General features: G+C 46.8%; 1 protein-coding gene across 1 annotated transcript; it reads right to left on the reverse strand.

Moving 5' to 3' along the window:
* Positions 1 to 6,301: 6,301 nt before the first annotated feature.
* On the reverse strand, positions 6,302 to 29,940 carry utp11 (UTP11 small subunit processome component). The gene is made up of 8 exons (XM_072501308.1): positions 29,768 to 29,940; positions 22,888 to 22,949; positions 21,881 to 21,983; positions 15,375 to 15,488; positions 11,237 to 11,330; positions 8,492 to 8,622; positions 7,800 to 7,910; positions 6,302 to 6,683 (listed from the first exon to the last, which is right to left on the reverse strand). Exons 1-8 carry the CDS (start codon positions 29,828 to 29,830, stop codon positions 6,600 to 6,602), a joined length of 762 nt encoding a protein of 253 aa, XP_072357409.1. The 5' UTR covers positions 29,831 to 29,940; the 3' UTR covers positions 6,302 to 6,599.
* Between the last annotated feature and the right edge of the window lie 42,149 nt (positions 29,941 to 72,089).

The raw sequence follows: 72,089 nt of genomic DNA on the forward strand, positions 1-72,089 counted from the left end.
AGTGAGAGGCAGCACGGTTTTGTGAAGGGGAGGTCGTGTCTCACTAACTTGATAGAGTTTTTCGAGGAGGTCACTAAGATGATTGATGCAGGTAGGGCAGTAGATGTTGTCTATCTGGACTTCAGTAAGGCCTTTGACAAGGTCCCTCATGGTAGACTAGTACAAAAGGTGAAGTCACACGGGATCAGGGGTGAGCTGGCAAGGTGGATACAGAACTGGCTAGGCCATAGAAGGCAGAGAGTAGCAATGGAGGGATGCTTTTCTAATTGGAGGGCTGTGACCAGTGGTGTTCCACAGGGATCAGTGCTGGGACCTTTGCTCTTTGTAGTATATATAAATGATTTGGAGGAAAATGTAACTGGTCTGATTAGTAAGTTTGCAGACGACACAAAGGTTGGTGGAATTGCGGATAGCGATGAGGACTGTCGGAGGATACAGCAGGATTTAGATTGTCTGGAGACTTGGGCGGAGAGATGGCAGATGGAGTTTAATCTGGACAAATGTGAGGTAATGCATTTTGGAAGGTCTAATGCAGGTAGGGAATATACAGTGAATGGTAGAACCGTCAAGAGTATTGAAAGTCAAAGAGATCGAGGAGTACAGGTCCACAGGTCATTGAAAGGGGCAACACAGGTGGAGAAGGTAGTCAAGCAGGCATACGGCATGCTTGCCTTCATTGGCCGGGGCATCGAGTATAAGAATTGGCAAGTCATGTTGCAGGTGTATAGAACCTTAGTTAGGCCACACTTGGAGTATAGTGTTCAATTCTGGTCGCCACAATACCAGAAGGATGAGGAGGCTTTAGAGAGGGTGCAGAAGAGATTTACCAGAATGTTGCCTGGTATGGAGGGCATTAGCTATGAGGAGCGGTTGAATAAACTCGGTTTGTTCTCACTGGAACGAAGGAGGTTGAGGGGAGACCTGATAGAGGTATACAAAATTATGAGGGGCATAGACAGAGTGGATAGTCAGAGGCTTTTCCCCAGGGTAGAGAGGTCAATTACTAGGGGGCATAGATTTAAGGTGAGAAGGGCAAGGTTTAGAGTAGATGTACGAGGCAAGTTTTTTACGCAGAGGGTAGTGGGTGCCTGGAACTCGCTACCGGAGGAGGTAGTGGAAGCAGGGATGATAGGGACATTTAAGGGGCATCTTGACAAATATATGAATAGGATGGGAATAGAAGGATACGGACCCAGGAAGTGTAGAAGATTGTAGTTTAGTCGGGCAGCATGGTCGGCACGGGCTTGTTCTTTGTTGTTGTGTTGAGTCGGGCAGTGTTGATGCCGGTGGTGGGGCGGAGTATGCGGGAATCGTGATTTCAGATCACGCGCCGCATTGGCTGGAAGTGAGGCTTGGCTCAGGGCTAATGCAGAGACCGGGATGGAGGCTAAATTTGGTTCTTTTGGCAGACAAGCGATTTTGTGAAAAGGTAAGGTCGGTGATTGGAATTTATGTGAAACTAAATCAGAACGGGGACATGTCGGCGGCCTTCTGGAAGGCGCTGAAGTGGTGACCCGAAGGGAGATTACCTTATTCAAGGCGCACAGGGATAGAAGGAGGGAAGATCATGGATGGTTGCTGAACAAGATAGTCGAGGTGGACAGGAGATGCTCAGGGGCCGCCACTAAAGAATTGTTGGTGGAGAGGAAGAGGTTACAGGGGCAGTTCAATAGGTTGACGACGGGAAGGGCAGTGGGGCAGCTACGGAGGACGAGGGGAGTGCAATATGAATATAGAGAGAAGACGAGCGTATGCTGGCCCGCCAGCTGCAGAGCCAAGCTGCGTCCAGGGCAAGTTTAACCGTGCGAACAGAGAATAAATGGTGTTCATGGGGGTATTATGAGAATCTGTGCAGGGACGAGCCAGGTAGACAGGAAGGGGATATGGAACAGTTTTTAGATGGGTTGGACTTTCCAAGGTTGGAGGAAAAGAGGAGGCAGACTTTGGAGGAGCTGCTGGGGCTGAGGGAGCTGACTGACAGCATTTGGGGGGGGGAAGGGGGAAGAGTCGGGGAAGGCTCCAGGGCCGGACAGCTTCCTGGCAGAGTTTTATAAGATGCTTGCAGCAGAGTTGGCACCACATTTGTTGGGGATGTTTAGTGAGGTGTTGGAGAAAGGGAAGCTGCCAGAGACATTGCGCAGGCGTTAATCACGCTAATCCCAAAGAAGGAGAAGGATCCATTGGAGCGTGTGACGTATAGGCCCTTTTTTCTGTTGAACACCGATGTGAAAGTGCTGGCCCTGAGGCTGGAGCGATGTGTGCCAGGGGTGGTCGCTGAGGATTTAACGGGTTTTGTATAGGGCAGGCAGCTCTCTAGTAACATAGGAGGCTGTTAAATGTGGTTATGACCCAGTCAATGAGGCGGATGCCAGAGGTTATTGTCTCTATGGATGCAGAGAAGGCCTTTGATCGGGTGGAGGTATTTATTTGAAATCTTGGGTAGGTTTGTGTTTGGCCTGAAGTTTGTGGCGTGGATGCGTCTGGTGCATGTAGCGCCGGTGGCAAGTGTACGTACAGATGAGATCGCAAACTTTTGGACTGCACAGGGGAACGAGGGAGGGGTGTGTCGTGTCCACTGTCGCCATTGTTGTTCGCACTGGCGATCGAGCCCTTGGTGATGGTGCTTAGGGGGTCTGTGGAGTGACAGGGGATTGTGAGGGGGAGCAGGGAGCACCGGGTGTCGCTGTACGCAGATAACCTAATGTTCTTTGTGTCCGACCATCTGGAGAGTGTGGGTAAGATTATGGGAATATTGGAGGGGATTGGGGCCTTAAACATTAAAATGTCAGGAAGTGTGAGGCCTTTCCGGTGAATGCGACGGGGCAGGGGGCAAACTTGGGGGTGTTGCCATTCAAGGTAGCTAGGGAAAGGTTCAGGTATTTGGGGATTCAGGTGACGAGGGAATGGGCTACAATGCACATGTGGAATTTGACATTGGTGGAGGAGATTTGGGGGGACGTTAAGAGATGGAACACACTACACCCGACATTGGCAGGGAGGGTGCAGGTTGGAAAGTTGAATGTGCTGCCTAGGTTCCTGTTTGTTTTTCAGACCCTCCCGATATTTCTCCCCATGGCTTTCTTCCGGAAATTGGAAACAGTGGTTTTGGAGTTTATATGGGCAGGGAAAGTGCTGAGGGTAGAGGGCCCTGCTGCAGAGGCAGAAATGGAGGGAGTTTGGCACTCCCGAACCTGATGCACTACTATTGGGCTGCAAATGGGAAGGTGAGGTGATTTGGGGAGGGGGAGGGGAGGGGTGAAGAGGAGAGGGGGGCAGAGCAGAGTGGGTCAAGATGGAGTTCTGTAGGGGTTCCAGACTGAGGGCTATGGTGACAGTTCCGTTGCCACTAGCTCCAGGGAAGTATACAATGAGCTCAGTGGTACAGTCGACAGTCAGGGTGTGGAATCAGTTGCGGAGACACTTAAGTTGGAGGTGATTTTGGTGTTGATACCACCGTGTGGGAACCAGAGGTTAAAGGCGGGGGAGACAGATGCGAAGTGTGGGAAGTAGAGGGAGGCGGGGCTGGTGAGGGTGAGGGACTTGTCCTTGGAAGGGAAGTTTGCAGGTCTAGATATGCTGCTAGGGGTGGCGGCCTGGTAGGGGGACTTACGTGATTTTCTCCGGTTAGAAAAGATCAAATTTGAGTCGAGGGGTTAAGTGGAGGTGTTTGAGACATGGTGGGGCTGTTCCTGCCAATGTTTGAGGAACTGTTTATCGCCGGGGTTGGGGAAAAATTGTACAAACTGTGGACTGAGTTTGTTTTTGTAGATGTTGCTGCTTGGCGTCTAAAATAAAATACATTTTTTTTTTTTAAAAAGTAGTTTATTAGCTGCCAATAAACTTGGGCCATCCTTAGAATATCAAAAGCTTCCACATAAATTCCAGTCCTTTTCTATGTATCTTATGTTGCAACAGCATCCCATTGCTCCTGCAAGTGACCTTTAACTATTGTGCCTGGATCCTTAAATGCCTTTACTCACTTAGCTCCCACATTTTTCCCATGGTGCTTTACTGGCTTAAGGAACAGTGTTAACTCTCGTAATTACGAGTGTGTAAAGGCACTTTTCACAATCACCATTTGTAAATGAGAACAGTTCATAAACATGCACAAGAATATCATTGTGATTCTGTGATGATTCCAAGGATATGGATCTTCTCATGTTAAGTTTTGCAGAACTATTAGAATGATACCTTCCAACATTCCCCAGGTTGACCAAGCATAAAATCTTGCACGTCAGAATCCAGAGGTTAGAGACTGCTGTTGGGATTCGGTGTGATGTCCATGTCTTAGAATGTCTTCAGGTAAAAATTGTAGGCATTTTCTGCTTTGAGGATATTAGACTGGAATGAACTGTTTTCATCTTCCAATATAATTCATCTATTTTTGAAATAGCAAACCAATTACCACCTGCTTACCTGTATAGTTCTGCTTACGATAATCAATTCATACACTACATCCTGCTAAAACCATCACATTTATCAAAATGATTACACAAAAGAGCTGCTAAACGGTGAATTACTGAAATGTGGGTGGTCCCTCATTGGCTGTTCTACTTGTGTACATAACAGCTCTAAACATGTCTGGTATTCACAGATAATGAGTCCCTAACTATCCATTAACCTGTTTATTCTAAGCATACTGCAACTACAGGTCAGTAAGGACAAAGGGGCTTAAGTCTTTTAACTGCTGACGTCAATTTGAAATTTCCAATACAACTATAAATAAGAGCAATTTAAGAAATTAAAATCTTTTACTTTGCTTAGTAGCTGGAGAACAAATCACAGGTGCCAACTTTTGCGCCATACTCTACAATGATCAAGTCAGAATAGGAACTACCTTGGAATACTTAGCACCACTGAAAGGTAGAAAATAATGTTGAGGAGTTTATATTTTGTATATATAAATAAAAGATGAACAAGTTATGCAAAATCAGGTCTGGTTTAATGAGGTTTGCTTAGTTCTGCAGCATTTGTCTCGGCACAGTCACACATCAGTTGGCTACAGTTCCACCCCATACAGTTTATATGCAACTGCCGCCAGCACCACACCAATCATCTCTGCAATCAGTGTTTTTAATTAGGTTAATTAATTTGTATCAAGCCTCCTGGGGATGAGGTTCAGTGATGCTGACGAGGCAGACAAAACAGATCTTCCTTCATCTCTAATGAAGGCTCTAGCTGTTCTGTAATGACGCTGAATAATAAATCAATGTTTCTTAGGTAAGGGATAGAGTGGCGTGACTGCTCGGAAATCAGACCTATGTAGAATATTGGGTGGGACGACAAGGCTCGCCAGAAAGCGACTGAAGAGGTCCAGCGCCGCTCCCAGAGATTCAATGTGGTGCCGTTAAATGAAAGCAGACACTTTGTAATAAAACAAGAATATGATATTGCACACTGGATGCCAGAGAAAACAAGAGGAGATAATAGGTGGTGCCATATGCTGACACCAGAGCTTATACCATACAAAGTGGTGGGGCAGAGTAAATGCCAGGTACGAATCAGGAATTTGCATTTAATTTTCCTTTGCCCAGATAATTGGCATTAACAGCTAATAATTATAGATTTTAAATATCACTTTTGTCATTGGGCTTTAGGACAACCGTATATCACCAGAGCTTGCTTTTGCCATTTTTTTTTCTCCTCATCCTAAGAGATGGGTCTGGTTCCAGTGAATATCGGTATGCAATCGAACCACAAGATAGGAGAAGGAACCACTGGTCAAACCTAATCGTGGCATTACTAGTTACTCTCCGACTGGGGTCACTGGATATCAATCAGAAGTAGCAGGTTTCTTCCCTTTACCAACAAATAGTCGGGTGGCACTGTAGCACAGTGGTTAGCACTTGCTTCATAGCGCCAAGGTCCCAGGTTCAATTCTCAGCTTGGAACAATGACTGTGCGGAGTCTGCACGTTCTCCCAGTGTCTGCGTGGGTTTCCTCTGGGGCTCCGGTTTCCTCCCACAAGTCCCAAAAGATGTGCTGTAAGGCGAATTGGCCATTCTGAATTCTCCCTCTGTGTACCCAGACAGGAGCCAGAATGTGGCAACTAGGGGCTTTTCACAGTAACTTCATTGCAGTGTAATGCAAGCCTACTTGTGACAATAAATTATTATTAATATGGGAGACTGAAGCTACTTACAACCACCTCCAAATTAGCCCTTATTTATTATGGCTTTTAGTTAGTTATGGTGTTATCATAAACTTTTAATTGTGCCTGTGTATACTCATGCATTTTTCTTTTACCCAAACATTATCTTCAGAAAACCCATTGGTAAACAAAAAATACTTTTTCTGTCAGTTGACATCAGATTGTTTATTTGAAAGTATGAGATTGATACCATACTTCTAAATCGCATCCAAACTCAATGCAAATGTTGATGGCTTTACGTTCTGGTGACCAATTTACAACATTCAACAGAAAGCATGTCACCCAAAATAAAGGCTTCCTTCCCATTCAATGTTACAGTGACAACAGCCAGCCAATAAATCTTAAATGTCACAAAAAGACACAGAGGTTTGAAACCCAATCTTCTCAGAAAATCTTCATGAAAAGGGTAACTCATTATGCAATATTCTAACTGCCCATTGAAGACATGTCAGCGTTTTCTCTCAGATTGGAATTTGTAAATGGCCGGAGAGTTCACAGTTTCTTCCTTTACTTTCACCTTCCGGGTCTTGTCCTGTGAAAAAAAATCATGATAGATGTTTTTATCAACACATGCAAAGCACAGAACGCAGCAAATTAATTCATTTGATTTGGAATTCTGAGTTTGATTTTGTAATTTGTACCATTTCACAAAAGCACATGTTATCTGCACTTATTTATGGTTTATTTTTCTTTGGCTAAAGGCTGCATTAAAATATCACAAATAAATTGTTTTGAAAAAAAAACACAAAGTTAAAGCTCCCAATTCATTTTTTTCCCCCAATTAAGGGGCAATTTACCATGTCCAATCCACCTACCCTGGGTTGTGGGGGTGAGACCCGTGCAGACACAGGGAGAATGTGCAAACTTCACACAGACAATGACCCGGGGCCGGGATCGAACCCGGGGCCTTGGTGCCGTGACACAGCAGGACTAATCACTGCGTCACTTTGCCACCCTACACAAATTAATTAATTGGTGCCCTCAAAAGAAATTGAAGGTTTTAAAATGACATTTGTTACTAAACACAGGTAATTCATCTGCTTTAACATGTGTACAAATGCACTTAGATCACAATCACTATGGCGTATACAAATAAGTGTTTCTTGTTTTAAAAGCTAGACAGTGTCTGCTTGGAAATGTGATCCAGATTCCAGTAAGGGCTGATTTCCTACAATGGTGTAAAAGAGTAATATTTGCCCAATGGATTATTTGAGAATTCTAATGTAAATTTCATACAACCAAACTCCCTTTTTGAAATTATTAAGCTGATATCAAGTCTTCCATATAGTCTTGTAGGCAGATGGCAATGTATGCTAAATTGTAGACTTAACCCATAATTGATCGGAGGTACTCCGACATTAAATATATTTCAGCACTGGACAAAATGAAACACTCTACCTCACTCTCTTTCCATCTGTAGCTTTACTGCTTCCATTCCAGGAAAGGAAATGTTAGGTTTAGTTTAAGAAAGAAGGGCCTTACCTATCCAAAAGTTGTAGTCATCCTTAAAATGGCTTCAGGTTAGACATTTAACATTTGATCTTAGCTTTGAAATTACAAAAAGTTATAGTGAACAATGACACGGCCACCTGAACAGATCTATAAAATCCACAACATTTCTGAAAAATGATGAGCTCTATATACTTACCATGAGGTCTTTTTGAGTCTGTATTTTCTGGGCCACTACGAACATCTTCTTCTCTCTCTCAATGTGCTGTTGCAGCAGGGTATATTGGTGCTTTCTCTGTCGAGCAAGTTTCTGAAAGAGCAAATTACAAATTGTGAGGATAAAAGGTGAGTAACCGGAAAAGTGCAGAAAAGAGGAAAGCTCAAGATTGATCTGGATAAATTAATTGCCGGTTTCCCCTACATTAAAAAAAAAAATAGTTGCAGAACAGCATGATCAGTCATTTTATCTTTAAAGAATATACTTTAATTTACACGGAGAATGCAAGAACGAATGAACAATTGTTGCAATGATATTGATCTAGATAAATTAATGGCCGGTTTCCCCAACATTTTTTTAAAAATTTGTTGCATAACAGCATGATCAGTCATTTTGTCTTCAAAGAATATACTTTAATCGACACAGAGAATGCAAGAACGAATGAACAACAATTGTTGCAATGCTACATTTTGTGAAACATGGGCATGCTGTTTCTCACAGCTAGAACAATGACCCTCTGCAAATTAACAGTCACACGTTTCAAATGATTGTCAGATTGTCGAAATGCCAAGATAATGCCCAATCAGCTTTTTGAAATGCTACCATTGCCTTAGTGAGCCCAAGTGATCGCTCTTATTTTAAGTATATTTTAACCTGAATGTGATTTCTATTACCTCAAGTGCCTTGGGATGTGTGGCTCCTTTAATTTTTTCCTTCTGCAAGGTTTCGATCGTTGGTCGGTTATACACTCTGTCTAACAGCTCTGGTACGGTATTGAGGCGCTTTGCCAAGTCAAATTCCTTCACTGTGCACAAATTTAAATGAGAGCTTTTTCAAGTATTGTAATGGAGCAATCAAAGATTAGGACAGAACAATAACATGTTTGCTCTGCCATCAATGCACCTTGCAAACAACAGGAATCATACAATTAAAGCTCTGTCAGGGATAGTAAGGTGCCATACAGACCAAAGATGCCCCAGGAATGATAATCAGTGCACTCTTTATTTCAACTAGCACAGAAGTGTGCGATACTACAGTTGACCTTACTTTGACGGAGTAAAGGGACGGAGTGAAGGGAGGGGGGTCTGGGGATGTTAGGAAAGTGTATTATTTTAGAAGAAAAAGGGTAAGTCAAGGGCAATGCGAGGTTTTTAAAAAATCAGATAGCAAGCTTTTTGAAGTACTTGGCATCCATCGTCATAGTAGAGGAAAAAGATAATATAGCTGAGGGGAATTAATAATGAATCAAGAACTGGAACTCACTAACAAAAATACATGAGGAAAAATTAATGACACTAAAGACTGGCAAATGCTTTCACTTCTGGAGAGGTCACACCCAGACTAGAAAACTGGAGAAAGTACTGTGCAACTTCTTTCAGGGCTACTTCTTTCAGGGTAGGCACGCTGAATTAAGTGCACTCAGGCACTTAGCTGGACAGCACTAGGCATTTCCTGGGAACAAGGACCTCAGGGACAGAAGTCCTGACCAGCATGAGGTTCTGGCAATAAGAGGCCTGCAGTTCCATTGCACGACTGTACAACTGGGGAGGTGGAAGCTGCTACCAGTATGACACCCAGCTGATGCGGCGGATCGTTACTGGATCCCAGGCTACAGATTGAGTGATGATAGTGGGGGGGGACATTGGTAGCAAGAGGGGGGTGGCTCTTAACAGGTACTGAGTGCCTGTGAACATGGTACCTCTTCCCCCCAACTCATAAGATGGTTTGCTAAAATTAAAGTTTACGGAATCGAAGGAAAATTATTGACCAGCTTAGGCTAGAAAATAGGATATACAGATAATGGATATATACTCGTTTGGAAGTGGCAAATGGTGTCTCATATCGGTCCTGGGGTCTTAATTAATTATATTTGTTATCCACGTCATAAAAGACGCAGCCACACATTCAAGTTTGCCAATGATGCATAGTCATTTGTGTATGCTGGAGCATAAATTTGCAGAGATAAATTGGTTGGGCAAAACTGCGGCGGATGGATTTCAGCACAACTAAGTTAGAAGTCATCCATTTTGAACCGCGAAACAAAAAGTCACGTTCAAAAAACAGGGTACACAAATATAATAGAGATGCAACTAGAACACAAAGATCATTCTTTCAAGATAATGGTAACTCTTTTTATGTGCCAGTTTTTAGGCTCATGTTACTAATATTCCATAAATTATGCGGGTCTGTTGAGGATTCACTAGCAGGACTGGAGTACATTTCCATAGAAGTGTGCAAGGAACTTAAATTAGCACATAATTAAATGGTGAGGAATAAATTATATATGTTGCTATATGTTTTATATTGTATTTGACGGATAACTGCAATCGCCTGTGAAAGCAATTAAAATAACTCAGGAACCCTGAAAAAAGATAGCTAAAATGCAACATTCCTTCCTTCTACCAATATTTTCACATAGTGACCATCCAGAGACAACTGACAACAGGGTTGGATAATAGAGCATAATTATTCATTTTACATTTTGTCACCATCACGCTTCCAGGTCAGATACAATAAGAGGCAGAAACAGAGAAAGATTCGTCATGCTGCTCCAACAAACAATCCATGATTTCATCTTCAGACCAACACTCCTTATTAACAGCACCTCGTTTCTATAACTATCAGGCACATGGAATCTGATTTTGTCAGCAAGGGCTTGCAAATGAGCCACTTGCAGCTGAACAAATAAATGTACTACACTCGAGGACCAATTCTTTGAGCAACAAAATATATTTTCAACTTTCAAAGATCTTTCATATTAAGCCTTATTATTTTTTAACATTCCAAAGCAGGAATCAGTTAGTGTTGTAGACCATTCCTTAATCCAATTAAATGTTTTTGGATTTTTCTATTTTGAGTGTAGAAGAAATATTGCTTTGGTCCCTAAAGGAATGTCCTCAATGTGGCTCAGCAAGATTATCTAGGGAGTAACCGAGCCAACACTAAGGGGGATCCGGGTTGGGTCACTGGGCTGTGCTGACTCAAGCGATCTCAGCCGGCCTCAGTGCCCCTGGGTTAAGGAATTGAAGAGAAAGCAGCCAGAGTTTGTACTCTACTGAGCATGCATATGTGGCCATGGTGTGGGGTTCCATCCCGGGATAGATCATGGCGCACCTCCCTCAATTAAAAAATTGCTTATTTGTGCAATATATCACACACATGGGACCAAATCTGGAAAAGGAAACTCACCCTTAAGGGTAAGAGGAGTTTGTTATATTTTTAAATTAGTTGAAATTGAATCGAATGTACGACCATGTTTCTCAGAACAATACAGAAATGGTCCAAAGCGATGCATCTCTATTACTTAACACATTCAAATAATCATTCCTTGTATCACAAGTTAAATCTTCATGACTAAATAAAGAGCCAAGCTGAAAATTCATACACAGGTCACAAGAATATGTAACATGATACAGCACCTTCCTTTTTAGATTTGCAGAAGAAGATGTGCTTATTGGGGGGTTTTCCGTCAGCCTCTAAAAGATGGAGTTCAGACTTCAGTCTTTCAATTTTCTGCAAATGTATTGGAAATTCACATCATCAAATCAGCACACAGGAGACTTCACAGCAGGCTCAATATTCCCACTGTTTACTTTTCCAGAATAAAAGCCATTATTAAATCTGTGAAAAAGCATGTGGTACCTTGAAAGATATTAAAAGTGCAGATCTATTTTATCCGACTGTCTAAAAAACTAACACCCAATTGTCAGAAATCCTGGAGTCCATTTTGGGTTAATTACGGTGGATGAGGCACTTGTGCATTTTGGCCAGAGCCTGACATTTTCTGAGCTGCAGGCCAGAGGAAGTCAGCACAAAATGTTTTGCCTTTTGTTCACTCACTATACTTTGACACTGGAGTATGATGCCTTTAGTGTTGCGGACCTGAGCTACAAAGCAATTCATGCAACACCATTATGTAGAAAATGTCCAAAATCGGGTGACGTTTTTTATTAAAAGGAATAGAAACGAAGCCATCATGGAAGAGTTAGGATAAGTGGCTAAAATATTAGTCACAAAAGATGGGTTTTGAAATGTTGAAAGGAAAAAAAAAAAAAGTGTGAAATAATGGGTGTGGTTTATGGAATGATATCTAGAGAACAAGGTTGTGACAGGTGAAATCGCTACCACAGATGGGGCAAAGAGTTTGTTAATTTAGGGTGGCATTCGCCTGGGAGTGTATAGGAAGATGATGTGTGCATGTGGTTGATGGGCAAAGAACATAATAGGAGTAGGCCATTTAGCCACTCAAGCCTGTTCCGTCATTCAATAAGATCTGGTTGTGATCTAAACTCCACTTCCCTGCCTGCCATAACCTTCGTATCCCTTGTCAATCAAAAATCTGTCTTACTAATCAAAAATCTGTCTTACTCAACCTTGAATATATTTAATGACCCAGCCGCCACTGCTTACTGGGAATGAGAATTTCAAATACTAAAGACCCACTCAGAAAATAAATTCCTCCTCATCTCAGTCTTAAACAGATCTCCGATTTTGAAACTACTCCCTAGTTCTAGATTCTCCAACAAGGGGGAAAACAGGCCAGGATATGCGGAGTTTTGCAGACATTAAGGTTCATGGACAAGAGATGAGCAATGAAACTTTGGGGGTGGGGGGAGTCTAGGATAGCAAAATCTTGTATAAAGATTTCAACCAGTGTGCTGAAGTAGCAAGCAAAGTGGATGAAATTTATTAAGATGGAAGTGAGAACATTGTTAATGGATAGCACATGGGGAGTGAAATGCAGCTCAAACAGGAAGCCAGAGTTACTCATGGTCTCACTGTGTAGATGGAGGCAGTAATATAGGAGAGTTTATGTTAGGACTTATAATAATGATGGCTGCTGTCCCCTAGTGCTCTTGACTTGATATCAAATAGCTAGTCCTAAAGTACAATGCGGAGCAACTGATGTGGTAGTGAGGTACAGTCCGAATCATCATCAGGAGCAAAGAGGCATCAGCAAAACATTTGACCAGAATTGTACAATCTAGACAAAGGCCTTTATGTCTCTGTACCTCCCATCACCATCCTGACATGGGGTGGAAGAGGAGGAGTAATAAAGAGTCATGTTGGTCACTGGGCCATCCTGTGTCTTAGACTAGAGGCCACACTTCATATGTAATCTTTGGAGAAATGTTTGCCTGTGCCAAGATCTGACCTTGTGGTTGTGTTTTACCCTCTCCTTGGACACGAGAGGCGCTAAGATCAATTAGAACACGCAAGCCAAATGAGCATGGGCTGCAGAGTCAATGCTACACTTCCATGGTTTATATTGTTTAGTGCTACACTAGAGGGAATACTGACAGGCTCCACAGCACAAGTTGTAACTCTATAAAAGATTATTCATATGTATATTCTACAAATATTGTAAACTGATCATTCTGAATCAGCAATGCAGGTTATTTAAAACCAATTTCAAACGTCCTTAATCAATCTTGATGGTCAATGACCCTCATCCCTCTGATGCTTAGAATGAGATGGCAAGTAAAATATTATTCAAAATAATATATGGACTAAATCAAGATGCAAGATCCTTTGCTGGTATTCAGCTCAAGAATGCCTAAACTAGTAATAAAAATTAGGACTAAAAATAGACTACAAATCGGTCTGCAATTAATCTCTGGACAAGATAATATTGCAACTAACTGGCTATTCAGGTAAAATGGTGTTGACAGCTGCAGGCAGTACTTGGAAAGGATACAAAAATTGGAAACAGATTTGAGCCGGAACTTTGCTACCGAGGCAGGTAACTGGAGTAGCAAATTTCCCAACGGAATAATAAAGGATTGGCTTCTGGTATTTCACACTTATCGTCACAAGTAGGCTTCAATGAAGTTACTGTGAAAAGCCCCTAGTCACTACATTCCGGCGCCTGTTCAGGGAGACCGGTACGGGAATTGAACCCGCGCTGCTGGTTTTGTTCTGCATTACAAGCCAGTTGTTCAGCCCACTTTGCAACTTGATAGACCCGCTTCAGTTTAAAGCGCCCCATCACGCAATTTTCCCGCTGGAAAGATGAACGTTGGATCAACAACAAAACTACCAGTTTTCTTTCCACAGTTTAAAGGGAGGGAGGTTTAAAAAAAATTCAGACAATGAGTCATACAGTATTTATCCAACCTAAAAGAGCATTTACGTCGACTTCATCAATTCGTGCCTCCCAGAGTGGATTAAGGCCCTTACAACAACCAAGATGGGGTCTGTTTGAATTCGAGCACCAAGTTCAAATGGTCCACTGAGTTCAGGTTTCCATCCTATGTGAATCATGTCTTGCCCCCTTTCCATTGCTGGCAAAAATGGGATGTTAGAAATGGGGACGGGACGTGCTCATCTGGCCCACCATTTTTAATATGCGACGGGTGAAGATCTGGTTCAAGAAAATGAAATGAAATGAAAATCGCTTATTGTCACAAGTAGTACTGTGAAAAGTCCCTGGTCGCCACATTCCAGCACCTGTTCAGGGAGGCTGATACAGGAATTGAACCTGTGCTGCTGGCCTGCCTGGGCCTGCTTTAAAAGCCAACTATTTAGCCCACTGTGCTAAATCAGCCAGTTAAATACCAGAAGCCAAACCTTTCAGAGGAGGAACCCTTAACAATAACCAGCTGGCATCAATATTTCTAACATTAAGCTTGATTGCTTGTTTCTTCTGTGATATACCATCTTTCTCCCTTGCAACCAGCCCTACTGGTGTAATGCAGATTCCATAAAACTTTCCTCACTCTAATTTACTAAAGTAATGTAATGTTGACCTGAAAAATAAACAAGTTGGGCAGCACGGTAGCATTGTGGATAGCACAATTGCTTCACAGCTCCAGGGTCCCAGGTTCGATTCCGGCTTGGGTCACTGTTTGTGCGGAGTCTGCACAGCCTCCCGTGTGTGCATGGGATTCCTCCGGGTGCTCCGGTTTCCTCCCACAGTCCAAAGATGTGCAGGTTAGGTGGATTAGCCATGATAAATTGCCCTTAGTGTCCAAAATTGCCCTTAGTGTTGGGTGGGGTTACTGGGTTATGGGGATAGGGTGGAGGTGTTGACCTTGGGTAGGATGCTCTTTCCAAGAGCCGGTGCAGACTCGATGGGCCAAATGGCCTCCCTCTGCACTGTAAATTCTATGAAATTATAAAGCAGCAGCTATGGGTATTAGATAAGTTTTAAACAGTAACTGAACTTACAGATTTTTCTTCCAATGCAAAAGTGTGAAAAATTCAAATATCAGTAAAAATGTGCTAGTGCCACCAAGTGGCCACTGTGACCACTACAATTAAAGAAAGATTCCCTAAAAGGGTGCAAAAATGGGGACAAAGCAGTTAGTCAATCAGTGGGTAATGTTTCTGCCAAGGTCACAAAAGGTTGCCTTAAAGGTGTAGCTTTTTTCCCCCTTCAAACCAGAGAAGGGGGAAGTGTAGCACATGCTATAACTGGGAATATCAGAATGGTTACGTTGAAAAATGCTGCAACAAATTAAATGTTTGATGATGCATTGTCAATTTCATTGAACTGAAGGAGGCATTCTTACAAAACCACCAGGAAGAAGTCAAAACAACAACAAATGAAGTCACCTTTGACTCTGCAACCCGTTTCATTTCCACGTATTTAATATCTTGTGTCCGCATGATCTTCAGCTGCTCCTCTGTGACTTCCTCTCTAGGCTGCTTGATGATGTGAACGCCATCCTAAACAGAAAACATTGGAAAATATTTCTAAAACTGAATGGAGGAATAGAGCAAAACAGTCACTATTCCTTTAGACCAAGGAAAAACATCTTGACGAGTGTGAGCAAACATAACGTGTCCATTTGAATAATATAGGTACAGTGAGTACTCGAAGGACAAAAAGATTTTAAAGTAATACACTAATCAAATAAAATTACAGATGGGAACAGATTAAACACAGTCTATTCTCATTTAAAAGTGGAAGCTGCTACTGCATTTGCAAAATATACATTTTTGATAATGACGCTGATAGGTCACAACTGGGATGCGCTAATTCTAAAGCTTACTCATCAGCAGGAGTAGATCCAGCACAGACAAGGAGCGTTCGCTCCAGGATACATGTTGAGAATTGTATGATGTACAGTATTAGCAGAGGATTGGTGTGCAATAACATGGCAATGCAATAATAATGACATGGCAGCTGTGTGAACGACTGCATCAGTGTCCAGGATGTCAAGTAGTTTGCACTTGGGCATGTAATATAAATTTGCCTTGATGTACAACATAAAATGCATCAGCTATTCCAGGGCACACAAGAAGAAATATTAACTTGCACATGAACCCCATCTTCCTCGAATTGCTTTCTGCTAATACATACATATATAAAAGGAGACTTCCGGTGGCGTGGGCGAGCAGGGCGGCCGCAACAACAAGAGATCCCGCCAGTGGCCGCGATTCGCGGCGATTTTGGGGAAATCCCAGAGTCCTCACGCACTCCCCGACTATCGTTGGCCTTTGGGGCCGTCACGAGCAGCCAGCGGGGCCGGTTTAAAAACCGGCGAAGAACCCCGCGCGGGTGTCGGGCGCGCTGGGCCCGGCGCGGCAGGTTAGAGCAGCGGGGGCGGAGCTACGAGGAGGCTGAGGCAGCAGGCTCGAGCACTATGTAGGGAGGGTGCCCCACGTCGGATGGTTCCCACCAAGGAAGGTGGTTGAAGCCTGGTCCAGGGGAACTCTGGGTGAATGCAGAGGAGAAAGAAAGTTTAAGGAAGTTTGGTGAAAGTTTTTTTTTTCTCTCCCCCTTTTTTTTCAAAAAAAAAAGTCAGATTGATGAAGGACAGGAGGGTGAAGGGGGAGAGAGGAGAAAAGAAAGAAGATAAAAAACAATAAGCCGCTAAAGGATGTGAAGAGCAGCGTCGAGGAAAGGAGGAAATGCGGGTTCGCAGCCGAAGGAGAAGACGAGCAAAACTGTTGACAGGATGGCGGAAGCCGAACTGCAAGGCGGGGCCGCACTACTTACGGTGGAGAAGATGACCGAGGTGATGGCGGTGGAGCTGTAAAAACAGTTTGTGAGGCACATGGAGGCCTTGAGGAAAGAGACGGCGGTCGTGTTGAGGTCATTGGTGGAGGGGGCAATCGGCCTGATGAGGGTGGAGGTGGCAAAGGCATCGGCCGAGGTGAGAGAGCAGCGCGAGATGAAGGAGGTGGAGGAGGCCACGACACGACACAGCGACCAGGTCACCTCGATGGGGGACGAGCTGCGGAGGGTGGTGGAGGTTAACAGAGGACTCCGAGCAAAGCTGGAAGACTTGGAAAACCGCTCAAGGCGGCACAATGTGAGAATTGTGGGCTTACCCGAAGGGAGAGGGCCCAAGGCCAATGCAATACTTTGCTAAGAAGTTGGCGGAGCTGATGGGGGAGGGCGAGAGCCCCACCCTGTGCGAGCTGGACCGAGCTCATCGGTCATTAAGGCCGAAGCCCAAAGTGAACAAGCCACCAAGGGCAGTAATTATCTGCATCCATAAGTTTTGCATGAAGGCGAAGGTATTAAGCTGGGCGAAGCAGGAGCGCGAGGTGCTGTGGGATGGTACTGCGGTTCGGATCTACCAGGACTTGACGGTGGAGTTGGCAAAAAGATGAGCGTCGTTTGGGCGAGTGAAGGCAGCTTTGTACAAGAAGGGGGTGAGATTGGGTGTGGTGTACCCGGCGAAGTTGAGAGTAACATATAACGCCAAAGACTTTTATTTTGAGACAGCGGAGGCGGCTGAGGCGTTCGTGAGGGCAGAAGGCTTGGGACAGACGTGAAGAGCGGAACTGGAAGAGAGACTGTGGACTGTGTTTGAGCGGCCGGAAAATGTACAAATGTTACAACTTTCTTTTTACTGATTTGTATTGAAATTTACTTCTCTTTGCATTGTTACAGAGTTTAAGTTAATGGCGTTCTGTGTTGCGACAGTTAGATGTTATGTGAGTGAATTGTAGGGGTTGGATTGTTGGGTTTGTTTTGGAGTTTCTTTCTCTGGGACTGGGTGGAAGGGGGCGAGAGGTCTTGGCGGGGGGGAGCCACTAGCGCTAGCTAACTAGAGTCAGTTAGTGAACGGGGGTGAGGTGAGAGGAGGACTGCGACGTTGGAGCCTGGATAGCAGGCTTCAATGGGCCTACGAGGCGAGCAAGAGGGGGTGGAAGGAGGGATGTTGGAGGATGCTCTTGTAGGGGGGGCGGGTCAGCCTTATGGGGCCCGGTGGCGTGGTGATGGTGGATAAGAAAGGTGGGGGGGGGGGGGGGGGGGGGGGCGGGAGAGAGGGTGAGAGACCTCCAGTAAGGATAGTCACGTGGAACGAGAGAGGGTTAGGAGGTCCAGTCAAGAGGTCAAGGGTGCTTGCACATCTTAAAAGTTTGAAAGCCGATGTAGCAAAGCTGCAGGAGACTCACTTGAGGGTGAAGGACCAGGTGAGACTTAAAAAGGGCTGGGTTAGCCAAGTGTTTCACTCTGGATTTGATGGAAGGGCTCGAGGGGTAGCGGTGTTGGTCAGCAAAAGGGTACGCTTCCAGATGGAGAAGGTGGTGGCAGATCCAGGGGGGTAGGCATGTGATTGTGGCAGGGGCGCTGGAGGGGAGATTAGTGGCGCTGTTAAGTGTATACGGTCCCAATTGGGACGATGTGGGATTCGCGAGGAAGGTGATTGGAGCTATTCCCGACTTGGACACGCATGAGATGATTGTGGGGGGGACTGGAACTTGGTGCAGGAGCCAAGGTTGGACAGATCACGGCCAGGCTGGCTGGGCCCATCGGGGGGGGGGGGGGGGGGGGGGGGCGGGCGAAGGCGCTGGCTGGGCTAATGGTGGAAATGGGAGTGGTGGACCCTTTGAGGTTCCTGCACCCAAGGGAACGGGAGTACTCGTTTTTCTCAGCGGTCCATAAGGTATAATCGCGGATCAACTTTTTTGTGGTGGGGAAGGCTTTGCTGGCTGGAGTCAAGGGGTCGGAATGCCACGATTCCTGTTTATTTTTCAATGCCTACCGATTTTCCTGCCAAAGTCTTTTTTCAGGGAGATTGAGGGAAGGATTACCTCATTCATATGGGGAGGGAAGGTGGCCAGAGTGAGATAGGTGCTGCTACAGGGGGGGGGGGGGGGGGGGAGGGGGGGAAAGAGGGGAAAAGAGGCAGGCAGGGGGTTTGGGTCTCCCGAACCTGTTGTACTACTACTGGGCAGCGAATGTGGAGAAGGTGCAGAGCTGGGTCAGAGGGGTTGATTCTCAGTGGGTCAGAATGGAGGAGAGTTTGTGCAGGGGGACGGGACTGAAGGCACTAGCAACAGCGCCGCTCCCGATAGCTCCAGGCAAATATTCAGGGAGTCCGATAATAATAGCTTCATTGAAAATCTGGAGGCAGTTTCGCCAACACTTCGGGTTGGGTTTAGGGTCAAGGGAAATGCCGATTCGGGGGAACCACAGATTTGAGCCAGGGAGGTGGGATGGAAGTTTGCGGAAATGGGAAAAGAAGGGGATTAAGACGCTAAAAGATTTGTTTCTTCTTGGTCGGTTTGCAGGATTGAGGGAGCTGGAAGCGAAGTATGGGCTAGAGCAGAGAGAAGTGTTTAGGTACATGCAGGTTCGGGATTTTGCCAGGAAGGAGATACAGAGCTTCACAGAGGAACCGGCCTCCACATTAATGGAGGAGGTGTTGACGACAAGGGGACTGGAGAATGGGGCAGTGTCAGCGGTGTACGGAGCTATTTTGGAAGAGGATAAGGCACCACAGGAAGGGATCAAAGCAAAGTGGGAGGAAGAGCTGGGAGAGGTTATAGAGGGGGGGGTCTGGTGTGAGGTGCTCCGGAGAGTGAATGCCTCCACCTCATGTGCGAGGTTGGGGCTGATACAGCTGAAGGTGGTATATAGAGCACACTTCACGAGGGAGAGGATGAGCCGATTTTTTGAAGGAGTAGAGGATGTGTGTGAGCGTTGCGGGGGGGGGGGGGGGCCGTTAATCATGTTCATATGTTTTGGTCCTGTCCAAAGCTAGGGGAGTACTGGAAGGAGGTGTTTAGGGTAATTTCCAAGGTGGTGCGTGTGAAACTGGACCCGGGTCCCCAGGAGGCCATATTCGGGGTGTCGGACCAGCCAGGGTTGGAAACGGGTGCGGAGATAGATATCATAGCCTTCGCCTCGTTGATCGCGGATCCTCCTGGGATGGAGAGCAGCCTCTCCACCCAGTGCCCTGGCAGGGCGGGGGGACCTGTTGGAATACTTGACCCTGGAGAAGGTTAAGTTCGAACTGAGGGGAAGCTTGGAGGGGTTCTACAAGTCATGGGCACTATTTATTATGCACTTTCAAGAACTGGATAACATTGAACATTAGTTTTTTTTTTGGGGGGGGGGGGGGGGGGGGGCTGTGTAGATCAAGGGTGGCTCTGGGTAATCCCAAATTCCTTTTTGTCATTTGTTTATGTAAACATGCGGGCTGATGTTTGGGGGTTGGTGGGTGGAATGGGATCGTTGTTATTATGGGGATTGACATATCTTGCTGATTATTGTTTATTGTTGATGGGTGTAAATGCGGGAGAAAATGTGAAAAAGGAGAATAAAAATATATTTTTTAAAAACATACATAAAGATAAGACCATAAGATATAGGAGCATTCAGCCCAATGAGTCTGCACCGCCATTCGATCACGGCTGACATCCCCATTCTCCTGCGTTATCCCAGTAACCCCTGATCCCCTTATTATTCAAGAACCTATCTATCTCTGTCTTAAAGACACTCAGCGACTCAGCCTCCACAACATTCTGTGACAATAAGTTCCTCAGATTCAAAACCCTCTAGTGAAGAAATTCCTCATCTCAGTTTTAAAGGTTCATCCCTTCAGTTTGAGGCTGTGCCCTTGGGCTCTAGTCTCTCCTACGAGTAGAAACATCTTCTCCACGTCCACTCTATCTAGGCCTCACAGTATTCTGAGAGTTTTAACAAGATCCCTCCCCTCATCCTTCTAAACCCCAACGAGTACAGACCCAGAGTCCTCAATTGCTCCTCATGTGGCAAGTCCTTCATTTTGGCATTAATTCTTCCTCTGGACCCCTCATAGGCCAGTACATCCTTATTTAGATACGGGGCTCAAAACTGCTCACAATATTCCAAATGGAGCCTGGTCAGAGCCTGATACGGTACACCCCTGCTCTTGTATTCTAAAAGCCAGTTCATCTTTGTTCATTTATATCAAGGGGCATAAATTCTTTATCAACAAAGATTATGGAACAAGCATGCAACATACAAACAATTAATTCAATTTGGGTTAAATTGAGTGGCTGGAACCTGAAGATGGCATTAAACATATTTAGTCTGGTAGATTGAAGAGGATGCCATGACTGTTCATTTCGGTCGAAAGGAGGGAAATACTGCTTGTTTTAGGAAGGATGTCTAAGTATAGCTTGTATGATTTGATGCCTTCACTTTGAAGAATCTCAGTGAACTGCTTAGTCAGGGTAGAATCCATAGAATCCCTACAGTGTAGGCATTCAGCCCATTGAGTTTGCACTGACCTGGTCCACTCTCCCACCCACCCTCAATAACCCCGTAACCTAACCTGCATATCTCTGAACACAGAGGGGCAATTTAGCATGGCCAATCCACCTAACCTGCACACCTTTAGATTGTGGGAGGAAACTGGAGCACCCAGAGGAAATCCACGCAGACACAGAACGTACAACTCCACACAGGCAGTCACCCAAGGTCGGAATTTACCCCAGTTCCCTGGTGCTGGGAGACAGCAGTGCGAACCACTGTGCCTTTCGTAGTTCTACCATGTGTCATTAGTACTGCAAGATGACTTTGTGGGCCATGTGTGGCCTGTAATTCACCCTGTGTGGCCTGTAGTTCATAAACATCTAGGGTATATGTTATTTTAAAAATTATTTTGAAGCCGTAGAGTTCATTAAGCTCTAATTTTTCTTTCCAAAGACTTGGAGCCAATCAAATATAGTCAAATGAATGTCAGGCTAGAACTGAAAACATCTTTGGAATTCTACTGGATAGTACATTTAATTTCAGGGGATCTTATCCACGATCATTTACAAAGTTATACACTGCCACATCACCAACAGATAATAAACCGAGGATACATTACTGAACAAAATCTTACCTGGAGTTTAGTGCTGGTCATTCGAAAGTAGAATTCATCTGGATTTTTGTCGAATGCCTTTTGGCGTAATGCCTTTAGAGTGTTCCTTTTGCGATGGTAATCCCTGAAATATGCAAGTCAGCACTTTTACGAACAAAGAACAGTACAGCTCAGGAACAGACTCTTCGGTACTCTAAGCCTGCGGCGATCACGTGTCTTATCCTACCAACCGCCTATATCCTTCTATACCCCGTCTGTTCATGCCTTCAGGAGACTTTGAGTATTACAAAGATATCAAAGTCTATCGAAGCATGACACCAAACTAGCTTAAATATGGGACATCGTGCCATATGCTGGGCAGCACGGTAGCGCAGTGGTTAGCACTGTTGCTTCACAGTGCCAGGGTCCCAGGTTCAATTCCCGGGTTGGGTCACTGTCTGTGCGGAGTCTGCATGTTCTCCCCGTGTCTGCGTGGGTTTCCTCCGGGTGCTCCGGTTTCCTCCCACAAGTCCCGAAAGACGTGCTGTTAGGTAAGTTGGACTTTCTGAATTCTCCCTCTGTGTACCCGAACAGGCGCCGGAATGTGGCGACGAGGGGCTTGTCACAGTAACTTCATTGCAGTGTTAATGTAAGCCTACTTGTGACAATAAAGATTATTATCTTGGGACATTTTAAACAGTGATACATTAATCCAAGTTAAGACAGTTCACAATGTACATATATTAGAATAGTCAGAAAATTCTGCTCTCTCATCGGTCAAAAATATCAAACAGAATGCATTTTAAAAGCACTTTTTCAGGTAATGTCTATAGGCTCAGGAGCACTTTGCAGTCTGGACATTTGACTCAAATCAGTTAAATCTGACCCGAGTCTATTCCTTCTGAATTGTTAGACTTTGGATTGAAGAACACAAAGCCCCGTCATAGTGATTTCTAAATGTTCAAATCTGAAATCTTGGCAGAACATTGAATAAAAGTACAATTAGGACTTCAATTCAAGCATAGACTTCTGGTTTATGAAGCACTCACTGTGCACGGAGCTTGTAATCTTTCTTCTTCTCCAACAGACCCAGTCGCTTTCGGGATCCAAGCTGCGCTCAGTGGGTAAAAAGGATAATGTTACTGGAAAACACCAGTGTTAGAATTCAATTTATAACATTTTTTGAACGGAAATTTATTTTTAAAATGAGAATTTCCCATAGCACTGATCATATTAATTAGGATGATATATTATTCTACTCAGAATTTTAATGTTAAACCATTTAATGCACTAGGTATTAGTCTGCCACTATGACGGGGCTTTGTGTTCTTCAATCCAAAGTCTAACAATTCAGAAGGAATAGACTCGGGTCAGATTTAACTGATTTGAGTCAAATGTCCAGACTGCAAAGTGCTCCTGAGCTTCGGGCCACTGATGACTGACAAAAGACAGCTTTTGACACGGGAATCTGCCCGACACAAGTGGGAATTTTGCGCATTACCATGCCCAGAAATCGAGCAATTGGGGTGTAAAGCAAATACCCAGCATAAAAGGGGCTGGTTTAGCACACTGGGCTAAATCGCTGGCTTTTAAAGCAGACCAAGGCAGGCCAGCAGCATGGTTCGATTCCCGTACCAGCCTCCCCGAACAGGCGCCGGAATGTGGCGACTAGGGGCTTTTCACAGTAACTTCATTGAAGCCTACTCATGACAATAAGCGATTTTCATTTCATTTCATTTCAAAGATCAAGGAACTTCAGGTTGAAGTGAGTCACGCAAGCGATTATGCTGTGCACCTCAGCTCTTACAATAACTCCAACCAGATTAACGAGTCAGTCATGTGCATTTCCAGCAGTTAGGTTGGCCGAAAATGGGTGAACAATTATGCTCAGAATTTTAGGTGTAGCTAAAAAAAAATGTCTGGAAAGTGACAGACATTTATCTGGTGCTTTAGAGCAATTTTGCTTTAAAATGCGCTTTTAAAATAATTAAAAGCAAAGTACTGCAACATAACATCAAAAATATGAACAAAAATATGAAATAAAAACAGAAAATGCTGGAAATACTTTGCAGGCAACATCTGTGGACAGAGAAACATGGTCAACGTTTCAGGTCGCAACCTTTAGTCAGGACTACGAAAACCTGTTACCATCCCCAATTTAAGTACCGAGGCAACGAAAGTGAAGAGGTCAGGAAAGAAAAGCAAAGGTCCACAACAGGCTGGAAGTGGGGAGAAATTAAATGATAAAAAAGGGCAAAAGGAGACGATAATAGTTTCCTCATACGTCAACATGAGATGCAAATAGGAACAGAATTATCAATAACTATAACAATCCAATGGGATTTGGTAGGGGTTGAGAGGAGAGAGAGTTTAACAATCTGAAATTGTTGAATTCTGAAAGGCTGCAAAGTGCCTAATTGGAAGATGAGGTGCTATTCTTTGCTGTTCCATTGAGCTGCACTAGAATACTGCAGGTGGTCTAGGGGAGAACTGAGAGTGGGAGTGGGAGAGGGAATTAAAATGACAGGCAACTGGATGCTCAAGATCACACTTACAAACTGATCAGCTGTTCTGCCAAGCAACCCAATCTGCGTTTACTCTTCCCCATGTAGGGAGCATTGTGAGCACTGAATACAGTAAGCTAAACAAAGAAGTAAACTGCCGTTTCATCTGAAGGTAGTTTTTGGACCTTGGGAGGTATGAAAGGTGGAGGGAAGAGAGTAGGTGTTGCACTCACACAGGAGGTACCATGAGAAAGGGAAGGGTCAGAGATGGAAAGGATGCAAATCAAAAGCAAATTAAATTTTCCAGTTCAAGGCGAGAGCAGAAAATGAAACCGACACAGTAAATGGAAAAAGGTGTGTGAAGAGACCAGAGTCTAAGACTGGAACAAAGAACAATCCACATACCTCAAAAATAGGGAGGCATAACTAGGACAGATAGCATCACCTTTTATTTGAAGATGAGCGGTGTCAAAGGAATTGTTGTTTAATGAGAACAAGTTCAGCTAGGCAGAGGCAGCTGATGGCAGGTAGAAACTAATTTGATCTCTATTCAAGGAAGAAACTGAGAGCCCTCAGGTCATGCTGAGAAATGGAAATGTACATGCGATTGGAGGTCCATGGTGAAAAGAAGACATTAAGGGCCAAAACTGTTGAAATATTGGTGGTTCGAGACTGGATAAGGGGGAAAAAGTAATCCGAGACAAAGAAATCAGCTCTGTGGGGTAATGGGTATACCAGGGCAGTCCTGTTGGTGCATCTTGGGAAGGAGGTAGAGCCCGGGTTGAGAGATTATGATGTTGGAGGCAATGGAGGGATGAATCTCCAGGAGAGGGAAAGTCAGTGACAGTCCTGGAAAACGTGGCTTGATATTTAATGGTGGCATCATGGTCCAGGCAGCGAGGGTGTCAGTGAGTTGGCGATTAGATTGTGCAAGGTAAAAGCCGTTCTGTAAAGTGACAACAGAACAACACTTGTCAACAGGTTTGATGACAATGTTAGGGTTGCAAGTTGAGGGAGGTAGATTGGAGTGATTAAAAATTTTAAAAATAACTTCAGAGATTGCATTGAATTGTTTCTTTGAACTTTTTTTTATATAGTAGCAGCACGAGTCATCTCAGGAGACTGAAAAGCTTATTACAGGTTTTTAAACTGGCTGAGGCCTAAGGTGCACGAATGATGGTAAGACGGCTTGAGGTTTCAATTTTCATATATTTGTTCTGTCAATATGGTGAGAGCTTGGAGCTTTCTTTACACCCCAGCTGCTTCTGCTTTTTAATTTGTTCACAGTTCTTGAACACTGCTAGCCAGCATCTGCTGCCCTCACCCTAAATGTCTGAGGTAGTGGTGAACCATGCAGGCCATATGGTGTAGGTACAGCCAGAGTGCTGTTACTGAGTTAGTTACAGATTTCTGACCCAGTGACAAGCTGCTCTCTGCTTGTCTAAATCAACATTCAGGTTCCAATACACACTAATGAGATTGGCAGGAAATTTAGGAGTAAATTGACATCAGCATGAGCAAGGTTAATTTGAAACCTAACATCCTAATGTCACACTCCAGGACATTTCCACTTAAAGGGAGAAATCATTTCATACTTTACAGTCAGTTTTCTAATGACACACAGTACGGTACAATACAGGTCCACAAAATTATTTCTACTCAACACCAACAATATATTTTAATACGAAGCTTAAAGAAACAGCTATTTTAACATTTTCATTTATCACATTGGCCTTCCTTCAGTCTACATATCACTACCAATTTAGTGCCAAATTTACAAACACTCTTAAGCAGTTATAGAAAATTAAGAGTATTTGGAGTATTGCGTACAGTTCTGGTCACCGCATTAGAGGAAGGACGTGGAGGCTTTGGAGCGGGTGCAGAGGAGATTTACCAGGATGTTGCCTGGTATGGAGGGAAAATCTTATGAGGAAAGGCTGATGGACTTGAGGTTGTTTTCGTTAGAGAGAAGGTTAAGAGGAGACTTAATAGAGGCATACAAAATGATCAGGGGGTTAGATAGGGTGGACAGTGAGAGCCTTCTCCCGCGGATGGAAATGGTTGGCACGAAGGGACATAGCTTTAAACTGAGGGGTAATAGATATAGGACAGAGGTCAGAGGTAGGTTCTTTACGCAAAGAGTAGTGAGGCCGTGGAATGCCCTACCTGCAACAGTAGTGAACTCGCCAACATTGAGGGCATTTAAAAGTTTATTGGATAAACATATGGATGATAATGGCATAGTGTAGGTTAGATGGCTTTTGTTTCCGTGCAACATCGTGGGCCGAAGGGCCTGTACTGCGCTGTATCGTTCTATGTTCTAAGGGAAAATGCTGGAAAATCTCAGCAGGTCTGGCAGCATCTCTAGGGAGTGAAAAGAGCTAACGTTTCGAGTCCGATGACTCTTTGTCATCGGACTCGAAACGTGAGCTCTTTTCTTTCCCGACAGATGCTGTCAGACCTGCTGAAATTTTCCAGCATTCTCTCTTTCGTTTCAGATTCCAGCATCCACAGTAATTTTATAGAAAATTAAGGGTGATCCAATTGATGTGCTTAAAATGATTGAAGGAATTCATAAGGTCGGCAGAGAGAAACCAATTTCTACGGTGGAGGAATTGATAAAAAAGGAGTAGAACCTAAAATTAAGTGTTAGGTTGTTTAGAGGTGATGTCAGGATGCATTGTCAGAGAAAGGGCAGTGGAAACCTGGAGCTCACACCTCCAAAAAGCCAGTCAACATGACATGAACTGCAAGGGACGGAGTTTGTTGGATAAGGATATGAAGGCTCACTCTGGAAAAACTTGCTTCCTTATCAGTCTGTCAAATTTCACTCCAATCATTATTGTAGAAAAGTAAAATACAGATCAGTTTTGTATTGTAATCAGCTGTCCTCATGTATTTTGTTCACCATGTAAATAACAAGTTTGGTCAGCTTTTGAATATATATATATATTGTAAGGAAGGAAAAGTGATTTATTCTTTCTTAGATAATGTCAAGGGTACAATTAAACTTCAGTAGGGTCTAAAACAAGCAGTAATCTATCGGGCTGTCCATGCCACAGCTCACCCAGTCAGTCTTTTCTTTGGAGTCAACAGGACAGGAAATTGGAGGTGCATCAAGCAGTTAATCTACTGCTGAATTTTGCACTCCCACCAAAATTGAACCTGAGCACATAATCCCGATTGACACCAGTGCAGTGTTGGGAGAATGCTGCATTATTGTCAACTGCTTCATCTGGGTGACATATTAAACCAATTCTCCAAATCATATGTAAAAGAGCACAGTAAGAAGTCTTATAACACCAGGTTAAAGTCCAACAGGTTTGTTTCGATGTCACTAGCCTTCGGAGCGCTGCTCCTTCCTCAGGTAAATTAAGAGGTATGTTCCAGAAACATAATATAAATATATATATATATATATATATATATAGATAGAGGTCCCGGTTGAGGCCGCACTCATGTGTGCGGAACTTGGCTATAAGTTTCTGCTCGGTGATTCTGCGTTGTCGCGCGTCCTGAAGGCCGCCTTGGAGAACGCTTACCCGGAGATCAGAGGCTGAATGCCCTTGACTGCTGAAGTGTTCCCCGACTGGAAGGGAACATTCCTGCCTGGTGATTGTCGCGCGATGTCCGTTATTTGTTGTCGCCGCGTCTGCATGGTCTCGCCAATGTACCACGCTTCGGGACATCCTTTCCTGCAGCGTATGAGGTAGACAACGTTGGCCGAGTCGCACAAGTATGTACCGCGTACCTAGTGGGTGGTGTTCTCACGTGTAATGGTGGTAACCATGTCGATGATCTGGCATGTCTTGCAGAGATTGCCATGGCAGGGTTGTGTGGTGTCATGGTCACTGTTCTGAAGGCTGGGTAGTTTGCTGCAAACAACGGTTTGTTTGAGGTTGCGCGGTTGTTTGAAGGCAAGTAGTGGGGGTGTGGGGATGACCTTGGCAAGATGTTCATCTTCATCGATGACATGTTGAAGGCTGTGAAGAAGATGTCGTAGTTTCTCCGCTCCGGGCAAGTACTGGACGACAAAGGGTACTCTGTTGGTTGTGTCCCATGTTTGTCTTCTGAAGAGGTCGGTGCGCTTTTTTGCTGTGGCGCGTTGGAACTGTCGATCGATGAGTCGAGCACCATATCCCGTTTGTACGAGGGCATCTTTCAACGTCTGTAGGTGTCGGTTATGCTCCTCCTCGTCTGAGCAGAGCCTGTGTATACGGAGAGCGTGTCCATAGGGGATGGCTTCTTTAATGTGTTTAGGGTGGAAGCTGGAGAAGTGGAGCATCGTGAGGTTATCCGTGTGTTTGCGGTAAAGCGAAGTGCTGAGGTGACCGTCCTTGATAGAGACGAGTGTGTCCAAGAATGCAACTGATTTTGGAGAGTAGTCCATGGTGAGTCTGATGGTTGGATGGAACTTATTGATGTCATCGTGTAGTCGTTTCAGTGATTCTTCGCCATGGGTCCAAAGGAAAAAAATGTCATCAATGTATCTGGTGTATAACGTCGGTTGAAGGTCCTGTGCGGTGAGTAGGTCTTGTTCAAACTTGTGCATGAAGATACATGGAACATTTCTGGAACATACCACTTCATTAACCTGAAGAAGGAGCAGCGCTCCGAAAGCTAGTGACATCAAAACAAACCTGTTGGACTATAACCTGGTGTTTTAAGACTTCTTACAGTGCTCACCCCAGTCCAACACCAGCATCTCCACATTATGTAAAAGGGCACACAGATTATGCAAAGATCAGGGAGTTTTCCTGTTCATTATTTACAACTATTAATATCCATTGAACACAGATTATCTGGACGCTGCTGTCAGAGGAACCGTGCTCGGCGCATACTGACTCTTGTCCCCACATTGCTAAAGTATTAGTTGTGAAACACTTTGGTCATGAAAGGCGCTCAGTGGTCATGAAAGACGCTAAATAAATGCGCTTTCATTTCACTCTGTACAATCTTGGGTCTCCAGGAGATGCTAAAGTTAGTTGTAACCAGTGTGGCTTTTGTTTGGGATATATTATTACCGTTGCTCTTACGTGGGCAGCAAACTGCATTGCAGGCGGTAACTGAGAGATTGGACCATACAACAAACAGAATTAAATAGATGAATTGAGCTAACTGATTACATTACTGGGGGTAGAGTGAGAGTTTGACTTTACACCCCAACCACTATTGTCCCGTGCGAGAGGCTGAAGCCCGAGGTGGGGAAAATCACGTCAATACACGCGGCAATTTGGCCCTCCTGTTCATACTGGCTCTAATCAGCCCCACCACCTCCCTCTTTCACTGCCGACCTGCCAGTTTTTGTTGCGTCTTTTGAAGTAATTATCACATTCCCATTCGGAAATGAATATCCAACTCCTGAAACATTTATCAAAAGGCCCCCATCTGCATCTAGCGGCTGCACCGAGACAGATGCACTCACCTGACTCCGCTCCTGGTGGCTCCGCTGCACCGATTTCTGCGCCTTGCGGAAAGCTGCCGCCATCTTCCGTCCCCTCGTCAGCCACTCTCACACACACACTGCTGCTTCCGGGGTCAAAGGTTTGTCTTCCGCCTTGGAGGCTGCGCCCCCTCCACCCGGGGACGCGCGCGCGAGAGAGAGAAGGTTGGAAGTGGGTGGGGCCGCATCCGGGAACCCGAAGAGGGTTCTGCTGAGGGGTGGAGTCGACGGCGTCGCTCGGCTGCTCCCCTAGCGGACGCGCGGAAGAATGCAACTTGGTGCAGCTTCAACTCCCATTGGCCTATGAATGACTGCAGAAAGCAAGCAAGAGTTTTCATCAGAGTTGCCCACTCTGGTTGGAATTGTATTCCTGGAGGTTTATTCATGCGACCAATCGCCTGGCCTGGTGAAACAATATTTTTATTCCATCGCCAACATTTTTAAAGCTCTGATGTGGAGATGCCGTTGTTGGACTGGGGTGAGCACAGTAAGAAGCCTTACAACACCAGGTTAAAGTCCAAGAGGTTTGTTTTGAATCACTAGCTTTCGCAGCACTGCTCTTTCCTCAGGTGAATGAAGAGGTGGGTTCCAGAAACACATATATAGACAAAGTCAAAGATGCAATACGATACTTTGAATGCAAGTCTTTGCAGATAATTAAGTCTACAGATCCAAACGGAGCAACTGGAGAGAGGGATAATCACAGGTTAAAGAGGCGTGAATTGTCTCAAGCCAGGACAGTTGGTAGGATTTCGCAAGCCCAGGCCAGATGATGGTTGGTGAATAATGTGACATGAATCCAAGGTCCCAGTTGAGGCCCTACTCATGTGGGCGGAACTTGGCTTTAAGTTTCTGCTCGGCGATTTTGCGTTTTAAAGCTCACTCATGAACCAAGACCACTTAAGGTCAGATGCCAAAGAGTAAAAGTCTCCATAGTCCCAGATGGCAAAGGGCTGCTTTCCCTTTGAGGGATAGAGCTGACTGGTGGTGATTTAACCCCAGGGTCACCACACCTCAGACAAGGAGCAAGGTCGAGAAGGCGGGGCCGATACAGAAATTGAACCCGAGCTGTTAGCCTCGCTCTACATCACAAACCAGCCATCCGGCCAATTGAGCCATTCCTTCACCACACAAGGTCAAAATGCTGGAACGCCTTCTTAACAGCACTGTGGATGTACCTACGGCATATGGACTGCTGCAGTTCTAGAAGTGCCTCACCTCAGAGGCAATTAGGGATGGGCTAGTCAGCAATTCCCACATCCCATGAAAGAATATTAAACAAAATCCCTCAACTCCTTTTGTGTCCACAAATCTTTTAATTTCAGCCTTAAATATAGTCACAACCCGTTGGGGTAGAGAATTCTAAAGAAATGAAATGAAAATCACTTATTATCACAAGTAGGCTTCAAATGAAGTTACTGTGAAAAGCCCCTAGTCGCCACATTCCAGCACCTATTTGGGAGGCTGGTACAGGAATTGAACCGTGCTGCTGGCCTGCCTTGGTCTGCTTTCAAAGCCAGCGATTTAGCCCTGTGCTAAACCAGCCCCTTGTGAAAGAATCACAAACCTTTTTCGTCAGTATTCATACAGGAAAAAGACAATGTTGTCGAGGAGAATACTGAGATTCAGGCTACTAGACTAGAAGGGCTTGAGGTTCATAAGGAGGAGGTGTTAGCAATTCTGGAAAGTGTGAAAATAGATAAGTCCCCTGGGCCGGATGGGATTTATCCTAGGATTCTCTGGGAAGCTAGGGAGGAGATTGCTGAGCCTTTGGCTTTGATCGTTTAGTCATCTTTGTCTACAGGAATAGTGCCAGAAGACTGGAGGATGGCAAATGTTGTCCCCTTGTTCAAAAAGAGGAGTAGGGACAACCCCGGTAACTATAGACCAGTGAGCCTTATTTCTGTTGTGGGCAAAATCTTGGAAAGGTTTATAAGAGATAGGATGTATAATCATCTGGAAAGGAATAATTTGATTAGAGATAGACAACATGGTTTTGTGAAGGGTAGGTCGTGCCTCACAAACCTTATTGAGTTCTTTGAGAAGGTGACCAAACAGGTGGATGAGAGTAAAGCAGTTGATGTGTATATGGATTTCAGTAAAGCATTTGATAAGGTTCCCCATGGTAGGCTACTGCAGAAAATACGGAGGCATGGGATTCAAGGTGATTTAGCAGTTTGGATCAGAAATTGGCGAGCTGGAAGAAGACAAAGGGTGGTGGTTGATGGGAAATGTTCAAACTCGAGTCCAGTTACTAGTGGTGTACCACAAGGATCTGTTTTGGGGCCACTGCTGTTTGTCATTTTTATAAATGACCTGGATGAGGGCGTATAAGGATGGGTGGGTGAGTAAATTTGCAGATGACACTAAAGTCGGTGGAGCTGTGGACAGTGCGGAAGGATGTTACAAGTTACAGAGGGACATAGATAAGCTGCAGCGCTGGGCTGAGAGGTGGCAAATGGAGTTTAATGCAGAAAAGTGTGAGGTGATTCATTTTGGAAGGAATAACAGGAAGACAGAGTACTGGGCTAATGGTAAGATTCTTGGCAGTGTGGATGAGCAGAGAGATCTCGGTGACCATGTACATAGATCCCTGAAAGTTGCCACCCAGGTTGAGAGGGTTGTTAAGAAGGCGTACGGTGTGTTAGCTTTTATTGGTAGAGGGATTGAGTTTCGGAGCCATGAGGTCATGTTGCAGCTGTACAAAACTCTGGTGTTGCCGCATTTGGAGTATTGCGTGCAATTCTGGTCACCGCATTATTGGAAGGATTTGGAAGCATTGGAAAGGGTGCAGAGGAGATTTACCAGAATGTTGCCTGGTATGGAGGGAAGATCTTATGAGGAAAGGCTGAGGGACTTGAGGCTGTTTTCGTCAGAGAGAAGAAGGTTAAGAGGTGACTTAATTGAGGCATACAAGATGATCAGAGGATTGGATAGGGTGGACAGTGAGAGCCTTTTTCCTCGGATGGTGATGTCTAGCACGAGGGGACATAGCTTTAAATTGAGGGGAGATAGATATAGGACAGATGTCAGAGGTAGGTTCTTTACTCAGAGATTGTAAGTGCATGGAATTCCCTGCCTGCAACAGTAGTTGACTCGCCAACACTAAGGGCATTCAAATGGTAATTGGATAGACATATGGATGATAAGGGAATAGTGTGAATGGGCTTTGGAGTGGTTTCACAGGTCGGCGCAACATTGAGGGCCGAAGGGCCTGTACTGCGCTGTAATGTTCTATGTTCTAAGAGGTTTCACCTTATCGCAGTGCTAAATGAGCAGTTGCTTAATCTGAGACTGTGTCCCCTTGCTCTGGACTCCCCAACCAGGGAAAGCATCTACTGTGTCAGACTCCTTAAGAATTTTCTATGTTTCAAGTATATCATTTCTTACTCTTCTAAACTCGAGGGAATACAGGCTTAGTCTATGCAACCTCTTCTCATTGGACAATCATTGCAGGAATCAAATCTCATGAACCTTCATTGCGTTCTGTGTAAGGCAAATATATCCTTCCTTAGAAGAGAAGGCCAAAACTGTACCATGTACTTTAAATGTGTACTCACCAAAGAGTGGATGCAATTCTGATGGATTTGGTGGCGAGCAGCCAGAATCTGGCGGGAACCAATAAGTTATAAAACCGCGGTGTAAAGTTACATTGCAATTCTCCCAATGGCAGGTTAACAGTGGGTAGGTCTTTCCACTGACAGATGGTGTGAATGCCATTTACATTCATTTGTATCCCATGAAAGCTCATTGAAACAACGGTCTGCCCCTGACCTGTCAGACCTTCCAATCTTGTGTCATGCCAGCAGGAAATCACATTGCCATCAAACACAATTGCTAATGAGTGGTCTATTAAGGGTGGCCATCAGTTGGCCAGAGACTTTCTGCGATAGTGCTGCACCTTCTTGATGCGCTGTTCACCACTCTGCTGGGCCAGTCTGGTTCCTGCTCTCCCTCTCTGTGGCGCGCTGGTCTTCAAGGACAGCACCATGCTGCTGGACCCATGGACCCTCCTGTGTCACCATCTTGGTTCACTACTACACCTGGGTTGGGGAGCACAGTAAGAAGTCTTACAACACCAGGTTAAAGTCCAACAGGTTTATTTCAAATCACTAGCTTTCGGAGCACTGCTCCTTCCTCAGGTGAATGGAGCAGTGCTCCGAAAGCTAGTGATTCGAAACAAACCTGTTGGACTATAACCTGGTGTTGTAAGACTTCTTACTGCGCTCACCCCAGTCCAACGCTGGCAGCTCCACATCATGGGTTGGGGAGTACAAGGGACTTCTTTCCCCTGGTGCCACACACCAGTGTCAATCTGGACAGCACTGTTCTGCGGGACTCATGCAGCTGCTGCAGCAAAGGTCTGAAGTTTGACCGGGGATGGAGCGCAGGGTGAGTCGGGGGGTTGGGGGGGGGGGGGGGTGGTTTGACAAAGACAAGTGAAGACTAGGAGCTAATGTGGAAGGAGGGCTTTGCAAGGTGGGAGTGGGGAGTGGAGGAAGGGCAAACACTAGGGGGAAATGCGGATGAAGGGCTGTGCAGGGTGGGGAAAGGGGTGAGGGCTCACAAGGCAGGCAGAGAGGTAGATGAAGAGGTTGAACAATGAAAGTCCGAGGGAAGATGGAGGAAATGGAGGCATAGACTGCAGATTACGTGTTGGGGTTCCATTCATGTTCGCACAAACACGAAACAAGTCACGGCTGCAGTACTTTGTGAAGGAGACTGTTGTCCTTGGTCCCCTTTGGAAACGAGGACTATGTCAAGGCTCCATAGAAAGCATCCTATCTAGCTGCATCACAGCTTGGTATGGCAATAGTCAGCCCAAGACCGCAAGAAACGTCAGAGAGTCGTTGACACAGCCCAGTCCATCACACAAACCTGCCTCCCATCCACTAACCCCATCTGGTTTAGCACACTGAGCTAAATCGCTGGCTTTTAAAGCAGACCAAGGCAGGCCAGCACCACGGTTCAATTCCCGTACCAGCCTCCCCGAACAGGCGCCGGAATATGGCGACTAGGGGCTTTTCACAGTAACTTCATTTGAAGCCTACTTGTGACAATAAGCGATTTTCATTTCATTTCATTTCATCTATACCTCCCGCTGCCTGTGGGCAGCTTAATCAAAGACCCCTCCCACCCTGCTTACTCACTCTTCCAACTTCTTCCATCAGTCAGGTGATACAATAGTCTGAGAACACGCACTAACAGACTCAAAAACGGCATCTTCCCGCTGTTACCATACTCTTAAACGACCCTCTTATCGACTGACCTGATTAACACTACACCTCTGTATGCTTCACCCGATGCCGGTGTTTATGTAGTTACATTGTGTTCCTTGTGTTGCCCTATTATGTATTTTATTTTATTTTATTTTCATGTACTTAATGATCTGTTGAGCTGCTCGCAGAAAAATACTTTTCACCGTACCTCGGTACACGTAACAATCAACAAATCCAATCCAGTTTAAATTTAGGAGCTGGCAGACAGGATCAAAGAGTGCAGACATTCCTGCTGTGAAATGGAAAGAAGTCATAACTGATGGACAGTCCAGAGGCCACATGGACCACACAGTCAAAAGTGTGGGAGAACCGCTATCCCTGTGCTCTGGGACTCCTCCTTGGGATGCATACTCACTTGTTGGTGCAGCTACAGTGGAAATGGTCCAGGTTAATTAAACAGGAGCACCTGTTCACCGTGTCCTTGAAGCAACAGCAAGCCAGATTTCTAAATTTGCTCTTTTAAAGGGTTTAGGCGCAACTAAATAGCCTCACATCAAAATTGGAAAAGCTACACAGTGGCAGTCAGGAGAGTGAAGGCTATAATGAAGGTGGCACAGGTGCATCGATTCTGTAACCCCATCAGTGAAGGGGAGTCATGGGTGTCATGAGAATGTCACTTTAAGAAATGTTTGTCTGCTCATGTTACTGCAGTGGTGTCAGAGTGTGGGTGGAGCTGGGCTGTCTGTCAGTTTTTAATTTCACCAAAAGCTTGGGTGTGTCTGTGTTATTTTGGTTTTGTTTCAGTGTTGGAGCTGCAGCCAGCCAGAAAAGGTGTAATGTTTTCTCTGCCATGTAAAGACTATCTCGTGATCATTTGGCAATTCAGAGTCATAACTGTTCTCAGTAGTGAATTTAAACCTGATGTGCTTCTGTTAAAAGGTTTTTTAATGTCTTATGGATGTTTAAAAAAAGTAAGGATTACTTAGTGTTGTATTCTTTGGAGGTTGTATTTGAATTGATGGTTGCTAAGATGTTCACTGTATGTTTTAAAAAGGTTAACTTGAGTTCATAGAATAAACATTGTTTTGATGAAAAAAATACTTTTCGATTTCTGCTGTACCATACCTGTAGAGTGGGCCGTGTGCTCCCCATTCCACAATCTAGTAAAAGTCGTGGGTCAGGTGAACTCCATGATACACTTTGGGGTTCTCTAAACCCTGGCCCATAACAAATTGGGGGCTCAAGGGGGATAAAAGTCTATCTATTGGATTGGCTTAGTGAACTTAAAGACAGTGAGGGGTGAGCGTATTGTGGTTGCTTTTCAGGTGTGGTATTTCAGTTTAAGTAGGGAGTGTGTTGTGGACAATGGCTCTTTCAGAGGCTCTGAGGTTTTTGGGGGTGAAGATGGTCACATGCAGTCCCTTACGGACAATGACTAAAAGCAGACTTAGATTTGGCAAAAACATTGCAGTTAACATTGCTTGACAAAATGCGAAAAGATTAGATAATTATGGCGGTGGCTAAGCATTTAAAATTGCCTGAGATACAGTTTGACTCATTGGAAATGGCAAAAATTCAGTTACAAATTAAACAAATTGAACATGAGAAAGAATTAAATCAGCTTGAATACGAAAGAGATAGAGAGGAAAAAGAAAAAGAGAGAGAGGAAAAAGAGAGAGAGGAAAAAGAAAGCGAGAGAGTTTGAACTTCAGAAAATGGCCATGAAACACGACAGTCAGTTAAAATTGGCGGATTTAAAGGGAAATGTACAGTTTGAGGATAGTGATGAGGATAAAGAGAAAGAGCGTCAAAATCGTAGGCTTGCTGGGGATCTATTTAAATATGTCCAAGCATTGCCAAGGTTTGACGAGAAGGAGGTAGAAGCCTTTTTCATTTCATTTGAGTAGGTGGCTAAACAAATGAAATGGCCACAGGACATGTGGGTATTACTGATTCAAACAAAGCTGGTAAGTAGGGCGAATGAAGTGTTTGCATCACGACCGGGGGAGGTATCTGGGACATATGAGAAGGTGAAAAAATCCATCTTGGGTGCATATGAACTAGTGCCTGAAGCCTACAGACAAAGGTTTAGAAATTCAAGGAAAGAATTTGGTCAAACATACATGGAGTTTGAAAGGATCAAACAGAATAATTGTGATAGGTGGATAAGGGCTTTGAAAATAGACCAAACATATGAAGCTCTCAGAGAAATTCTACTTTTGGAGGAGTTTAAAAATTCAATTCCTGATGTAGTGAGAACTCATGTGGAAGAGCAGGGGGTTAAAACTGCGAGATTACCAGCAGAAATGGCAGATGATTATGAATTAGTTCATAAATCAACGCTTGGTTTCCAACATCAGTTTCAGTCTGTGAGGGATAGAAATTGGGGACATGAGAAATACTGAAGTGGTAGAGGAAAATGTGATCTGGTGGGAGATAATAAGGAGAGTGCACCTCAGATTAAAAAAGAAATCCAGGAGGGTGGAAAAGAAATGAAAAGTTTCAAATGTTTTCACTGTAATAAACTAGGCCATGTAAAGTCACAGTGTTGGTGGTTGAAGAAAAGCACTGGGAAGGCTGATATGGTAAAACAGGATAAGGCATTGGGGTTTGTTAAAGTGGTAAAGGAAAGCCCAAGTGAAGCGAAAGAGGTGCAAAAGATTGTACAGCCTGCTCAAGAGAAGATTGATAAGAAGGTGCCAGATGTCTTTAAAGAATTTACTTGTGTGGGTAAAGTTTACTCGTGTATCAGGAGGAGCAGGTTAAAAAGTCACAATTTTAAGAGATACGGGAATTAGTCAATCTTTAATGTTAAGAGATGAGGAGTTATGTAGTTTGGGAAGAATATTGCCAGAAAAGGTGGTAATATGTGGAATTCAGGGTGAGAAGAGTAGTGTTCCATTATATAAGGTAAGATTGGAAAGTCCAGTGAAGAGTGGTGAAATGGTAGGAGGGGTAATAGAGAAACTATCTTGTCCAGGTATACAGTTTATCTTGGGTAATGATATAGCTGGATCACAGGTGGAAGTGATGCCTACTGTGGTTGATAAGCCAGTGGAAAATCAGACAACTAAAGTGTTGAAGGACGAATATCCTGGGATTTTTCCGGATTGTGTAGTAACAAGGTCGCAAAGTCACAGGTTAAGACAAGAGGAGAAATCAAAGAGTGAAGATGAAGTTGAAGTGCAATTATCAGAAACAATTTTTGATCAGATGGTTGAAAAAGAACAAGAACAGGTGGAGGAAGATGCGGATTTTTTAGTTCAAAAAAATTGGTGGAGTTACAACAGAAAGATGTAGAAATAAACCGGATGTATCAGAAAGCATACACGGAAGAGGAATCTGAGTGTATACCAGAGTGTTATTACTGTCAAAGTGATGTCTTGATGAGAAAATGGAGACTTTTACATATGCAGGCAGATGAAAAGTGGGCAGAAGTTCATCAAGTAGTATTGCCGGTAGGGTATAGAAAGGAGGTGTTGCGAGTTGCACATGAGGTACCAGTGGGAGGTCATTTGGGAGTAAGGAAAACTCAAGCTAAAAGACAAAAACATTTTTATTGGCCTGGACTACATAAAGATGTAGTTAAATGTTGTCAATCATGTCACACATGTCAAGTGATAGGGAAACCTCAAGCAGTGATAAAACCAGCACCCTTAATACCCATTCCAGCATTTGAGGAACCTTTTACAAGGGTCTTAATTGATTGCATAGGACCACTTCCTAAAACAAAAAGTGGGAATCAATATTTTTTGACGATAATGAATGTGTCTACTAGGATTCCAGAGGCCATTCCAGTACATAATATTACAGCTAAAAAGATTGTGAAGGAGTTACTTAAATTCTTTACTAGATATAGACTACCCACAGAAATAGAATCGGATCAAGGATGGAATTTTACCTCAAGGCTATTCAAAGAACAAACAAGAACAAAGAAATGTACAGCACAGGAACAGGCCCTTCGGCCCTCCAGGCCCGTGCCGACCATGCTGCCCGACTAAACTACAATCTTCTACACTTCCTGGGTCCGTATCCCTCTATTCCCATCCTATTCATGTATTTGTCAAGATGCCCCTTAAATGTCACTATCGTCCCTGCTTCCACCACCTCCTCCGGCAGCGAGTTCCAGGCACCACTACCCTCTGTGTAAAAAACTTGCCTTGTACATCTACTCTAAACCTTGCCCCTCTCACCTTAAACCTATGCCCCCTAGTAATTGACCCGTCTACCCCGGGGAAAAGCCTCTGACTATCCACTCTGTCTATGCCCCTCATAATTTTGTAGACCTCTATCAGGTCGCCCCTCAACCTCCTTCGTTCCAGTGAGAACAAACCGAGTTTATTCAACCGCTCCTCATAGCTAATGCCCTCCATACCAGGCAACATTCTGGTAAATCTCTTCTGCACCCTCTCTAAAGCCTCCACATCCTTCTGGTAGTGTGGCGACCAGAATTGAACTTCTATACTCCAAGTGTGGCCTAACTAAGGTTCTATACAGCTGCAACATGACTTGCCAATTCTTATACTCAATGCCCCGGCCAATGAAGGCAAGCATGCCGTATGCCTTCTTGACTACCTTCTCCACCTGTGTTGCCCTTTTCAGTGACCTGTGGACCTGTACTCCTAGATCTCTTTCACTTTCAATACTCTTGAGGGTTCTACCATTCACTGTATATTCCCTACCTGCATTAGACCTTCCAAAATGCATTACCTCACATTTGTCCAGATTAAACTCCATCTGCCATCTCTCCGCCCAAGTCTCCAAACAATCTTAATCCTGCTGTATCCTCTGACAGTCCTCATCGCTATCCGCAATTCCACCAACCTTTGTGTCGTCTGCAAACTTACTAATCAGACCAGTTACATTTTCCTCCAAATCATTTATAGATACTACAAACAGCAAAGATCCCAGCACTGATCCCTGTGGAACACCACTGGTCACAGCCCTCCAATTAGAAAAGCATCCTTCCATTGCTACTCTCTGCCTTCTATGACCTAGCCAGTTCTGTATCCACCTTGCCAGCTCACCCCTGATCGCGTGTGACTTCACCTTTTGTACTAGTTTACCATGAGGGACCTTGTCAAAGGCCGTACTGAAGTCCATATAGACAACATCCACTGCCCTACCTGCATCAATCATCTTTGTGACCTCCTTGAATAACTATCAAGTTAGTGAGACACGACCTCCCCTTCACAAAACCATGCTGCCTCTCACTAATACGTCCATTTGCTTCCAAATGGGAGTAGATCCTGTCTCGAAGAATTCTCTCCAGTAATTTCCCTACCACTGAAGTAAGGCTCACCGGCCTGTAGTTCCCTGGATTATCCTTGCTACCCTTCTTAAACAGAGGAACAACATTGGCTATCCTCCAGTCCTCCGGGACATCACCTGAAGACAGTGAGGATCCAAAGATTTCTGTCAAGGCCTCAACAATTTCCTCTCCAGCCTCCTTCAGTATTCTGGGGTAGATCCCATCAGGCCCTGGGGACTTATCTACCTTAATATTTTTTAAGACACCCAACACCTCGTCTTTTTGGATCTCAATGTGACCCAGGCTATCTACACACCCTTCTCCAGGCTCAACATCTACCAATTTCTTATCTTTGGTGAATACTGATGCAAAGTATTCATTTAGTACCTCGCCTATTTCCTCTGGCTCCACACATAGATTCCCTTGCCTATCCTTCAGTGGGCCAACTCTTTCCCTGGCTACCCTCTTGCTTTTTATGTACGTGTAAAAAGCCTTGGGATTTTCCTTAACCCTATTTGCCGATGACTTTTCATGACCCCTTCTAGCCCTCCTGACTCCTTGCTTAAGTTCCTTCCTACTTTCCTTATATTCCACACAGGCTTCGTCTGTTCCCAGCCTTTTAGCCCTGACAAATGCCTCCTTTTTCTTTCTGAAGGCCTACAATATCTCTCGTTATCCAAGGTTCCCGAAAATTGCTGTATTTATCCTTCTTCCTCACAGGAACATGCCGGTCCTGAATTTCTTTCAACTGACACTTGAAAGCCTCCCACATTTCAGATGTTGATTTGCCCTCAAACATCCGCCCCCAATCTATGTTCTTCAGTTCCCGCCTAATATTGTTATAATTAGCCTTCCCCCAATTTAGCACATTCATCCTAGGACCACTCTTATCGTTGTCTACCAGCACTTTAAAACTTACTGAATTGTGGTCACTGTTCCCGAAATGCTCCCCTACTGAAACTTCTACCACCTGGCAGGGCTCATTCCCCAATACCAGGTCCAGTACCGCCACTTCCCTAGTTGGACTGTCTACATATTGTTTTAAGAAGCCCTCCTGGATGCTCCTTCCAAACTCCGCCCCGTCTAAGCCCCTGGCACTAAGTGAGTCCCAGTCAATATTGGGGAAGTTGAAGTCTCCCATCACCACAACCCTGTTGTTTTTACTCTTTTCCAAAATCTGTCTACCTATCTGCTGCTCTATCTTCCGCTGGCTGTTGGGAGGCCTGTAGTAAACCCCCAACATTGTGACTGCACCCTTCTTATTCCTGATCTCTACCCATATAGCCTCACTGCCCTCTGAGGTGTCCTCCCGCAGTACAGCTGTGATATTCTCCCTAACCAGTAGCGCAACTCCGCCACCCCTTTTACATCCCCCTCTATCCCGTCTGAAACATCTAAATCCTGGAATGTTTAGCTGTCAATCCTGCCCTTCCCTCAACCAGGTCTCTGTAATGGCAACAACATCATAGTTCCAAGTACGAATCCAAGCTCTAAGTTCATCTGCCTTACCCGTAATACTTCTTGCATTAAAACATATGCACTTCAGGCCACCAGACCCGCTGTGTTCAGCAACTTCTCCATGTCTGCTCTGCCTCAGAGCCCCACTGTCCCTATTCCCTAGTTCTCCCTCAATGCTCTCACCTTCTGACCTATCGCTCCCGTGCCCACCCCCCTGCCATACTAGTTTAAACCCTCCCGTGTGACACTAGCAAACCTCGCGGCCAGGATATTTATGCCTCTCCAGTTTAGATGCAACCCGTCCTTATATAGGTCACACCTGCCCCGGAAGAGCTCCCAGTGGTCCAGATAACGGAAACCCCCCCTCCTACACCAGCTGTTTAGCCACGTGTTTAGCTGCTCTATCTTTCTATTTCTAGCCTCACTGGCACGTGGCACAGGGAGTAATCCCGAGATTACAACCCGAGAGGTCCTGTCTTTTAACTTTCTGCCTAGCTCCCAGAACTCCTGCTGCAGGACCTCATGCCCCTTCCTGCCTATGTCATTAGTACCAATATGTACAACGACCTCTGCCTGTTTGCCCTCCCCCTTCAGGATGCCCTCTACCCGTTCGGAGACATCCTGGACCCTGGCACCAGGGAGGCAACATACCATCCTGGAGTCTCTTTCACGTCCACAGAAGCGCCTATCTGTGCCCCTGACTATAGAGTCCCCTATTACTATTGCTCTTCTGCGCTTTGACCCTCCCTTCTGAACATCAGAGCCAGCCGTGGTGCCACTGCCCTGGCTGCTGCTGTTTTCCCCTGATAGGCTATCCCCCCCGACAGTATCAAAAGCGGTATACCTGTTCGAGAGGGGGACAACCACAGGGGATTCCTGCACTGACTGCCTGCCCTTTCTGGTGGTCACCCATTTCTCTGCCTGCACCTTGGGTGTGACCACATTTATATAACTGCGATCTATGATGCTTTCCGCCACCTGCAATCTCCTAAGTGCATCCAATTGCTGCTCCAACCGAACCATGCGGTCTGTGAGGAGCTCCAGTTGGGTACACTTTCTGCAGATGAAGCCATCCGGGTCGCTGGAAGCCTCCCGGACCTGCCACATCTCACAGTGAGAGCACTGCACCCCTCTAACTGACATTGCGTCAATTAATTAAAATTAAAAGTTTAACATTTTTATTTTTTTATTTTTTTTAATTTACTGTTAACGATCTGTTTCCTAGCACTAGTTTTCTAATATAAATGCGAAAGCTAAATATAGTACTCTCCGATCTCTGGCTTAGATACCCCTCTAAATTATAATTCAGTAATTATGTTTAATTAGTTACCAATGCTTAATATTTTTAATTTAGTGTAGATTCCCAACCAGCCACTCAGGCCACAGCTTTTCTGTGATGTCACATTAGTTTCCCCCCCCGGCACACACAATTTAAAAAAGGTATAAAAGTAAAAATGAGTAAAAATCACTTACTTACCTTCTTACCTTATGAGTGTCTTAGATGTTCTCAGGTTCTCTCCCTGACAAAGACTGCTCCTCCTCCTCCGAACGGCTCCCGAAACTAGGCCGCGATCTTTTTAAATCTCCGCTCCGACTCGCAGCTCCCGCACTTTCTAAATCTGTTAAATAAATTAAAGTTGTGGATCGCTTAGGAATAAAACAATTTAAATCAACTGCGACCATCCAGAATCCCAGGGAGTGTTAGAAAGGTGGCATCAGACATTAAAGACAATGTTGAGGACTTATTGTCAAGATTATCCAGAGGATTGAGATAAAGGAATTCCATTCGTACTGTTTGCAATTAGGGATGCACCTAATGAGTCAACCAAATTCAGTCCTTTTGAACTAATGTTTGGTCATGAGGAAAGAGGACCACTTAAATTGATTAAGGAAAAATTGGTGAGTCAGAAATCAGAACTTACATTATTGGATTACGTGTCAAATTTTAGGGAACGATTAAATAGAGCAGGTGAATTGGCTAGACAGCATTTAAAAGTTGCAAAAAATGTGATGAAACGTGTCGTGGACAAGAAATCCAAAGTTCGTAGTTTTGCCAGTGGGGATAACATTTTAGTATTGTTACCAGTGATAGGTGAACCTTTAAAAGCAAGGTTTTGTGGACCTTATCAGATTGAAAGGAAATTAAGTGAGGTGAATTATGTAGTACGAACACCGGATAGAAGGAAGACTAACCGAGTGTGTCATGTGAATATGCTTAAAAGTTACTTTGAAAGGGAAGGAGAGAAAAAGGAGGAGGTTTTAATGATTCTAACTCAAAGGGATGAACCAAATCCAGATGATTTTGCATTTGACATACCTGAAATTAAATTGGAAAATGAGGATGTTCTTAAAAATTGGGATAAATTGTTGAGTTACCTTCCAGAGGAAAATGGACTGACCTGAAAGAGTTATTGATATCACACGGGCAGGTTTGTAGAGATAAATTGGGAAGTACTAAAATGGCTATACATGATGTACATGTGGGAAATGCTGTTCCAATCAAACAACATCCATACAGACTTAACCCTTTAGAATTGGCAGGGGTTAACAAAGAAATTGAGTGTATGCTTAAAAATGGCATAATTGAAGTGGGTTGCAGCCAATGGAGCTCACCCATAGTGATGGTACCTAAACCAGATGGTACCCAACGGTTGTGTGTGGACTATAGAAAGGTTAATGCAGTTACAAGAACAGACTCTTCTCCGATCTGGTAATTTTCAGCCAGACATGGAAAGAACATTTAAAACATCTGATGGAGTTATTCGATTGACTTCAGGAGGCGGGTTTGGTGGTAAACCTTGCCAAAAGTGAATTTGGAAAAGCCCAAATCATTTTCCTTGGCCATACAAGGACAGGGTCGAATGGTCACATGGGATGTGAAACCAACAGTTATTGAGGAGTTTCAGATACCCTCCAGACGAAGGGAAATAATGCGATTTCTTGGCATGAGTGGATTCTACCGGAAATTTGTGCCAAATTTTAGTAGTGTATTAGCTCCACTGATGGACTTGCTGAAGACACGTCGAAAATTTCAGCGGACAGCAGAGTTTCAATGGGCATTTGACTGTCTGAAAGCTGTGATAACCAATGCTCCTGTGTTGGAGAATTACAAGGGACTCTGTGATCAGATTGAACTAAAGTATCTGACTTTGAAGAGACATGCCGAGGTGTAGAGAAATGGATGGATCGTGCAGAGACCTTCTTGTTCAAAGAGACTATCAATCGAGAAGGATTCCAGTTGGAGGAAGAAGAACAAAAAAAAATGGACTGTATTATTATACCTGTTTGCGTGTGTTGTGTTTTGAAACAAAAAAGTATATTTACTTTGTGCATTCCTTAAAAGGTAGTGAAAAGGTGAAAAATGAAACCATCTTGAAGTTGATGGTTTATTTTTTTTTCTTGGGGGAGGTGTCATGAGAATGTCACTTTAAGAAATTTTTGTCTGCTCATGTTACTGCAGTGATGTCAGAGTGTGGGTGGAGCTGGGCTGTCTGTCAGTCTTTAGTTTCACTTTGAAAAAAGCTTGGGTGTGTGTGTTTTTTTGGTTTCGTTTCAGTGTTGGAGCTGCAGCCAGCCAGAGAAGGTGTAATGTTGTTCTCTCTGCCATGTAAAGACTACCTCTTGATCATTTGGTGAATTCAGAGTGATAACTGTTCTCAGTAGTGAATTTAAACCTGATGTGCTTCTGTTAAAATGTTTTTTTATGTCTAATGGATGTTAAAAGGAAAGTAAGGATTACTTAATGTTGTATTCTGTGGTGGTTGTATTTGAATTGATGGTTGCTAAGATGTTCACTGTATGTTTTAAAAAGGTTAACTTGAGTTCATAGAATAAACATTGTTTTGCTTAAAAAAATACTTTTCAATTTCTGCTGTACCATACCTGTAGAGTGGGCCGTGTGCTCCCCATACCACAATCTAGTAAAAGTCGTGGGTCAGGTGAACTCCATGATACACTTTGGGGTTCTCTAAACCCTGGCCCATAACGCGGGTTAACAATTAAGGTCATTCATCAGTGGCCCAGCAGATTCCATTTATTCACCAGGAGCAAACAAGTGCTCACAGTGATGCCAAGTCAGTGAGTGGAGTTCAGGGCCACATTGGTTCAATGATGTAATATTCAGTTCTCACTTATTTAGTAATAAGTTCTCACCGCCGCCTCCCCCCCCCCCCCCCCACCTTCCCTGCCCCGCCCCACCCCAGGGCTCCAGATGTAACACTTGTGGAATGGAATGTTGCTCACCTCTATGTGTGTGCTCGTGGCCCAGAGGCAAGATGGTACGAAGGACAATGCAACCTATGGTGTCAAAGCTTAGATGTCCAGCTTCACCCACAGCTCTCTCATTCGCACCTTTCTTTTCAGCATCCTTTACCCATTTTGGTCTTCAAATATCTACTTTCAGAGAGGAGGCAAAAGTGAGAATGCATCCAATGGACAAGGGAGATTTTCTCACAATCCTTATTCGAGGCAGGACGTGAAGGAGGGAAAGGTATCTGCTGCGCAGCTCCAGCAGGAGGCATGCGTGTGGGACAAGGCCAGGGGGAGTGTGAGCATCAACAGGAGGCTGAGGAGCAGAGACACAGACAGCAGAGATGACTGGCAACACCGAGGGTCTATCGTCTAGGAGTCTCCTTTCTACAAATAGATGAGAGGCAGCACAGTTGGTGTGCGACCATCAAAAGGACATCCTGTAAATTTGTGCATAGTGCCCTGGGAGTTGCCATGGCTCCTACATCCTCAGTCGCTCTCAGATGCCTGGAATCTCCAAGGGGCCAGAACGTCTGCAGGGATGGTTGCTGGGGGATAAGGGGAACCCACTGAAACACTGGCTCATGAATCCGATGCATCACCCTCAGATTCCAGCTGAGGAAAGTTACAGTGCTGTTCACACCACCATGCACTCCTTCACGGAGCAGTCCATGGACTGCTGAAGATATGATTCAGATGCCTGCATTGCTCAGGTGGCTCTCTGAAATGAGTACGGAGGGTTTGCAACATGATTGCAGTTTGCTGTGCCCTTCACAATCTGGCTATGCAGAGAAGTGAGACCCTGCCAGAAGGTGACCTGGAGGAGGAGCCCTCCTCAGAAGATGAAGATGAGGAGGTGCAGGAAACCAGGGGCCTGCTGAGGGTCAACATGAGCGCCATGATTCCATGGAGAAGGGGAGATGTGGAAGGCGTGCCTGTGATACCCACATAACTGGCAGGTTCCAGGAAGAGTAAAACTAAGTCCAATCATCAGGCCTCCTCTAGCCCTCCAAGCCATTTTGTGATTTCTAAGAGAATAACCGAACGATCACTGGGAGGACAGGTCCCACTTTCACACTTGCACCTTAACAGCTCGCGACTCACTACGATCAGGTTTTAGCTGTGGTCATTGGTGTCCTGGTAGTGTGCTCACTCAGTTAATTTAAAGTCCAGCAAAGAAGCACAGCAATGTGAGTTGAGGTTGGACACTTCCTAAACATGTAAGGATGTAAACACTGTCATGAAGGGAATGCAGACCATTGTACAGCTCTCATCCTAAAGTGTATGTCTTGGTTTGGAAACCCGGCTTTGCAGAGAGTTACATATCTGACGGGCCCTCCTCAACCATTGCTACCCCTTGAGGACTAAGGGTTCCGAACTCACCCATCATACACTCTGAATAAAGAATTACACACATTTCCCTGACAACACACAAGGGTCCGGTACTAGGTGGCACTGAGGTTGCTATCATATTAATGTCATTCTTAAAGGGGACACTCTGAGTGTGAGAAATGTTGAACCTCTGAATAAGAGGATTGTAAAGATCCAAACCAAAATGCTTTCATCTGAGCATTACATGGAATGGTTTTCTAAAAGTGCAATGGAGGGGACTAGTAGCCCAGTGGTATTGTCCCTGGACTAGTAATCTGGAGGCCTAGGCTAATGCTCTGGGTGCCCGGTTCAAATCCCATCACAGAAGCTGGTGGAATTTAAATTAAATGAATAAAACTGGATTACTCTGGGCAGTATGGTGGCACAATGGTTAGCACTTCTGCCTCACAGTGCCAGAGACCTGGGCTCAATTTTGATCTCGGGTGACTGTCTGTGTGGAGTTTGCACGTTCTCCCCAAGTCGGCATGGGTTTCCTCCCGGTGCTCCGGTTTCCTCCCACAATCCAAAGATATGCAGGTTAAGTGGAGTGGCCATGCTAAATTGTCCCTTAGTGTCCAGTGATGAGGTGGGGTCACGGAGATAGGGCAGAGGATTGGTTCTAGGTTGGCTGCTCGTTCAGAGGGCGGGTGCAGACTCGATGGGCTGAATAGGCTCGTTCTGCACTGTAGGGATTCTATAATTTACAGTGATAGACCACCCGTGACCTTGAGCTGACATCAAAACGTTTTAACTTTCCTAACTGCTACACCTTAATGCAGCCCCGACATCCACAGCAGGAATGGACACAGCCTACTGACTGCTACGTTATGATGCCTGCGATCACCTTGGTGGACATCGTCTGGTGGCCCGAGGCCTAAAGGTCTCCTGCTCAAGGACAGAAGCACTTTTGCTGGTTTGCGAGCACAGGCAGAGCGGACTCTGAGCAGCTGCTCAGAGTATCTGAGTGGGTGTTCAACTGAGGTTCAATCTCCCTGTGGATGCCAAAGTACCACCTCTGTAAAAGTCTGACAAATGGCTAATATGAAGACCCAGGAGGCCCTTGTGAGTGAATAAACGTGAGTTTGTTGTAGTCATAGAAAACAGCTGCTACAGTGGTGTAAACAAAATAAGTCCCTGTCAGCACTATCAGAATGGTCCTTCCAATGATCCACTCCTCTGATGTCATTTGCCTGGAAGAAATACCACATTCACTTGACATATTGGACCCAATCCTCCAGGCCTGCATCAAAGGCCTCTAATTTCACAGAGTGGCATTTTCAAAACTTCCCCAGTCTTGTTCTTGCATGGTAATATTCCAGTGCAGCTGGGACACCTCGGATCACAATTACTGTTTTTACCTCATCACCAGTATGAAGACCCAGGAGGCCCTTAGAGGTGAATAAACGCAAGTTTATTGTTGTCATAGAAAACGGCGCAATGGTGGTGTGCACACACAATAAGTCCCTTATTCTGGGATTACCAGAATGCCGGACCCTGTCCGGGCCGGCTTTTACATAGACCGATAATGAGCACCAGCTGAGTGGGCCTCCGTGCAGTAGCGGGGAGACTACGGGATCCCAATGGGTATTGTGAAGGATATTACAGTTAAGTAACCTATGGTGTGGCAAGCTGGTTATCCTTTAGTCTCTACGGTGAAGAAAAAGCAAAACCCCTTAAAACATAACAGCACGGTAGCACAAGTGGCTAGCACTGTGGCTTCACAGCGCCAGGGTCCCAGGTGCGATTCCCCGCTGGGTCACTGTCTGTGTGGAGTCTGCACGTTCTCCCCGTGTCTGCGTGGGTTTCCTCCGGGTGCTCCGGTTCCCTCCCACAGTCCAAAGACGTGCAGGTTAGGTGGATTGGCCGTGATAAATTGCCCTTAGTGTCCAAAAAGGATAGGAGGGGTTATTGGGTTGCGGGAATAGGGTGAAAGTGAGGGCTTAAGTGCAGACTTGATGGGCCGAATGGCCTCCTGCACTGTGTGTTCTATGTTCAACGTTCTACATTCTGATCATGTCAAACAGAATGTGTGGCCATGGAGTGCAGGGCTGAGCGCATTCGGCAGTCCTGCTGGATTAAGGTCTTTATGGTGGTCGCCATCCTTCCCACAGTGACCTCGAGGCACTTGCATGTCGGAACCACAACATCAGACAGAATGCGCATGGACTCCCCCAATGCTCTAATCTGCTGAGTGACTGTCGAATGTCTCGGTGTTTGCTGTCTCCTTTTTCATCTCCACCAGTGATGTGGCAGCTGCTTCCAGAGGCTCATCATCTGACTGGGACTGAGTGGGCGGCTGGTCTCCGGCAGCCCTCAGGTTTCCGGAGACCTCGGCTGTCCCTGCCTCCGATTGTTGCAGTGACATGTCAGTGAGGTGATCTCCAGAAAGTGACCCCGAGTCTAACCTAGAACTATGCCCCACCCAGGTGTGTGTCTCTGCGCTGGAGGAGAGTGCAGGTGAACGCTGTGACAGTTCTCCCTGAGCCCTCAGACATGCTCCAGGGTCTCGGAGAGCTGTTGAGCGGGTAAGCTGACCGTGGTCTGCTTGTGCCTAAAAAATATAAAAGGACAGTTTTAGTGGATGAGCTGAAGCTAATTCAGAGATCGTAGCACTCAGTGTAAATTGCAGGATTGGGTAAATTGATAGAGTTCAGATCTATGCTAGGTTGTTGCGAGAGGCCAAGCTATCCATCGCCACAGAAGTAGTCCGTGTCCTCTGCAACGAGCTCTGCAGTAGCCTCTTCGAATTCACTAAGGGTGAGTATCTCTGCCGTCTCTCCACTGGTCTGGGCTCACTCTCGCTTGCTGTGCACAAGTTTGGTCTGTATGGGGACAAAAGAAAAATATGTGATCAGAAGGGATGAAGCAGAGGCTGGGTGAACTGCATGTCCCATGTGTGTGGTGAGTCCTCCCCAGGAGGGACAGAGATGGAGGGTGAGCAACAAGACAAGTGGGAGGGTGGAGTTGTGAAAGTCTTGTTGAGAGAGTAAGTGTTGATATGTGTCCCCCACGCTGAATGTGTGAATTCATGGAGAGAGTAGGCATGAGTACGTGATGTTATGCTGAGGGTTTGATAGTTGAGGGAGCTGAGGGACCCTGGCAGAGTGGATGAGATCATTCGCCTACTTCCTACACCCACTGGATGGCACTTCGCAGGCAGGTGGCAGCCGTGCTGACCGGAGAGGCAAAGCTGGTGTGCTTCTTTGAGCCATCCCTGGGGTAGAGGACTTTCCAGTGAGCCCGCACTCTCTGAATAAGGTGCTCAAGGGCCCTGGCAGTGAATGCTAGTGTTGCCATGCTTCTTGAAGCTGCTAGCCTTTTGCTTCTGTGTTCTGGAAATCCTGCACAGTTTGCTAAAGACATTTGGGCTGGCGAGAGTAATCTAAGTATGGCGGATCGGGACCTTCAAACCCGCCTGCTGAAGGCAGATGGATGAATCAGCTGCCGGCCCAGCAGGAGTCGAGGGGAATTCGCCTGTACATAATCAATGAGGTTCCAAGTGCAGAATCCGGTGCGGGACCCCGCCATTCTGGTGAGCGGGACAGGCGACACCGCAGCCTCTGACCAGCACATTTTGTCTCAAAATGGGAGAATTCCAGCCAATATCTTTGCTGTAACATTCCTTTACCCTTGTCTTTATTTCAAAGGAATTGTAGTATAGCATACCATTTAATAATAATTTATAATAGTCTTTATTATTGTCACAAGTAGGCTTACATTAACACTGCAATGAAGTTACTGTGAAAAGCCCCAAGTCGCCACATTCCGGTGCCTGTACAGGTTCACAGAGGGAGAATTCAGAATGTCCAATTCACCTAACGGCACGTCTTTCGGAACTTGAGGGAGGAAGCCGGAGTGCCCGGAGAAAACCCATGAAGACACGGGGAGAACATGCAGACTCCGCACAGACAGTGACCGGAGCTGGGTTTCGAACCTGGGTCCCCGGTGCTGTGAAGTGACAGTGCTAACCACTGTGCTACCGCACACCCACAATGATTTCTTGATTGTTATTCTACCTGCGTGTTAACTTTCTATGATCTGTTTATAAGGGTCCACAGGTACCTGATTACTGTTATGAATATATCGTTCATAATTCATGTTTTTGAATATAACTTCTAGTTTTATGATCTAAATGGTTGAATGCAAGACAAATTGAAACATTTGGTTGAGTATCGGTATCAATCTCAAGTGAATGCAATTGAAACAAGCTTGCAGGTAATTACTTTTAAGAACTAACCTATCTTTATTTCAAGGTGAGAGTTAGAAATGCAAACTCTGAACAGTAGATTACCCATTTTTGGACCTCTTTGTCGAGCCAGGTTGTCTATTGTTATTTCCATAAAAGAAGCTAAAAGTTAGTAATTCTGGGAAAGAGGGTTGTAAAAGTCAAATAAAGATAAACATTATTTCCATGGATTGGAGAATCCAAATGTTGTGTTGAAAGTAAAAATAATTAGTTTGTATTTCTGTTTGAACACTGCACAGAAGGAGTGGGCTAAGCAGCTGGTTTGTAATGCAAAACAAGACCAGCAGCGCGGGTTCAGTTCCCGTATCGGCCTCCCTGAACAGGCGCCGGAATGTGGCGACTAGGGGCTTTTCACAGTAACTTCATTGAAGCCTACTTGTGACAATAAGCAATTATTATTATTATTACAGAATGCCATATTGCATAGAGCTGGGCTGTGGAGGTTAGAACGTTCCTTTGTTTAATTTATCTGTGTGTATTTGCTAGCATAGGCATGCTGTTCAGTATGGGAATAGCCAGATGCTGGTGCAGATTCAATATTGTGTTGGCTGCAAATCACTGAGTTGGGAGAGCCAAAGGAGATGAGTGTTAATCAGATCTGCAATTAAACGGAGAAAATATTAACTTCATTGTTCACTGCACAGAATCTGGGTAGAAGTCTGAGCTCAGTTTTGAATTTGTGAGGGGGAAAGAAGATGTAAGATTTGCCTAGTTTGAAGCTAGATGAAGAAATCTACAGTGGTCCTCGCAGAGCCTTGTGGCAAAAAGCTGCCATCGTGAATAGTTAGCTTGAAAATGGCTATAGAGAGATGTTATGTGACAGAGAATACATTCCTACTGATTATGCATCACGTGATGTGCAGTGACATCGGCAGAGTGTTTGCATGGGCTTTGGGCAGATCACCATCTTGATTGTATGAGCAACATCTCTTAATAAACCTCTCATCGTGTTTTACAATAATCCAGAGTGTTGGCACCTCTGTCCCTTTTCTCTTTGCGTCGACAAAGAAATATAACAGAAGAGAAAACTGGCGACAAGGATTTAGCAAAGAAATCGCTGGGAAGAGGATTTTGTCGACCAACTGTGGGACAGCGTCGGGAACAATGAAAGATTCCTGGGACTGGACTCGCGCGCACACACAGATGTCGGATGAAGCACTGGCTTCAAACAACATTTTCGACTGCAACTGTGAGTGAGAAGACTGTCTTTCAGGAAAAACTTGCTTGCATGGAAGTGAATGGGCCTGGGCAGCAGGAACTGCACACATGCCGGAGAATAGGGGTTGTGGAGAATAGGGATTTTGAAGTCTGCCGACTGCACGGGCCATTACTCGTGGGGAACAGTTGAAATATAATCAGGCAAAAGGGAAAAGAATTCCTAGTTGCTTGTTCAAGGGATCGTTTTTGCCATACTTTCCAACACAATTGGAAGGGAAGAAGAGTAGACCCTCGGAGCAGCGATCCAAAAATGGACGTGTTTCATGAGGATTATGAAACATGGAATTCATATGAAGAAAGATTCTAATTTTTTTAATGGCAAGTCAGACACCAGAGGACCTAAAGGTCACAACATTTCTCAGCTCAGTTGGCCGTAAAATGTTTGTGCTGCTACAGAATCTAGTTTACCCAGAAAAACCAGGAGACACGTCCTTCAGCGAGTTAATGAAAATCTTGTAGGGACATTTCTCTCCTAAACCGTTGTTGATTGCAGAAAGGTTTCTATTCCACCACCATTTATGAGCAAATCTAAAGTCGGAGGTCATGAAGTGAAAATGGAAATGGGCGCAGCAGTGTCACTAATACCTGAGACAATTTATCCTCAAAAACTTAAGCATCTGCCTTTAAACCATCAAATGTGATCCTAAGGACATACACTGAAGATGTCACAGTATTAAAATGATGCATCATGGTGAAAGTAGAAGCCAATGGACAGGCTGTGGAGTTGCCTCTTCACCTTGTCCTTGGAAACCTTTCTTCTCCATTTGGCAATGCATGGTCGGATAAGATTAGGTTCAACTTGGAAACAGTCAATCAATTATTAAATTTAAGAGCAACTTGCAAAAAGTCCTAAAGAGGAACAAGAAGGTGTTATAAGAATCACTAGGCTCTGTGACTGGAGTTGAGGTACACCTAAAAGTCAAGCCAGGCAGCGCACCCAAATGTCTCAAAGCTAGAACCATACGCCATCAGGCCTAAATCTGAAGTACTAGAAAGATTAGTACAAACAGGAATCATTGAACCTGCTGCTACAAGTGATTGGGCAACACCAATCATTCCTGTATTAAAGCTGGATGGCTCAGTGAGAATTTGTGAAGACTTAAAAACTGCTATTAACCCAGTTTTGTGTGCAAATGATTATCCACTGCGGCTGATTGAAGACTTGTTTGCTGGACTTTCTGGAGGGCAGAAATTCAGTAAAATTGATTTTCACAAGCATATCGAGATTAATGTGGCTGCTGAATCAGTCAGTAATCGCCATTGTGATGCACAAAAGTCTGTTTTGTTACAGAAGATTTCCTTTTGGAATAACATCTGTGCCTGCTTTTTTTCAAAGATTCGTGGATCAAATTCTCAGTGGGTTGAATGGAGTATGACGTTTTTTAGATGACATAAATAGGGGCAGCACGGTAGCATAGTGGTTAACACTAAGGCTTCACAGCGCCAGATGCCCAGGTTTGATTCCCACTTGGGTCACTGTCTGTGCGGAGTCTGTACGTTCTCCCTGTGTCTGTGTGGGTTTCCTCCAGATGCTCCGGTTTCCTCCCACAGTCCAAAGATGTGCAGGTTAGGTGGATTGGCCATGCTAAATTGCCCTTAGGTTAGATGGGGTTGCTGGGTTATGGGGATAGGGTGGAGGTGTGGGCTTAAGTAGGGTGCTCTTTCCAAGAGCCGGTGCAGACTCGATGGGCCGAGTGTCCTCCTTCTGCACTGTAATTTTATGAACCGAAGAAAATGTCAGAAATCTTAGAAGCACCACGTCCTCAAAATGTGATGCAATTAAGGTCATTTTTAGGATTGATCAATTATTATGGTAAATTTGTGCCAAATTTAGCAACACAATTGAAACCTTGACACACGTTGCTATATGTCAAACTGGTCTGGAGAATGTGAGAATGCAGACAATGAAGTTAAGGAAGCTTTAGTTGCAACTTGCTTGTAATGTCTCACCCCATGGTGTTGGTGCAGTTGACTCTCAAATCATGCCATCAGGAGAGGAACGACCAATAGCATTTGATGAACTCTTACTTGGACAGAAATGAATTACATTCCGTTAGATAAAGAAGCTTTGAACATAATTTTTGGTGTCAGAAGGTTCCACCATTACATTTACATGAATCATTTTACTCTTTTGTGGATCATCGACCCTTGACTACAATCTCAGAGCGGTACAAAGGTATTTCTTCTTTGGCAGCTAGTAGATTGCAAAGATGGTCTTTGATATTGTCAGCACACACTTACCACATCCAGTATCGCGAGTCAGAGCAGCATCCAAATTCTGATGCTTTATCACGATTGACATTACACGTCAAGCATGACCCTGAAGAACATTTTGTCAGTATTTTTCATTTCTCACTTGTGGATAGTGTATCTGTGACTTCATCTCAAGGTCAAAGATATGGAAGAACCTGGCCTTCGCCTCTCTGATTGACCGGAGGCAAGTGTTGATGGGGTTGAGGTCAGCTTCTCCACCCAGTGCCCCAGTGGGGCTGGGAGATCTGATGGAGTTCATACACCTCAAGAAATTCAAGTACACCATGAGGGGAGCAATTGAGGGGTTTTACCGGAGATGGTAGATTTCCATTGTGCATTTCAAGGAGCTAACAGGCTGGTTTAGCTCACATGGCTAGGCAAGTGATGCAGAACACGGCCAGTAGCATGGTTTCAATTCCTGTACTGGCTGAGATTATTCAAGAAGGCCCTACCTTCTCAACGTTGCCGCTCAATTGAGGTGTGGTGATCATCAGGTTAAATCACCACCAGTCAGCTTTCCCCCTGGAAGGAGAGAGCAGCCTTTGGCCATCTGGGTCTATGGTGATTTTACCTTCATTTCATGGAGCTGGTCACTGATAGTTGCTAAGGCAGAGAGGGTGGGGTTAAATTTTGGGAGAGGTTAGGTTATATTTTGAGGGGTGTATGTGTGTACTGGTGTTGTATTCTGTTTCATTGTTTTGTATTATATTTTATGTATAAAATGGAAATATCTGAATAAAAATATTTAAACAAAAAAGATATACAAGAACCGATCCAGCAATGGGGAAAGTGATGAACCCATTCCTTCCTACCTCCCCTCTCACCCTCACGCCTTCCTAACTCTCCTCACACCCTCACTCCTTCCTACCTCTCCTCTCACCCTCACTCCTTCCTACCTCTCCTCCCGCCCTCACTCCTTCCTCCCTCTCCCCTCACCCTCACTCCTTCCTACCTCCCCTCACCCTCACTCCTTCCCATCTCTCCCCTCTCACCCTCACTCCTTCCTACCTCTCCTCTCACCCTCACTCCTTCCTACCTCTCCCCTCACCCTCAATCCTTCCTACCTCCCCTCACCCTCACTCCTTCCTCCCTCTCCTCTCACCCTCACTCCTTCCTACCTCTCCTCTCGCCCTCACTCCTTCCTCCCTCTCCCTCACCCTCACTCCTTCCTACCTCTCCTCTCACCCTCACTCCTTCCCATCTCTCCCCTCTCACCCTCACTCCTTCCTACCTCTCCCCTCTCACCCTCACTCCTTCCTACCTCTCCCCTCACCCTCACTCCTTCCTACCTCCCCTCTCACCCTCACTCCTTCCTACCTCTCCCCTCACCCTCACTCCATCCTACCTCTCCTCTCACCCTCACTCCTTCCTCCCTCTCCCCCACCCTCACTCCTTCCTACCTCTACCCTCACCCTCACTCCTTCCTACCTCTCCTCTCGCCCTCACTCCTTCTTCCCTCTCCCCTCACTCCTTCCTACCTCTCCTCTCACCCTCATTCCTTCCTACCTCTCCCCTCACCCTCACTCCTTCCTACATCTCCTCTCACCCTCACTCCTTCCTACCTCTCCCCTCACCCTCACTCCTTCCTACTTCTCCTCTCACCCTCACTCCTTCCTACCTCTCATCGCACCCTCATTCCTTCCCATCTCTCCTCTCACCCTCACTCCTTCCTCCCTCTCCTCTCACCCTCACCCCTCCCTCTCCTCTCACCCTCACTCCTTCCTACCTCATCCCTCACCCTCGCTCCTTCCCATCTCTCCCCTCTCACCCTCACTCCTTCCTACCCCTCACCCTCACTCCTTCCTACTTCCCCTCACCCTCACTCCTCTTACCTATCCTCTCACCCTCATTCCTTCCTACCTCTCCTCTCGCCCACACTCCTTCCTCCCTCTCCCCTCACCCTCACTCCTTCCTACCTCTCCTCTCACCCTCACTCCTTCCCATCTCTCCCCTCTCACCCTCACTCCTTCCTACCTCACCCCTCTCACCCTCACTCCCTCCCACCTCTCCCCTCACCCCCACTCCTTCCTACCTCTCCTCACACCCTCACTCCTTCCTACCTCTCCTCTCACTCCTTCCTACCTCCTCTCTCACCCTCACTCCTTCCTACCTCTCCCCTCACACCATCCTACCTCTCCTCTCACCCTCACTCCTTCCTCCCTCTCCCCTACCCTCACTCCTTCCTACCTCTACCCTCACCCTCACTCCTTCCTACCTCTCCTCTCGCCCTCACTCCTTCCCTCTCCCCTCACCCTCACACCTTCCTACCTCTCCTCTCACCCTCACTTCTTCCTACCTCTCCCCTCACCCTCACTCCTTCCTACCTCTCCTCTCACCCTCACTCCTCCCTACCTCTCCCCTCACCCTCACTCCTTCCTACCTCTCCTCTCACCCTCACTCCTTCCTACCTCTCCTCTCACCCTCATTCCTTCCTACCTCTCCTCTCGCCATCCTTACTCCCTCTCCCCTCACCCTCACTCCTTCCTACCTCTCCTCTCACCCTCACTCCTTCCCATCTCTCCCCTCTCACCCTCACTCCTTCCTACCTCTCCCCTCTCACCCTCACTCCCTCCTACCTCTCCCCTCACCCTCACTCCTCCATACCTCTCCTCACACCCTCACTCCTTCCTACCTCTCCTCTCACTCCTTCCTACCTCCCCTCTCACCCTCACTCCTTCCTACCTCTCCCCTCACCCTCACACCATCCTACCTCTCCTCTCACCCTCACTCCTTCCTCCCTCTCCCCCACCCTCACTCCTTCCTACCTCTACCCTCACCCTCACTCCTTCCTACCTCTCCTCTCGCCCTCACTCCTTCCCTCTCCCCTCACCCTCACTCCTTCCTACCTCTCCTCTCACCCTCACTTCTTCCTACCTCTCCCCTCACCCTCACTCCTTCCTACCTCTCCTCTCACGCTCACTCCTCCCTACCTCTCCCCTCACCCTCACTCCTTCCTACCTCTCCTCTCACCCTCACTCCTTCCTACCTTTCCTCTCACCCTCATTCCTTCCTACCTCTCCACTCACCCTCACTCCTTCCTACCTCTCCTCTCGCCCTCCTTACTCCCTCTCCCTTCACCCTCACTCCTTCCTACCTCTCCTCTCATCCTCACTCCTTCCTACCTCTCCTCTCACCCTCACTCCTTCCTACCTCTCCTCTCGCCCTCCTTACTCCCTCTCCCCTCACCCTCACTCCTTCCTACCTCTCCTCTCACCCTCACTCCTTCCTCCCTCTCCCCTCACCTTCATTCCTTCTTACCTCTCCCCTCACTCCTTCCTACCTGCCCTCTCACCCTCACTCCTTCCTATCTCTCCTCTCACCCTCACTCCTTCCTCCCTCTCCCCTCACCCTCATTCCTTCTAACCTCTCCCCTCACCCTCACTCCTTCCTACCTCTCCTCTCAGCCTCACTCCTTCCACCTCTCCTCTCAGCCTCACTCCTTCCTACCTCTCCCCTCACCCTCACTCATTCCTACCTTCCCTCTCACCCTCACTCCTTCCTATCTCTCCTCTCACCCTCATTCCTTCCTATCTGTCCTCTCACCCTCACTCCTTCCTACCTCTCCTCTCACCCTCATTCCTTCCTACCTTTCCTCTCACCCTCACTCCTTCCTACCTCTCCTCTCGCCCTCCTTACTCCCTCTCCCCTCACCCTCACTCCTTCCTACCTCTCCTCTCACCCTCACTCCTTCCTACCTCTCCTCTCACCCTCACTCCTTCCTACCTCTCCTCTCGCCCTCCTTACTCCCTCTCCCCTCACCCTCACTCCTTCCTACCTCTCCTCTCACCCTCACTCCTTCCTCCCTCTCCCCTCACCTTCATTCCTTCTTACCTCTCCCCTCACTCCTTCCTACCTGCCCTCTCACCCTCACTCCTTCCTATCTCTCCTCTCACCCTCACTCCTTCCTCCCTCTCCCCTCACCCTCATTCCTTCTAACCTCTCCCCTCACCCTCACTCCTTCCTACCTCTCCTCTCAGCCTCACTCCTTCCACCTCTCCTCTCAGCCTCACTCCTTCCTACCTCTCCCCTCACCCTCACTCATTCCTACCTTCCCTCTCACCCTCACTCCTTCCTATCTCTCCTCTCACCCTCACTTCTTCCTACCTCTGCAGTCTCAACATCACTCCTTCCCATCTCCGCTCTTACCCTCACTCCTTCTTACCTCTTCCCCCTCACCCTCACTCCTTCCGACCTCTCCACTCTCACCCTCACTCCTTCCTACCTCTTTCCTGTCACCCTCACTCCTTCCTACCTCTTCCCTCTCACCCTCACTCCTTCCTACCTCTCCTCTCACCCTCACTCCTTCCTACTTCTCCTCTCACCCTCACTCCTTCCTACTTCCCCTCTCACCCTCACTCCTTCCTACCTCTCCTCTCGCCCTCACTCCTTTCTCCTTCTCCCCTCACCCTCACTCCTTCCTACCTCTCCCCTCACCCTCACTCCATCCTACCTCTCCTCTCACCCTCACTCCTTCCTCCCTCTCCCCCACCCTCACTCCTTCCTACCTCTACCCTCACCCTCACTCCTTCCTACCTCTCCTCTCGCCCTCACTCCTTCTTCCCTCTCCCCTCACCCTCACTCCTTCCTACCTCTCCGCTCACCCTCATTCCTTCCTACCTCTCCCCTCACCCTCACTCCTTCCTACATCTCCTCTCACCCTCACTCCTTCCTACCTCTCCCCTCACCCTCACTCCTTCCTACTTCTCCTCTCACCCTCACTCCTTCCTACCTCTCATCGCACCCTCATGCCTTCCTACCTCCCCTCTCACCCTCACTCCTTCCTCCCTCTCCTCTCACCCTCACCCCTCCCTCTCCTCTCACCCTCACTCCTTCCTACCTCATCCCTCACCCGCGCTCCTTCCCATCTCTCCCCTCTCACCCTCACTCCTTCCTACCCCTCACCCTCACTCCTTCTACCTCCCCTCACCCTCACTCCTCTTACCTATCCTCTCACCCTCATTCCTTCCTACCTCTCCTCTCGCCCGCACTCCTTCCTCCCTCTCCCCTCACCCTCACTCCTTCCTACCTCTCCTCTCACCCTCACTCCTTCCCATCTCACCCCTCTCACCCTCACTCCTTCCTACCTCACCCCTCTCACCCTCACTCCCTCCCACCTCTCCCCTCACCCCCACTCCTTCCTACCTCTCCTCACACCCTCCCTCTTCCTACCTCTCCTCTCACTCCTTCCTACCTCCCCTCTCACCCTCACTCCTTCCTACCTCTCCCCTCACACCATCCTACCTCTCCTCTCACCCTCACTCCTTACTCCCTCTCCCCTACCCTCACTCCTTCCTACCTCTACCCTCACCCTCACTCCTTCCTACCTCTCCTCTCGCCCTCACTCCTTCCCTCTCCCCTCACCCTCACTCCTTCCTACCTCTCCTCTCACCCTCACTTCTTCCTACCTCTCCCCTCACCCTCACTCCTTCCTACCTCTCCTCTCACCCTCACTCCTCCCTACCTCTCCCCTCACCCTCACTCCTTCCTACCTCTCCTCTCACCCTCACTCCTTCCTACCTCTCCTCTCACCCTCATTCCTTCCTACCTCTCCTCTCGCCATCCTTACTCCCTCTCCCCTCACCCTCACTCCTTCCTACCTCTCCTCTCACCCTCACTCCTTCCCATCTCTCCCCTCTCACCCTCACTCCTTCCTACCACTCCCCTCTCACCCTCACTCCCTCCTACCTCTCCCCTCACCCTCACTCCTTCCTACCTCTCCTCACACCCTCACTCCTTCCTACCTCTCCTCTCACTCCTTCCTACCTCCCCTCTCACCCTCACTCCTTCCTACCTCTCCCCTCACCCTCACACCATCCTACCTCTCCTCTCACCCTCACTCCTTCCTCCCTCTCCCCCACCCTCACTCCTTCCTACCTCTACCCTCACCCTCACTCCTTCCTACCTCTCCTCTCGCCCTCACTCCTTCCCTCTTCCCTCACCCTCACTCCTTCCTACCTCTCCTCTCACCCTCACTTCTTCCTACCTCTCCCCTCACCCTCACTCCTTCCTACCTCTCCTCTCACGCTCACTCCTCCCTACCTCTCCCCTCACCCTCACTCCTTCCTACCTCTCCTCTCACCCTCACTCCTTCCTACCTCTCCTCTCACCCTCATTCCTTCCTACCTCTCCACTCACCCTCACTCCTTCCTACCTCTCCTCTCGCCCTCCTTACTCCCTCTCCCTTCACCCTCACTCCTTCCTACCTCTCCTCTCATCCTCACTCCTTCCTACCTCTCCTCTCACCCTCACTCCTTCCTACCTCTCCTCTCGCCCTCCTTACTCCCTCTCCCCTCACCCTCACTCCTTCCTACCTCTCCTCTCACCCTCACTCCTTCCTCCCTCTCCCCTCACCTTCATTCCTTCTTACCTCTCCCCTCACCCTCACTCCTTCCTACCTGCCCTCTCACCCTCACTCCTTCCTATCTCTCCTCTCACCCTCACTCCTTCCTCCCTCTCCCCTCACCCTCATTCCTTCTAACCTCTCCCCTCACCCTCACTCCTTCCTACCTCTCCTCTCAGCCTCACTCCTTCCACCTCTCCTCTCAGCCTCACTCCTTCCTACCTCTCCCCTCACCCTCACTCATTCCTACCTTCCCTCTCACCCTCACTCCTTCCTATCTCTCCTCTCACCCTCATTCCTTCCTACCTCTCCTCTCACCCTCACTCCTTCCTACCTCTCCTCTCACCCTCATTCCTTCCTACCTTTCCTCTCACCCTCACTCCTTCCTACCTCTCCTCTCGCCCTCCTTACTCCCTCTCCCCTCACCCTCACTCCTTCCTACCTCTCCTCTCACCCTCACTCCTTCCTACCTCTCCTCTCACCCTCACTCCTTCCTACCTCTCCTCTCGCCCTCCTTACTCCCTCTCCCCTCACCCTCACTCCTTCCTACCTCTCCTCTCACCCTCACTCCTTCCTCCCTCTCCCCTCACCTTCATTCCTTCTTACCTCTCCCCTCACCCTCACTCCTTCCTACCTGCCCTCTCACCCTCACTCCTTCCTATCTCTCCTCTCACCCTCACTCCTTCCTCCCTCTCCCCTCACCCTCATTCCTTCTAACCTCTCCCCTCACCCTCACTCCTTCCTACCTCTCCTCTCAGCCTCACTCCTTCCACCTCTCCTCTCAGCCTCACTCCTTCCTACCTCTCCCCTCACCCTCACTCATTCCTACCTTCCCTCTCACCCTCACTCCTTCCTATCTCTCCTCTCACCCTCACTTCTTCCTACCTCTCCAGTCTCAACATCACTCCTTCCCATCTCCGCTCTTACCCTCACTCCTTCTTACCTCTTCCCCCTCACCCTCACTCCTTCCGACCTCTCCACTCTCACCCTCACTCCTTCCTACCTCTTTCCTGTCACCCTCACTCCTTCCTACCTCTTCCCTCTCACCCTCACTCCTTCCTACCTCTCCTCTCACCCTCACTCCTTCCTACTTCTCCTCTCACCCTCACTCCTTCCTACTTCCCCTCTCACCCTCACTCCTTCCTACCTCTCCTCTCGCCCTCACTCATTTCTCCTTCTCCCCTCACCCTCACTCCTTCCTACCTCTCCTCTCGCCTCACTCCTTCCTCCTTCTCCTCTCACCCTCACTCCTTCCTACCTCTCCATTCGCACCATCACTCCTTCCCACCTCTCCTCTCACCCTTACTCATTCTTACCTCTCTCCTCTCAGCCTCACTCTTTCCTACCTCTCCACTCTCACCCTCACTCCTTCGTACTGTCCACTCAGCCTAACTCTTTCCTACCTCTCCTCTCTGTCTCACTCCTTCCTACCTCTTCCCTCACCCTCACTTCTTCCTACCTCTCCACTCTCGGTCTTACTCCTTCCTTCCTTTGTTCCTTTCCTGTCTCAGCCTCACTTTTCCATAGAATTCCACTCAGCCATTAAGTGTTCAGTCCCATTGTCATGCAGCATTGAGAACTCCCAAGCCAAGTGCAGCCGAAGTCGGTGAGAGTCACAGGGAAGATAATCATTCGCACCCCGCAAGTCCCGGGCGGGATATTACACCATCCAATGCACTGAGAAATCTGAAGTTTTCTCCCAGCTCAGTTTGATCATTTGGTTCCGGCTGAATATCATATGCGCATCCATTTTTAGATGAAAGGTAGACAGCTTGAAAAACAGATAGGTGATGGAGTCCACTGGGATTAATTACTGCCCACATGATTAAGATGAAAATGTGCTCCAATGATGTTGTGTCCGAATTCCGAGCCCTGCGCTGTCCTGTGTAACGTCATGTATAACCACTAGGTGACAGTGTTCTCCTTAAAGTGGGCAGTTTCTCCGCTGCTCAGTTGTGGAACGTTTTCCATCTACATCTTATTCTCGAGATATGACTTCCCTTTCCGCTAGCTTTGAATGAGTTCAAGTGAGGTCACTCTATTGTAGCATTTTGAAAGGATCTCCCTTTCTCTCATGTGTGCTGGGGTAATGCCAGGTCACGGCCCTCCCTTAGTGCCAGCCTAGATAGTAAATATTGGCAAATCCCATTGTACAGAGTAAACAGTCTGAATATCATCTTCCCCTGACATTCACAGATGCGGGTGGTAGATCTGGATAGTGTGAAGAAGCATTGCTGATTCACTCACCCTGTACTGGGGTCAATTATAGCCTATTGACACCCGATTGACAAAGGTTATTTCGCGCAAACTTGGGTAGAAGTAGACATTGATGAGAACAATTGATCTCGGCCTGGATTCTCCGCTTTGCGATGTCAGAAAGCGCATCACGATCAGATGGAGATTCGCGGATAATGCAAAAATTGAGGCTTGCGCCCGACGCCGACTTTGACGCCATTCTCTGGTCCTTCGCTGCAGTGAAATCGATGTTTGCGTCTTATGTCAGTGGATCCATGAAAAACCGTCATTTGCATGGATTTTAATATCATAAGCGGATTGGACACTTCATGATCCATCCTCCCGCGATGCTCCAACCCTCTATAATAATAACAATCTTTATTGTCACAAGTAGACTCACATTAACACTGTAATGAAGTTACTGTGAAAAGCCCCGAGTCGCCACATTCAGGCACCTGTTCGGGTCCACAGAGGGAGAATTCAGAATGTCCAATTCACCTAACGGCACGTCTTTCGGAACTTGTGGGAGGAAACTGGAGCACCCGGAGGAAACCCACGCAGACAAGGGGAGAACGTGCAGACTCCGCACAGACAGTGACCCAAGCCGGGAATCGAACCTGGGACCCAGGCGGCTGTGAAGCAACAGTGCCTACCACTGTGCTACCGTGCCGCCCCGCTTAGGAGGAAATCATGCAGGCGTGAATTGGTGCAAGTATTTACAAGCGGTGCCTGGGCGCCATGGCTGCGGAGGTGGTGTGGGATGCTAAAAAAACACTGAACAACCCACAAACCATGTTGGGCTTGCTGAGGGGTGGCTGCCCAGGCTGGGAGCTGTGGCAGGGAGCGATTTGGTGCCAAATCCATGGGCTTGGTTGTTCCTCTCAGGATGGAGGTGGCCTGACTCAGAACACCATTGCAGCAGTCTGTCTTTTAAACGCACCCCTTTGGTGCTACTTATAGACCCCTGGCTGTTCACTGTGCTGAGTGCTGCCTGTGTCCTTTAAATGCTCAGAAGGCCTTTGGGCATCTGGGAGCCCACCCAGGCCACCCCTCTGGACACCCTCATACCCCAACTGTTTCGTCACGGGAATGGGTGTGGCCAAGCTCAATCAGGGACCCACCAGGTGTTGCGACTCCTCAGAAGCATTGCCCCATTGCAGAGGAAGCAGAGGATCAAAAGATCTCACTTCAACTTGCATCGTGGCCTATGCAGCCCCCCTGGTTCTCTGCCCTGCCTCACCAGTGGCCCCCACCGCTCCGGGTCACCAGCTGTCTCCTCCTGGTGAGGCTGGCAGCGCTGACTGCCTCTGACACCACATCCCAGGAAGTCTACAGGAGGGCAGTTTGAGTCTGCGGCCCACCCTGGGGAAGAGGGTATCCCACCTCTCCTCACTGGCATGGAGTTGTGGGTCCACCTCGGATTCCTGAACCCGGGGAGCAGGTCTTCTATGAGCCATCTCGGTGGCTGCAACGAGTGTGTGGTAAGTGGAGCGCTTGAAACAGCTCCAGCTGCCAGGCTCTTTGGCGCTAACTCTAGCCCCAGCAGTTCCAACATGCTGGCAGAGTGCTTGTCATGATATTCCAACACACACATCATGATAGACAGACCAACAGACCAATTAGCACACATAACATGACAGCCAATCACAGACAAGGACAGAGACAGTATAAGACAAGAAACACGACACCTGGTGAGCAGTCCATCTGGTGACAAGGACAAGGACAGGACCTGATTAACAAGACACTCAGGAAGTCACCACGTGTGGAGTACCAAGACAGATCTGTAAATAACAAGTTGGAATAAAACTGCGTTGTACCAATTGCAACCGTGTTGGTTCATCTGTACCTCAGAGCACCCAACACCACATGATACCAATGAGTGGATCGATACCTGCTGGCAAATCTGCCATCCTGAGCCATGGACACCCACAACAAACCGCAGCCGTTGCAAGTCTCTGGGAACCTGGGCACCAATTGGAAGCTCTTCAAGCAGCGATTTGAACTGTACATGCGAACCAACGAAAAACAGGGTGCCTCGGACGAAACAAAGATTGCCATGCTCCTCACTACCGCAGGTCAGCACGCCATCGATGTATACAACTCCTTGGTGTTCGCGGAAGGCGAAAACCAATCTAAATATGACACGGTCCTCCTCAAGCTCGACCAGCACTTCAACGTTGAGGTAAATGAAAGCTTTGGGAGGTATGTCTTTCAGCAGCGCCTGCAAGGTAAGGATGAGCTCTTTCAACCCTTTCTGACGCACCTCCGCATACTCGCGCAGTCCTGCGGTTACGGCAACACCTCAGAGTCCATGATCCGGGACCAGATCGTTTTTGGCGTTGCCTCCAGTGGCCTACGCCAGCAGCTTCTTCAAATTAAAGGCCTGACCTTAGCATCTGCAGTGGAAGCCTGTGTCCTCCATGAAAATGCGACCACCCGCTTTGCCCAATTTCAGGTGACCGAATCGGCACGGAGGGGGTCCCTAGCGATCGAATCGGCAAGCCAGGCCACCCACGAGGCCGAACGCATCCAGGCAATCGAGTTTCTCCCGGCCCGCGGCCCGGACAAGGGCAGCCGTTCCGCGCACTTTTCGAGGTCTCCCACGCTTGTGCGCGCCAAAACCTACGGCAACACTTAGGGACGTGCTGCGCAGGCGCGCCCGATGCAAGACCGAACTGCTCATGTGCAGTGGCGTAACGAACGCCATGACGTCATGACGTGCGGCAACTGTGGAGCTGCACATTTAAAAGGGCAATGTCCTGCAAAAAACCCGACAATGCCTACGCTGTGGCAAGATGGGCCACTGCGCTGCCTACTGTCGAGCGGTTCAACCGATGGATCCTCCACATCTCCGACAACCTCGCAGACACGTGCGGACCGTCTAGCCTACACATCAGGACAACCAACCCAACGACACAGATGACCAAGATGCCTTCCGGGTTGCGGTCATTGATGTGAACAGGGTCAACACCATCAATCCGGCCGATGAATGGAGTGCCACCCTGACGGTCAACCGATCGCCGATCACTTTCCGCCTGGACACTGGCGCATCCGCCAACCTCATAGCATATTCAGCATTCCATGCCATGAAGGTCAGACCACCTATCCAGCCATCCCGGTGCAAGATGGTCGACTACAACGGGAACGTTATCCCGGCCATGGGATCCTGCCAGCTCCAGGTGACACACAAAACACACACAGCCACACTCTCATTTGAAATAGTTGGCTCATCGAAGGACTCCTTGCTGGGCGCACACGCATGTAAGGCTCTCCACCTTGTACAGCGAATTCTGTCTCTCTCTCCAGACGACACATCTGACTTCCCGGATGCAGAGTTCAACGCACAGCTCCAATCGCTCCTTGCCCACAACCAGCAGGCATTTGAAGGCATGGGAACACTGCCATACACATACCAAATTCGCCTCAAACCGGACGCCATCCCGGTCGTTCACGCACCTCGCAGGGTTCCTGCGCCACTTAAAGACCGCCTCAAGCTACAGCTGCAGGATCTCCAGGACCAAGGGGTCCTATCCAGGGTCACGGAGCCCACGCCATGGGTCAGCTCCATGGTGTGTGTCAAGAAGCCCTCTGGCGAGCTCCGCATCTGTATAGACCCTAAAGACCTAAATAAGAACATTATGCGGGAACATTATCCCATACCTAAAAGGGAGGAGATCACCAGTGAAATGGCCCAAGCCAAGATATTCACCAAACTGGATGCTTCTAAAGGGTTTTGGCAGATCCAACTGGACCCGTCCAGCCGAAAGCTATGCACCTTTAACACCCCTTTCGGCAGATTCTGCTACAACCGATGCCTTTGGCATCATCTCGGCATCCGAGGTCTTCCACAGAATCATGGAGCAGATGATGGAAGGCATCGAAGGGGTGCGCATATATGTGGACGATGTCATCATCTGGTCCACCACACCGCAGGAGCACATACATCGTCTCCAACGCGTTTTTGCCCGCATACGGGAAAATGGCCTGCGCCTCAACCGAACCAAGTGTGCCTTTGGCCAGACCAAATTGAAGTTCCTGGGGGACCACATCTCCCGGTCAGGGGTCCGTCCCGATGCGGACAAGGTAAGCGCCATCACAGCCATGCCGCGGCCGGCCGACAAGAAAGCTGTCCTACGATTCCTTGGCATGGTCAACTTCCTGGGGAAGTTCATTCCCAACCTTGCCTCCCACACAACGGCTCTGCGCCACCTCGTCAGAAAATCTACAGAGTTCCAGTGGCACCATACACACCAGCTGGAATGGGAGAAGCTCAAACACAAACTTGCCACGGCACCAGTGTTGGCGTTCTTCGACACGTCTCGTCCCACCAAAATCTCAACTGATGCCAGCCAATCCGGCATTGGAGCAGTGCTCCTGCAGTGGGATGACACGGCATCATGGGCCCCGGTTGCCTATGCGTCGCGGGCCATGACCCCCACAGAGCAGCGCTACGCGCAAATCGAAAAAGAATGCCTGGGCTTGCTAACTGTTTTGGACAAGTTCCACGATTGTGTATATGGTCTTCCACGATTCACGGTCGAAACTGACCACCGCCCCCTGGTCAACATAATAAACAAGGACCTGAACGAGATGACCCCTCGCCTCCAGCGCATCCTACTTAAACTCAGGAGGTACGACTTCCAACTGGTCTACACTCCAGGGAAGGACCTCATCGTGGTGGATGCCCTATCCCGAGCAGTGAGTACACCACCAGATGCAGAGGGGTTCGTATGTCAGGTCGAGGCACAGGTGGCCTTGACAGCAGCAAATCTGCCGGCTGACGACTCCAGTCTGGCCCGCATCCGCCGAGTCTGCGGCCGACCCCCTTTTACAGCGAATGATGCGCCACATGACGGGAGGATGGCTCAAAGGGCAGTTCCCGCAGTTCTATAATGTACGGGACGACCAAGCCATCATTGATGGGATCCTTCTGAAGCTGGACCGGATTGTGATTCTGCACAGTATGCGCCAGCTGGTTCTCAATCAAATACACGAAGGCCACTTGGGGGTTGGGAAGTGCAGACGGAGGGCCCGAGAGGCGGTATACTGGCCGGGCATCAGTGACGATATTGCCAACATGGTGCTCAACTGCACAACCTGCCAAAGGTTTCAGCTGGCGCAACCTCCTGAGACGCTTCTGCCCCATGAGCTGGTGACGTCCCCCTGGGCGAAGGTGGGTGTCGACCTATTTCACGCGCTTGGCATGGACTATGGTATCATAGTGGACTACTTCTCCAATTACCCAGAAGTCATACGCCATGGGCCCTGTTTTGCCAGCCATGAATGGTCGTCCTTTGCCGCCTCGTATGGCTTCACACACGTGACGTCCAGCCCTCTGCATCCACAGTCCAATGGAAAAGCGGAGAAGGGCGTTCACATTGCCAGGCGGCTCCTCTGCAAGGCTGCTGCTGCCGGATCGGACTTTCACCTCGCCCTGCTGGCCTATCGCTCGGCCCCGCTAGCCAGTGGTCTCTCGCCAGCACAGCTGCTGATGGGTCGCACCCTCAGAACAACTGTGCCTTCCATCCTGGCGCCAACAACAGACCATGCTCCGGTACTGCATAAGATGCAACTGCAGCGTGATCGCCAGAAGAGTTTGTACGACACAAGGGCAACTGATCTCCCCCCCCCGGCCCCTGGAGACAAAGTCCGCATTCATCTACCAGATGGTGGCTGGTCAGCATCTGCCGAAGTTCTCCGACGCGTGGCTCCCCGCTCGTTCCTGGTACGCATGCCGGATGGATCGGTGCGTAGGCGCAATCGGCGAGCCCTTCACCTACTTCCACGCTCGCAACGGAACCATACACAGACGCCGTGTCCTCCACTGGTTCCTGATAGCGACTTTGTGGAGCTGCCGTATACCATGCCAATTCTGTCGCCGCCCGTGGCCAGGCCCGCACCTCAGCCGGTGGTTCTCGACCCACCCTTGAGGCGGTCAACCCGAATTCGTCGCCCACCTACTAGACTGGACTTATGAGACTGTTCACACGTCAAAGTTTAGCAATTATTGTATTGTAACATGTTACTGTTTTATCGTTCCAGATCTCGTTTGACCGGACCACACTTCAAAGTTTTTCTTCTTTTGTTATGGTACAACCTCGTTAACATGCCACACCCGACATCGCCCCATGTATATAGTTACGCCACATGTACATGCTGTAAATATCACGCACACACACCTTTAGCTGCACTCAGGACACATTCATATTTATAACCACGTAGGCACATAATCTTGTAAAAAAGGGGGATGTCATGATATTCAAACACACACATCATGATAGACAGACCAACAGACCAATTAGCACACATAACACGACAGCCAATCACAGACAAGGACAGAGACAGTATAAGACAAGAAACACGACACCTGGTGAGCAGTCCATCTGGAGACAAGGACAAGGACAGGACCTGATTAACAAGACACTCAGAGATTCACCATGTGCGGAGTACCAAGACAGATCTGTAAATAACAAGTTGGAATAAAACTGCGTTGTACCAATTGCAACCGTGTTGGTTCATCTGTACCTCAGAGCACCCAACACCACAGTGCTGACCCATTTGCATGTCCCGACTTGCTTACCGAATTTCATCCCCACCTGAAGTGTGAATCGCAAACTATTCAGTCCCAACTGATTTTGACACAGGTAGACTTAACAAAAAAATAATTGACAGGTCTCTTGGAACGTTGCTCATGATAGAGGTGGGCTTACAATGAAACACACCGTGCCTAGGCATAGGGCCCGACCAATGGAGGGGTGGGGTGGGACAATGGTGTGATTTGTTCACACTTGGAGACAATGGCAGAAGCATCTGCGTTTACAGTGGTTAGATTGCTAGTCTCAAATGTCCCAGGAAGGTGTCGAAAATATTGGATTTTAAATACTTACACTTTAAAACTGCCCATTATTTCCAAGGTAAAAGAGGGATAGGGGTCTTCAAGATATTTGATCAGCATTTCTACCTGGATACAAGGTAGAATATTGGTGATTTGCATTGCCTCGGAGAGTGGTTTTGATAGGGAAGGTTTCCAAAATATATTCCTGAAACAAGTTAATCTGCAAGACTCCCGGAGAGAGTGAGCAGCTAGAGGTCAGAGGTCTCCAAGGTTCACCATGCAGGAATGTAAGTGGAAGCTCACACTTCTTTGAAAAGACCAAAGGGGCAAATGCTAGTTAATGAAGGAGTGTCAGCATGTATTTCTTAAGGACAAATTATGCTTAACTAACTTGCTTGAGTTTTTTGATGAGGTAACAGAGAAGGTTGATGTGGGTAATTCTCTTAATGCCGTGTTCATGGACTTCCAAAGACATTTGATGAAGTGCCACATAACAGAATTTTGAGGAAAGTTACAGGTAATGGGATAAAAGTGGCAAATGGCAACATGGAGACAAAATTGTCTCAGTGGCAGGGAATAGAGAGTAGTGGTGAACAGTTGTTTTTCAGACTGGAGGAAGGTTTAAAGTGAAGTTCACTGGGGTGAGGATCACTGCTCGTCCTGATGTATACGAAGGTCACAGATCTTGATGTAGAAGTCATACATTCAAAATTTACAAATGATATGAAATATGGAAGTGCTGTGGACCATGAGAGGGATGGTGTAGAGCAGGCTTGTGCAATCTTTTAATTCCGGGGGCTATATTTGCAGTTTTCTTATTCAAGGACTGATGAACAAATTTCGGAAAGATAAGTTTTGACAAAACAATGAACAGAATTTCAGAAAAAGTTGAGGTTTTAAGGAGAAAGAGTGGGCTGGATTCTCTGCTGATGTTACGAGGCCGGGGAATCGCGCCAGCGAATCCCAATGGCTGTAGAATTCCAGCCCGAATTTACATGGCAAAAAGAACTCATGGCAAATATTGTAATGCTCAGATCCACCAAAAGGTGTCACTGTTGTCTCTCTCTAAAATGTTTGTGAGCCTGTTCAAGCAATGGAAATCTCCACCCAACATTTAGCCAGCCGTTCCGAGGAGAATGAATTGTAATTGGGAGTTGTGTTAGGATCAAGAATACCCTTTGGGGCCTGTGTCTGAAGAAAGAACAGAATTTACACCGACCAACCAATGCCTAAGTAGGTTTCTAAAATCAAAGCAAAATACTGTGAATGCTGGAATCTGAAACTCTATTTTCTCTCTCCAGAGATGCTGCCAGATCTGCTGAACTTTTCCAGCATTTTCTGTTTTTGTCCCAGCAGGTCTCTGTGGATTCTCCGCACTGCACTGCTAAAGAAAGTGGAAAAGTAAATCATGGGAATGATTTCCCTGAATGATTCTCCTTTAATCGTGATATTTTACCTTCTTTTTCCACTTACTCCTTCTGGTCTTCTGGGCTTTCAGCCTGGGACTTCCCTGCTCTTGTATGATCATTGTTTGGAATATATTCAAACAAAGTTCCATTTTAAATAAATGACTCTTCGCCCTAAAAGCTCGGTCCGTTTCTCCAGCATCTAAGCTGGAAAGAGCAGGAGG

Source organism: Scyliorhinus torazame, chromosome 1 (genome assembly GCF_047496885.1).
Source record: "Scyliorhinus torazame isolate Kashiwa2021f chromosome 1, sScyTor2.1, whole genome shotgun sequence".
NCBI classification, from domain to species: domain Eukaryota; kingdom Metazoa; phylum Chordata; class Chondrichthyes; order Carcharhiniformes; family Scyliorhinidae; genus Scyliorhinus; species Scyliorhinus torazame.

Excerpts from the sequence above, each read along its gene's own strand:
- utp11 (XM_072501308.1), bottom strand. The coding sequence starts at position 29,830 with ATGGCGGCAGCTTTCCGCAAGGCGCAGAAATCGGTGCAGCGGAGCCAC. Across the intron at positions 21,984-22,887 it reads GATTACAAGCTCCGTGCACA|GGATTACCATCGCAAAAGGA; the intron begins GTGAGTGCTTCA and ends TGCATATTTCAG. Across the intron at positions 11,331-15,374 it reads AACGGGTTGCAGAGTCAAAG|AAAATTGAAAGACTGAAGTC; the intron begins GTGACTTCATTT and ends ATACATTTGCAG.